Source organism: Manihot esculenta, chromosome 8 (assembly GCF_001659605.2).
Source record: "Manihot esculenta cultivar AM560-2 chromosome 8, M.esculenta_v8, whole genome shotgun sequence".
Classification (NCBI taxonomy): domain Eukaryota; kingdom Viridiplantae; phylum Streptophyta; class Magnoliopsida; order Malpighiales; family Euphorbiaceae; genus Manihot; species Manihot esculenta.
Window position 1 is genome coordinate 26,549,571 of NC_035168.2, and position 72,089 is coordinate 26,621,659.

A 72,089-nucleotide genomic window follows, 5' to 3' on the forward strand; every position below is an offset into this window, starting at 1 on the left:
AGGCAATGCTCCGTAACCAAAACTCACACTTCGAGAACTTGGCATACAAACCATGCTCTCTCAGTGTCTGCAAAACAATCCTCAGATGCTGGGCATGCTCCTCTGCATCTCTGGAATACACTAAGATATCATCGATAAACACAATGACAAAGTGATCCAGAAACTCACTGAATACCCTGTTCATGAGATCCATAAATGCTGCAGGGGCGTTAGTCAACCCGAACGGCATCACTAAGAACTCATAATGCCCATACCTGGTCCGGAAAGCTGTCTTAGGCACATCTGCCTCTCTGACTCTCAACTGATGATACCCAGATCTCAGATCTATTTTCGAGAAACAACCTGCTCCAGCTAGCTGGTCAAATAGATCATCAATCCGAGGTAAGGGATACCTATTCTTGATAGTGACCTTGTTCAACTGTCTGTAGTCGATACAAAGTCTGAGGGATCCATCCTTCTTTCTGACAAAGAGCACTGGAGCACCCCAAGGTGAGGTACTAGGGCGGATGAAACCCTTATCTACCAAGTCCTGCAACTGTGCTTTCAACTCTGTTAACTCAGCTGGCGCCATCCTGTAGGGAGGAATAGAGATAGGTCTAGTACCTGGCAGTAATTCAATTTCAAACCCTATCTCCCTATCAGGTGGTAGTCCTGGCAAATCATCTGGGAATACATCGAGAAACTCTCGAACTACTGATACTGTGGCTGGTTCCCTCACCTGACTGTCTAGCTCTCTCACATGAGCTAGAAACCCCTGACAACCCCTCCTAAGCAAACGACGAGCCTGAAGGGCTGAAATCATACCTCTGGGTATACCTCTCCTGTCTCCTCTGAAGACACACTCTGACCCATCCTGGTCTCTGAGACTCACTAGCTTCTCTCGACAGTCCAACGTAGCACTATATGCAGATAGCCAATCCATCCCTAGAATGACATCAAAATCTGTCAAGTCTAGAACCACAAGGTCAGCTGGAAGGCATCTACCCTCTATGAATACTGGACTGAAACGACAGACTGACACTGCCACTGATGGGTCACATCTAGGTCCACTGACCCAGAGAGGATACTCTAACTCAGAACTGATCAAACCCAACCTCTCTATGGCTCTCGAAGCAATAAAGGAATGAGAAGCACCGGGGTCCATCAAAGCATACACATCGGAACACCCAATGATGAGATTACCTGACACCACTGTGTTCGACGTGTTAGCCTCCTCCTGTGTCACTGTGAAAATCCGTGCTGGGGCTACCGGATTTCCACCTCGGGAACCTGCTGCTGAAGTAGAGGCTACCCCTCTCCCTCTACCTCTGCCACTACTCTGAGGCATGACTGGAGCTACTGGCCGTACAACTGGCTGTACCACACTGCCTGAACTCATCTGCTGGGATGGTGCAAAAGTCATCTGCGGACAATCCCGAGCAATATGCCCTTCCTGTCCACATCGAAAACAAGCTGTAGATCCCAACCGACAAACTCCTCCATGTGGTTTTCCGCATCGTCTGCAGACTGGAGCTGTGCCAGAGCTTGAGCCACTACCAATTCCCAGACCTGACTTGACTTTATTCCAGAACCCTTTCCTTGTTCCTCTCGCTCTATCCCATCTTTTACTGCCTGTAGAACCTGAACTGGGGGCCTTAGAACCCGAAGCTTGTGCCTTTGACTGTTTCTGAATATTGGCACTAGCTTCCATTTTCCTGGTTGCGTCTACTATCGAGTGAAAACTCTCCTTCTCAGCTGGAAGGATCAAAGAAGAATACCTGGGATGAAGTCTCATGGTATATCTCCTTGCTTTCTTCTGATCAGTATCATAGGCTTGACCCACGTACTGAAGCAAATCCAGGAACTTATCTGTGAATTCATCAACACTCATCTCGTCTGTCTGTCTCAGCTGTTCAAATTCAATTACTTTCATCTCCCTCGAACTATCAGGAAAAGCCCACCCTGCAAACTCATTGGCGAACTCTTCCCATGACATGCTGTCCATTTTAGGCTCCACATAATGCTTAAACCATTCTCTGGCTTTCTTACATTTTATTGTGAAACCTGCCATCTCAATGGCTCTCCTATCATCTGCTCCCAACTCACTAGTGATCATCCTAACTGCTCTGAGGTAATCAAATGGATCATCTCCCGTATTGTATTTAGGAGCATCCAATTTCAAATACTCCGTCATTTGTACTTTACCTCCAGATGAGCTAGGTTCATGTCTGTCAACAACAGGGGCTACTGGTTCTGTTTGTGGTGGTGGAGGTGCTGGTTCATTTATTTCTGGGTATGCTGCACTTGGATGTATAGGGGAAGAGGGATACATAGGATATGGTGGATATGATGGGTAATAGTGAGGGTATGGCATATATGGCATATATGTAGGATATGGGTCAAATCGAGAGTACTCCGACATCCCCTCCATCGGATATTCTGGCTCCTGAAACAAGGATGGATAACCAAAATCTGAGGCCTGAGCACCTCCCTGCGACTCTCCCATACCTTCCTCAAAACTGCCTATACCCATGCTGTCATCTCTAGACGGATCAATCTCCATAGCTTCCCTTTCTTCTGATCTTCCTCCCCTAACTGTTCCTCTTCTGCTCTCGTCTATAGACCTTCTAGGGTCTATTGACGTACCTTCCCTGCTAGATCTCTGAGACCTTGCCCTTGGCAATGCAGGAGGACGAGCAGCTGGTCTCTCATTCTCTGGTGGGACTCCAGTCAATCGAGCTGATCGACGAGTTCCTCGCATCTTAACTCTGGAAACACAACATATAACATACCATTTTAGCACATAAATATCACATATCAATCATACACATACAATACTCATGGCATATTATAGCAGATAGGACTCAAGACCCTATCCTAGTGGACATGATTTCCTATTGTGCTTGACCACTTCTAACCTGTCTGAGCCCAACACTGTCTCTATAGATCCGATCATGTGAACCTAGGGCTCTGATACCAATCTGTAACGACCCCAAAAAGGACCGTCACCGGCGCTAGGATTCAGGTCGGCTTAAGGCCGCCAGAACCCGTAGCAAGCCTGCTATACTCTCTGTGTACCTGGAAACCTCATACATGATCATACATTTTCTGTGAAACTAAAATTCTTTTCTGAACCAAGGCTTAACCTGTGCATGCACTATCTCTGTACTCTGTACTCATGTACTCTGTACTCTGTATCCCTGACTAGAGCTTGCTCTAGATGGGTTCACTCATACCTGTTAAGCCTGGTTTTCACATACAGGAAAACATACATACATATACAGATCATGTACAAAACATACATTACTAGGTCTAGGTCAAGTAACAACTATTCCATCTCTTTACTATTACATGTCCACTCTAAGCTATTACAGATCTCTTCTCTTTTCCTGTACTCTGCTGGACTGTCCCTGTACACTGTACACTGAACCTGCAAAACTGGGGTTAAGGGAGTGGGATGAGCTCTATAGCCCAGTGAGTAGAACAGTAAAACATCTCAGGAAAATATGATCTCATGGAATGCATCATATCACAGACAAGCCACATCAAGAGTAAACCTGTCACCACATAGTCCCAGTAACTCTGTGCCAGGGCGTAGAATCGAGCACCTGGTCTTCCTGTCATATATGTATATGTGTATATAACACCTGTAAACTTACCATTGCCAGGGCGTAGTCAAAGGCTCCTGGACTTTGCTATATACCTGCCAGGGCGTAGTCAAAGGCTCCTGGTCTTTGCTATACGTGCCAGGGCGTAGTCAAAGGCTCCTGGACTTCCTGTCTGAGACTATTGGATCATTCAGCATTTACTCACATCACCAAATAACGATGCAATGCAACATATTTGTGAATCCTAATGCAATCAACCTATGGCATAAACATGATGCATGAGATATGCTAAAAGCAGTTTGTGGTTCAATTAAAAGTCATAAGTTTAGTTCCACTCACCTCTGGCTATCTGGACTGACTGACTCTGCAGGTTCTGAACCTCTGGAGCAGTACTCACTGCTGCTCTCTCTGGTTCCTCTGGTCTGTATAAGCACATAAAGGCTCAAATGAGGGACCAAACAAGCTTATGACCAACTCTAATAAACTCCCCAAGAATCCCCTTACACTCACTCTAACAGTCATGCAAAGCAAGCAAAAGAAAAGCTGGACAGAACACTTTCGGCGGCAGGTTCGGCGGCCGAATGTCCTCTCCAGAGACGAAACTCAAGCACCTTCGGCGGCCGAATCTCTATGTTCGGCGGCCGAACCCTTTCGGGGGCAAGTTTCGGAGGCCACAAGACACTCCAGAGACGAAAGTCTCTAACCTTCGGCGGCACCTTCGGCGGCCGAATCCCCCAAACAGAGCCGAACATGCACAACTCGCGGGGCAAGCTATGGCAGCCTAAGCCCTCATGCAAGAGGTTCGGCGGCCGAATGAACCTTCGGCTGCCGAACCTGAGTTCATCCAGAACTCAGCTTCAACGACAAACTATCACCTCCTTCCCTTCAATAACTCCAAACAAGCATATACCAACTCCTCATCACACATATACATAAGTATATGATCTCAGGGGTCCAAAACTATCTAATAACCCCAAACAACAATCAAACATAACACATAAACATGTATACATGCATAACTCATCAAAACTATCATTAAGGTTACCTAAACATGCATCTCCTTCCACAAATCCCCCTAAAACCTTCAAAAAACATATTCAAGAACATCACTTACCTCCTGTAGTAAGAAGCTACACACTCTGAACAAGGGAAAACGGATCACCTCCTCTCACACTCTCAAACTCTCTCAACCTCACTTTTTGCTTCAAAATCTTCACCACTTGGTAAATGAGCAAACTCCTGCATGAGCTGCTCAAATTCAGCAAAGAAACCAAGGGAGACGTGGCCAAATTTCTGGCAACAAAGGGGACATAACACCTGTCCACAATGCTGACTAAGGATGTCCCAAAAGCTGGCTGGCCAACTCAATGTCGGCTGCCCAATCGCATGCAACACCATGCAACATTCGGGGGCCGAACTTCCCTTCGGAAGCCAAACTCTTTCGGCGGCCGAACTTACTTTCGGCGGCCGAACTTGGCTCAACTGCCTTAGGCCATTTCAACTCAAAACTCACTTCCCTTAACCTTAAAACATTTAAACACCACATCATAACCCTTAGTAACACATAACTCCTACCCTTAGATAGAATCCCAACACCACGGATTCCACCAGATAATAGGAATTCCGGTGCCGGATTCTAGCCGGGTATTACACTTCTTCTCTGAGTTCAACTAGTAAGAGGTGGAGCAGTACCACCAAGAAGCCAAAGAAGAACAAGTTCTAGAATAAGATCAAGTCTGGTATGGGATTAGGAAGTGGTTTGAGCTCAGGTGCAGATAATGCAGTATGCAAGAAATGTGAGAAGCCGCACAAAGGAGTATGTCTGGTTGGGACGACAGCCTGCTTCAGATGTGGGCAGGAGGGACACATGGCACGGGAGTGTCCTAGAGCAGCTTTTGTGGCACAGTCTCAGCAGACAGCTTCTGGTAGTGTGGCTCAGCCAGTAGCTCCAACCGCGACTCAGGCTAGTGGCAGAGGTAGAGGAAGAGGGGCAGCCTCTTCTTCAGCGGGTTTCAGAGGTGAAGGTCCATCAGCTCCAGCACGGATCTTCACTATGACACAGCAGGAGGCAAACACATCCAACACCGTGGTGTCAGGTAATCTCATCATTGGTTGTTCAGATGTTTATGCCTTAATGGACCCTGGTGCATCGCATTCTTTCATTACTCCGAGAGCTGTCGAGAGATTGGAATTGATGGTCTCTGGGTTAGAGTGTCCCCTATGGATCAGTGGACCCAAATGTGACCCGTCAGTAGCAGAGTCAGTCTGCCAGTGTAGTCCAGTTTTTGTTGAGAGAAGATGCCTCTCCGCCGACCTTATGGTTCTAGATTTGACAGATTTTGATATCATTCTAGGGATGGATTGGCTATCTACCCATGGTGCTACCTTGGATTGTAGAGACAAGGTAGTCAGGTTCAGATGTCAGGATGGGTCAGAGGTTGTCTTCAGAGGAGATAGGAGGGGTACACCTAGAGGTTTGATATCAGCCCTACTGGCTCATAGGCTGCTCAGGAGGGGTTGTCAGGGTTTTCTAGCTCATGTGAGAGAGCTAGATAGTCATGTCAGAGAGCCCGCCTCAGTGCCCGTGGTCAGAGAGTTTTTAGATGTTTTCCCAGACGAGCTGCCAGGTTTACCACCTGTTAGGGAGATAGAGTTTGAAATTGAATTGATGCCTAGAACTAGACCGATCTCTATCCCTCCCTACAGGATGGCACCAGAAGAATTGAAGGAGCTTAAGGAGCAGCTGCAAGAACTGGTAGATAAGGGCTTCATCCGACCTAGTACCTCACCTTGGGGTGCTCCAGTGTTATTTGTGAAAAAGAAGGATGGATCCCTTAGACTTTGTATCGACTATAGATAGTTGAACAAGGTCACTACCAAGAATAAGTACCCGCTGCCAAGGATCGACGATCTATTCGACCAGCTAGCCGGAGTAGGTTGTTTCTCCAAGATAGATCTGAGATCGGGGTACCATCAGCTGAGGATAAGGGAAGAGGATGTACCGAAGACAACATTCAGGACCAGATATGGGCATTATGAGTTCCTTGTGAGGCCGTTCGGGTTAACCAATGCCCCTGCAGCATTCATGGATCTCATAAACAGAGTTTTCAGTGAATACCTGGATCACTTTGTTATTGTCTTCATAGATGATATCTTAGTGTATTCCAGGAATGCAGAGGAGCATGCCCATCATCTGAGGTTAGTTCTGCAGACCTTGAGAGAACACGGCTTGTATGCCAAGTTCTCCAAGTGTGAGTTCTGGCTGAGGAGCATCTCTTTCTTGGGGCACGTGGTGTCAGAAAATGGAATAGAGGTGGACCCCAAGAAGGTGGAAGCCGTAGCTAACTGGCCTAGACCCACTACAGTAACAGAGATCAAGAGCTTCTTGGGTTTGGCAGGTTACTACAGGAGGTTCGTTCAGGACTTCTCTAAAATTGTAGCTCCCATGACCAGATTGACTAAGAAGAACCAGAGGTTTGTGTGGACCGACCAGTGTGAAGAGAGCTTGGAGGAGCTAAAGAAGAGGTTGACGTCGGCACCAGTGTTAGCTCTGCCATCTAGTGATGAGGACTTTACAGTCTTTTATGATGCGTCCCGTGTGGGACTGGGTTGTGTGCTGATGCAGAATGAAAGGGTGATTGCTTATGCTTCTAGGCAGCTGAAGAAACACGAGTTGAATTACCCTACACATGACCTGGAAATGGCAGCGGTAATCTTTGCACTCAAGATGTGGAGGTATTACCTCTATGGGGTTAAATGTGAGATCTTCACAGATCATAAGAGCCTGCAGTACATCTTGAGTCAGAGAGATCTGAATCTGAGGCAGAGAAGATGGGTAGAACTGCTTAGTGAATATGATTGCAAGATCCAGTACCATCCGGGTAGGGCGAATGTTGTGGCAGACGCCTTAAGCCGGAAATCACTTGGCAGTTTGTCCCACATTTCAGCAGAGAGGAGGCCAGTAGTGAGGCAGTTCTTCGAGCTCATCAATGAAGGTTTGCAGTTGGAGTTGTCTGGTACAGGTGCTTTAGTAGCCCAGATGAGAGTGGCACCCGTGTTTCTGGAGCAGGTGGCTTAGAAACAGCATGAGGACCCAGAGTTAGTGAAGATTGCCAGGACTGTTCAGTCAGGCAAGAATGGAGAGTTCAGATTTGACAGCAAGGGGATCCTCCGCTATGGGAGCAGATTATGTGTACCAGATGACGTAGGGCTAAAAGGAGACATTATGAGAGAGGCTCATAATGCCAGATACAGTGTTCACCCCAGAGCCACCAAAATGTATCAAGATTTGAAGAGAGTGTATTGGTGGCCAGCTATGAAGAGAGAAGTGGCACAGTTTGTGTCAGCCTGCAAAGTATGTCAGAGGGTGAAACTGGAACATCAGAAGCCGGCTAGAATGCTTAACCCACTACCTATTCCAGAGTGGAAATGGGAGAACATAGCTATGGACTTCGTGGTGGGGCTACCGGCGGCGTCCAATAGATTAGACTCCATATAGGTGATTGTGGACAGACTGACCAAATCTGCTCACTTCATTCCTGTTAGGAGTAACTACTCTGTGGACAAGTTAGCGCAGGTGTATGTTGATGAGATTGTCAGACTGCATGGGGTTCCTGTTTCAATAGTGTCGGATAGAGGGCCCCAGTTCACCTCCAGGTTTTGGCGGAGTCTGCAGAATGCTATGGGTACCAGGTTGGATTTTAGCACTGCTTTCCATCCACAGACGGACGGACAATCAGAGAGGACCATCCAAACAATAGAGGATATGCTCAGAATGTGTGTGCTAGATTTTGGCGGTTCTTGGAGGCAGCACCTACCTTTGGTGGAGTTTGCCTACAATAACAGCCATCATGCTAGCATAAGGATGGCCCCATATGAAGCTTTGTATGGAAGGAAGTGCAGGTCGCCTGTTTGTTGGGAAGAAGTTGGAGAAAAGGCCTTGGCAGGGCCTGAGCTAGTAGAGATCACCAGCAGAGTGGTGCCCATAATCAGATAAAGGATCAAGACTGCTGTTAGCAGGCAGAAAAGTTATGCAGATATCCGCAGAAGGCAAGTGGAGTTTTAGGAGGGGGATTTGGTATTGCTCAAGGTGTCTTCAATGAAAGGGGTGATTCGGTTTGGAAAGAAAGGTAAGCTAGCTCCACGGTACATCGGACCCTTTGAAATCTTGCAAAAGATCGGGAATGTATCGTATAAGCTGGACTTACCTGCTTCAATGGAGAGGATCCATCCGGTTTTCCATGTTTCTATGTTAAGAAAGTTCGTGTCAGATCCAGGCAAGGTTCTTAGTGAACCTGATGTGGAGATCCAAGAGGATCTCACTTATGTTGAGCAGCCAGTACGGATCCTAGACACCTAGATCAGGAAGCTAAGGAACAAGAAAATCCCGATGGTGAAAGTCCTTTGGAATCACCACAACATTGAAGAATGTACCTGGGAGACACGGGGGTCCATGCTGCAGCAATATCCTCATCTCTTCTAAGGTGAGTTTTATGTGTTTTGTCTGGATGTTCATGTTTTATGCCATGCTGTGTTTGTTTGGTGAACATTCGGGGATGAATGTTCTTAAGGGGGGAAGAATGTAATACCCGGCTAGACTCCGGTATCGGAATTCCTACCGTCCGGTAGAATCTCGGATGTCGGAAACCTCTAGAAGGGCAAAATCATGTTTTTATAAAATGTTTTAATGTATTTTATGATTTTAAGAAAGAAAGAAATTGAGTTTTTGAATGAAAAAGACCAAGGAGACATTTCCAGGTTCGGCCGCCGAACCTCAAGTTCGGCCGCCGAATGTGAGATGGTTTAGGGGGGCAAGTTAGGCTTCCGAAAGTTTCAAAGGTTCGGCCGCCGAACCTCATGTTCGGCCGCCGAACTTGCATGAGTTTTGGAGGCACTTTAGGCTGCCGAAACGTGGTCTGGCAGCCCCTATATAAGAGCTCCATGGCCGAAACGGGCGAGTTTTCTCCCCATTTTCGGCCACGGTGAGTTTCTGCTCTCCCATGGTTCATTTTTGATGTTTTTCCTTCAATCTTTCATGTTTTAACAAGCTTTATGTTGATTTGAAGATATTTGAACAAAAGAGCAAGTTTTGGAAGCTTGGAGACCAAAGAGTTGAGATCTCTCCCATCTCCAAGTTGGATCGTCTCTCCTTTCGTTCTTCAAGAGGTAAGAGTAGATCCATAGTTCCTTTTATGTTTTGAACAAGTTTTATGAAGTTTCTTGGGGTAGAAATGCATGTGCAGGTTTATGTTGAATTTTTTGGTTAAATGTGTGCTTATGAATAATGTGGGTTGTTTGATGTGTTGTAGATGGGGTTTAGGATAATTTGAAGCCCCTAGGAGCTTGTATGCTTGAGTATGCATGTTGTAGAATAGGAAAATGCATGATTGAATGTGTTGGGAGGCGTTTATGCATGAGGAAGACTGAGTTTCTACCCTTTGGGAAGAACTCAGGTTCGGCAGTCGAAGGCTCTTTCGGCCACCGAACCTGCCTGTGGTAGCATGTATCGGCTGCCGAACCCTGCCCCCGAAAGATGACTTTCGGCTCTGGAAGGGACTTTCGGCCGCCGAAGGTGCCGCCGAACATGCATGAGTTTCGTCTCTGGAGGGAACCTTCGGCCGCCGAAAGTGCCGCCGAAGGTGCATGACTTTCGGCTCTGAAGGGCCTTTCGGCCGCCGAACCTGCCGCCGAAAGTGCCCTATTTAGCCCTCCTTTGCATGATTTATGTGATTGTTTTAAGGTGTTTTAGGGGGTTTTTGGGGAGTATTTTAGAGTCATGTTTATGGATGTTAGGTCCCTCATTTGAGTCCACCTGTGTAGGTTCGGACCCGAGGAACCGAGGACCCCAGCAGTGAGTTCAGCTGCTTCTGTGTCTGTCAGAGCTTCAGCCAGAGGTGAGTGGAATACCTTATTATGTTTCAAAGTAAATAAATAAATTCTGAGCATGATACAAGCATCATGAATGCCATGAGATATACTAAGGTGCTTGCATTAGAATTCACGAATATGTTGCATTGCATAATATGTTGTTGATGTGGATGAATGTTGGATGATCCTTTAGCCGCACTATGTTATGATATGATGTGATACGGTATGGAAGACCAGTGAGGCCCATTCTACGCCCCTGGCACTATGTAAGAGAAAGACCAGTGAGGCCCATTCTACGCCCCTGGCATATTGAAATGTTATGTTATGAATGTAATATAAGAGAAAGACCAGCTAGGCCCAGTCTACGCCCCTGGCACTATTGGAATGAGTAGTGGGCTATTGGTGACAAGTTCATCCTTGATGTGATTTATTTGTGATGTGTTGCATTTCATGAAAGCATGAAATTTAAATTGAATGTTTAATTATTCTGCTCACTGGGCTTTATAGCTCACCCTTCTCCCTTAACCCCCAGGTTTGCAGGTACAGGGTAGACCAGGAGGTCAGCAAGAGTAGAGTCTTGTTTTATGTAATAGCTAGATGTGGACATGAATATGATGTAATGTAAAAGTATAGTATTGAATGTAATGTAATAATGTTTATGGAAGTTTAGAGCCGTGCTTGACCATAGTATGTTGTAAATCCCTTTTTAATATATGATCTTAATGTTTAATGATGATTATTGAAAACCAAGCTTAATGTATGTTATGTTATGTTACCCCATTGGAGTATTTGATGAGGACTTCAATGAGGGGTTGATGCCTATGTTATGAATAGTGCATGCACAGGTTGAGTTTGGTGAATGAATGAAAGAAAAGTTCAAAATTTTTATGTATGTTGTTGATCATGTATGGGATTAAACAGGTATTCAGGATGTATATTGGCTTGCTACGGGTCCCGGTGGCCTTAAGCCGATCTGGATCCTAGCGCCGGTAGCGGTCCGGCTTCCGGGTGGTTACAGTTCGGCGGCCGAAGGTCCCTTCAAATCCGAAAGTCAGACACTTTCGGGGGCGGGTTCGGCGGCCGAAAATCCTTCCAGATCCTAAAGTCACCCACCTTCGGCGGCATGTTCGGCGGCCAAAACTCCCCTCCAGAGACGAAAGTCCAATCTTTCGGGGGCGAGTTTAGGCGGCCTAAATAGCCTCCTCAAGGGGTTCGGCGGCCGAACCTGGGTTTCCCAGACAGGCAGAACCTGTTCCAAACTCAAGTTTCCAGCCTCCAAAACCTATAAAAACACCCATATCATGCATACCACCTCTCTATAACATGCATATACCATTTTCCATGCATATAGGGGCCTAAAAACCTAGTTTAAACCCCACCAACAACATCAAAACATCACATATAGCATATGATCAACATATACTCAACTTTTAGATCCACTCTAAACCATGCCATAAAACTCTCTTAAACCCTTTAAAACATGCTCAAAACATAAGGGGAGGTGAGGATCCATGCTTACCTCTTGAAGATCGAGAGGATCAATGGTTCTAACTCAGAGATGTGGTGGAAAACGATCCAAAATCTCCAAATCTCTAAACTTTGCCTTCTTTGCTAAAACTTCAAAAACCAAGTTAAAAACTTGTTAAAACATGCAAGATTTGGAAGAAAACGTGAAATCAACCAAATGAGAACAAAAACCTACATTTGTCCGAAAAGAGAGCTCAAACACACTCCATTTCCGGTCAAAGGGCCTTTTATAGGTGGCCGGCAAACCTTCTTCGGCAGCCTAAGCTTGCTCCCACATCTCCACCACCTTCGGCAGCCGAAATGGGGATTCAGTGGCAGTAAAAGCAAGCCACTTTCGGCGGCCGAACCTGGCAATTGTCCCCTTGGTCTTTTCCTTTTCAACACTCAATTTTTCTTGTTCAAAACCATAAAACATGTAAAAACATTTTGAAAAACCTCTGTTTTACCTTCAGGAAGACTCCGACATCCTTGAATCCCGGATTGCAACGGAGATTCCGCCGGAAAGTAGGAATTCCAATGTCGGGGTCTAGCCGGATATTATACTCAAAGTTTATTAGACTGCTGAAAAAAAAATTATGCAAAATATAATAAAAAAAAAAGATGCAGAGATAATTATACCTGAAACTTATTTTTGATATTGTCCTCAATGTCATCAAGATCAAACAAATAAACACATAAGCAATGAAAGTAAAGTAAAAGAATGAGTGATACTCCCCTCTGAAATATATTTTACTTTTTATTCATTTTCATCTTGAATTCTAAAAAAAAAAAAATTGCCAAATAAGTTGAGGAGATTAAACAAAAATAAAAATAAAAAAATGAAATAAAAATAAAATAAAATTTAAATTTAAATTCTCTAAAAACCGCTTAATTAATAATTTTTAACTAGATTTCATATATAAGTGCTCATGTAGTAGCAGCTTTCGTACATAGAAAATATCAAATGACACTACATGTGAATCTTAATTTGTGATATTCTGAAAATTGATAAGATTTGAAATAATTCTACACAAATACCACTTTGCTTAAACAATCGACTTACGAAAATAATTTTAATTTTTGTTTCAGTTTTTGGAGAATATTATAAAATAAGGATGAATATTTATTTATTATTTAATTTTATAAAAAAATAAATAAAAAATAAAATTTTTTAATTCTATTTAAAAGAATTGAAAAGTTTATATTTAATAATTAAAAATAATAAAAATTAATTTTACGGATGAAGTTGTTAATATAAATATATTAGTTCTGCCTAAAATATCTAAAATTTATTAAATTTTGATTAAAAAAATGAAATTATGTAAAAATTAAGGAAAATAAATAATATTTTAATTGTCTAATCTAATTTAATAAAATAATTAAAAATATATTATTTATGAAGAGTTAGGTTCGAGTTTTCGTACTCAAATTCTTTAATAAAGAAAAAGAAATAATATTTTAATTAAATTAATATAAAAATAAAGAAATTGAAATTAAGCGATGAAATTGAAAATATAATAAATTTAAAATGTGTAGATAACATTGAATGATTTTTTTTTTAATTTTTCTAAAATTAAAGATAATTTTTTAATTTTTGTTATTTATTCCTTAAAAACTGTTTGTATAGAAGTATGTTTACAAATTTTTATATAAAAATAAATAATAAAAGATAATATTTAACAATAAAGTAATATACAAATAATTTTATAAATAGTTGAACATAAAAGTAAATAATAAATTATTTTTATAAAGTATATAGTATTATAATAAAAAATTATTTAATTCCTATAGAAAAATTTATTAATTAGTTTTTTAATTTTAAAAAATATATTAAAATATTTTTTAATTTTTAAAAATTTATTAATTAGTATTTTTGTTAATTTTAATTATTGAATATTAAAAAATAAAAAATATTATTTATTTTATGTGATAAAAAAATTTATTAATTAGTTAATTAATTTTAAAAAATTTATTAAATATTTCTAAAATTTCCAAAAATCATTAATTAATCTCATGATTGATTTTAATTATTAAATATTATAAAAAAATTTAAAATATTTTTAATATAAAAAATTAATTAGTAGAAATTTTTATAAAACTGAAAATGGATAATATTTAAATTATCAATGCTGAAATCCTTAAATTTTGAGTATAATAAATGTTTTTAGAAATAGATGTCTAAATTTTACAAATAGTATTTTATTCAATAATTATTTATATATTTAAATATTTTTAAAAAAATACTTAAATTCATTAGAATATTATAAACATTAAGAAATCTTAAACTAATGCATTCTATTTCTAATATAACTACAAGTTCATTTAGAAAAGGTTTATTCTAAAAATATGCATAATATAATGAGCACAGGTAATTTTTTATATATAAAAAAATGTCATGAGGCAAATTTTCTATTGCTAATTAAATTAGGTTGTAAAATTTTGGTATTTTATTTTTAGAGCTTATCTTTCAAATCATATTATAAATTTTTTTGTTAATCATTATGAAAAAAAAATTATAAATTAAGAATTCATTTATTTACAAAAATTTAAATTATTTTTAAAAAATATTTTCTCTAAAAAATATCTGTCAATAAAATAATTTATTTTTATTGTCTAATTTTAATTTAAAAATAAAATATATTATTAAATTTATATAAAGGTGTTAATAAAATTTTCAAAATATATAAAATAAAATTTTTTTCTAAAAATGATTTTTTTAATTAGAAAAATATTTTCTATTAATCAATTTTTTTTAAATACTTCAAATGTAGCAAACAGATTCTAATATTTAAAATAAAATGGTAATTAATTAAAATTTTTAAGTATTAATTTATACATTTTTTCAAGGATATAAAAATAATTAATTTGTAAAGTTTTCCAAAGATATAAAAATATTTATAATTTAATTTTAAAGTTTGAGTAAATCGATTAGTTAGATATTTTACCTCAAAGTTTAAAATTAATCAATATTTACCAAACTTATCAAATTATTAATAAATTATTTTAGAGTCTTAAGATATAATTTTTCTTTATATTCTATTATTTTTAGACTTCTCTTTTTATGAGATGAATAGATATAAAGTCTATATAGGCTTTTCTTAGATTTTTTTTTTTTGAGCCCTTAATATTTTTTTAAAATTTCAAGTAAACCTTTAAATTTTATAATTTTTTTTCTGGAATCATATCTTTATTTTAAAAAGTGATTTAAAAAAAATTAAAATTAGAAAATAAAGGTCACGTTTTGCCGGACGAAAGATAGATATATATATATATATATATATATAAGTAATAAATTATTGATATTTTTAAAAAATAAATTTAAAATTTAAAATACAAGCCGGACGCAAGCAAGAGTGTGACGGTTCCAGAATAAATCAAGAGGAACAAAACAATTAGAGAGATTTGGTGAGTGAACGGCCATCTGCCTATGATACGCACGGAGTTGTCTACGTGTAAAAAAATGATAGGGCAACTCAATAGAAAGCAAAATTGTATCAGCCAATCATGTCTTTCAAAATTCAAAAAAAAATGACCAGTCAAAGAATGTGCATTACCGGCTCAGTTGACGTGTGTATGTAGGTCAGCAATCGTCACATTTTCAAGATTGTTCAAGAGAAAGCGCACCGCACCAGAAAGATTCTGGCCGGCGCCTGTAATTTCGCTTTTTGAAGATCATTTGCACTTCTATAAATATATCAGTCATTGCTTATTTTCTCTCAAATCAAGATTTGGGTAGTGTTTGTTTTTGCAAGAAATGGCCAATGCAATTCGATTTTTTCAGTTGAACACCGGAGCCAAAATCCCTTCTGTTGGGCTCGGCACTTGGCAGTCTTCCCCTGGCGTTGTCGGTGATGCTGTTACTGCTGCCGTTAAGGTATTGGCGCCGCACTTCCTTTGCTGATTGCTTTAGAGTTTTTTTTCTTGGGGTTTGGCTATAATGGGTATTCGAACTCGACTTCTCAGAAACAGGGGGCTAGAACAAATTAGGTTTTGGTTTGGCTACTAGTATGCTTACAGTTGTCTGTTGATGCAGGTTGGATATAGACACATCGACTGTGCTGCAGTTTATGGCAATGAGAAGGAGGTGATGATTCTTATAACCCACATTTGTATCTGCTATGTTTGATTTAATGTTTATTCTCAATAAATGTGTTCTGGTTTCTGCAGATTGGTTCCGTACTGAAGAAGCTGTTTGATGATGGCGTAGTGAAGCGTGAAGAGTTATGGATTACCTCCAAACTCTGGTAGGTATTAGTTGTTCTGTTATAATTCCTTACTTGTTTGAAATAGATGATTTGTAAGAAAGAATTGAATCCCTTTGGTTGGATTAAGGGAATTGGAGAAAAGAGAAAAGAAATGAAACTCAGTTTTCTACTCCAAATTAGAAGAGAGAAAAGAGGAGGAAGGAGGAGAAATTTGATGTCTCAATTTCCCTAGCCCAAAATATTTTTCTTCAATTTGGAGAGGAATGGAAGAAGAAATAGAAATCATTATATATGTAAAAGTACTTATATACCCTTTATGTCATGCAAAAAGAAAACCAAAACTTATGGTAATAAAGTAATTTTATTGGGAGAGAAATTTTTATTTCTCCTTTATCCAATCCATGGAAAAGAAATTTGATTTCTTTCTTTTTTTTTTTTTTCTTTTCTCTTCATTTCTCCTCTTTAATCTCTCCTCAATTCCATTGCACCAATTAAGGATCCAAACAAAAAGGGTTAGAATTCAATTGAGTTCCTATACAATCATACAAAACTTTTATTCTTTTAAACTAATTGTTTTAAGTGTAAAAATAAATTAAATTCTTTTATTTTAATAAAAAAATCAATTGAATTGAATTATTGCAAATTTCATGATTTCAAGCAAGAGAAATATATGAATTGTGAAGTTGGTTCATTCACAAACAGGATCAAAGATAAATTGGTAATCTATGGTTAAGCATAAAGTTGTAGAATTGAAGCTACTGTATATTATTAACGGGGTTTATAATGATCTGCAGGTGTACTGACCATGCACCAGAGGATGTTCCTGTGGCACTAAATAGAACTCTGCAGGACTTACAACTTGATTATGTAGATCTGTATCTGGTATGACCATTGCAATCAAAGCCTTATATTTTGCTTCATAGCCTTGCTAACCAGTACTTATTTTTGAAGCAATTTGAATTCATTTTCTTTGTGTGGCTTTGGGGTCTGCTTGAAATTCCAAGAAATGGAAAACTTGGGTCATACAAACATTCCATTTTGCTTACGATATTGTTTCTTTTTTTGGGTTAAAGATTCACTGGCCAGCCAGTATGAAGAAAGGTTCGGTTGGTTTTAAGCCTGAGAACCTTACACGCCCTGACATACCCAGCACATGGCGTGCAATGGAAGCACTGTTTGATTCTGGCAAGGCTCGAGCTATTGGAGTTAGTAATTTCTCTGCAAAGAAGCTTGAAGATTTGCTAGCTGTTGCACGTGTTCCTCCTGCTGTTAACCAAGTGGAGATTCATCCTGTATGGCAGCAGCCAAAGCTTCATGAATATTGTAAATCCAAGGGAATTCACTTAACTGTGAGTATTCAAAACAGAGGTGGCTTATTTCGCCATAACCTGGCTCCTGGTAGATTTTGTTGTGGTGAATAGATTGAACTAAATTTTGCCCACCCTTTTCGGAAAGATGGAAAATATGTATGTGTGCTTGTGGCTTGACCCCTGATTGGTTGATCATACAAATAAGAATCATGGTGTTTTCTTTTTGCCTGTTTTTTTTTCCAGGGGTATTCGCCACTAGGTTCCCCAGGAACAGGTACTGTCAAGATTCAGGTTCTCAAGAATCCTATTCTCACTGCAGTTGCTGAGAAATTAGGCAAGACACCAGCACAAGTTGCTCTTCGATGGGGACTGCAAATGGGTCACAGTGTATTGCCTAAGAGCACGAATGAGGCAAGGATCAAGGAAAACTTCGATGTTTTTGACTGGTCTATTCCTGAAGATTTATTAGCCAAGTTTTCTGAAATTGAGCAGGCATGATTCTGTACTCTCACCAAGTTACATTTTTCAATCCTTTTAGAGGTTTCAGGTTTTTTTGGGGCGAAATTAACTTAATTCTACGTTAGATGATTGACATGATGGTTTTGTTTTAATCATGCAGGTGCGGCTAATAAGGGGCACTGGATTTGTTGATGAGACTTACGGCGTTTACAGGACAGTTGAAGAACTTTGGGATGGTGAAGTGTGAGCGAACATCAGATGTTTCAATGACTAGATTTTCCTTTTTGGCTTCTTCTATCTTGTATACTCAAATGTCAAATCTTTCTCCTGCTTGCTATTTGAGACTTCACTCAATAAACAGATAGATTGAGCCAGAGAATTTGGCATAGAAATTATGAACAGCTTTGAGGATCATTTGAAGTCCACCAGAGCTGAGAGTTTTTTTTTTTAAGTTTACTCTTATCTTTATTAAAGGTAATAACTATTTCACAAATTTTTATGATTCTGACGTATTATTTTCTTCTTTCACTCATAAAATTATCTCACTTTTATAATAAAGATTAATGAAAAGAATTATTAAGATGTAGGAGTAGTATTTTGTTACGATTGAATTATTAAATTTTTTCTTCAATTATGGATTAATAAGTATTCTCTATTTCTTAGTTGAATTATCTGTTGGTATTTTCTTTTAGTATGCATTTTTTAGCCAACTGGAAGTCTGGAATGATATGAATTTTGGAAACAAACTGAAGATTCAGGAGCCCAATTGCAGCAAAATAGAAATTGGTAGGTGCACAAGGTTCCAGCTCACCTTTATTCCATGATGACTCGGGAGTAGGGATGGCAACAGCTAGGGTACCCACGAAATTGGGAGTACCCAAATCCGAACCCGATTATATATAAAATTCTCAAACTCGTCCCAAATCCGTTTAGTATTTTAATTTTACTACCCGTACCCGTTCTAAATCCGTTTAGCAATACCCGCACACTACCCGAACCCGACTGACTTGTAAAACTATTCTTCTCAGCAGTAGGGTCAACCAGATTCAATGGTTTATGAGAATGACGCAATCTGATATTAGTGGAGTCACCACCTGATGGAACGATCAAGGGTGCCCCATCCCCAACAAGCCCATCAAAACTGATTGTTTTTACAGTATCTGATTGTAATTTCAGCCAATTTTCCTTTTCCAAAACCATTTTAAGTGCCTGAAAAAAGAAAAGAGTATTTTTTCTTTCATGTTTCTAGCATAATTCCAGTATGTGTTACTTTACTACTAAACTAGCAGTTCAGCCAGAACCCCCAGTTTGCAGTATAATATTCAAAACAATATTGACAAATGCTAAGCATCCAAAAAATCCACAAGAGAAGATGACAACAGCAAAAAGAAAGGTTAGAAAAACCCTGACAAAAGATGCTCAAAAAATCAATCCATGAGACTAAATATATCAATGTGCCAAAAGATGTAAAGTTTATCTGCATAACATTTAAACTGGAAAATACATTAACCTGGTAAGTGAAGAGTTGTCTCCGACTGGGAAGTGGGAGATGTCGCCACACTGGAGAGAGAGAAGGAGATATCGCTGACCGGAGAGAGAGAAGATTTATCGTCAACTGGGGAGAGAAAGGAGACGTTGCCGGTGCCGACTGAGCTGCCGGCACTCGTCAAGTGAAGTGGGGGAGAGATGCGTTGACTGAGATGCGTTGACTGGGAAGTGGGAGATATCGCCGACTGGAGAGAGAGAAGGAGATATCTGACTGGGGAGAGGAAGCAGATGTCGCCGGTGCCGACTGGGCTGCCGGCAGTCGTCAGTGAAGTGGGAGAGAGGCGTCGATTGGAAATTATGGGAAGGGAAGGGGGGAGAGAGGCGCCGACAGAGAGAGAAGCTCGAGTAAAATGAGAAAATGAATTAGGGATAAGGAATTAGGGTTAGTATAGCTAAACGGGTTCGGGTAATGGGTATTCGATCACCTAATCCCGAACCCTACCCGAATCCGAGACGGGTAAAATTTTTCAAACCCGAATCCGCCCAAATCCGTTTTGTAAATACCCAAATCCGTCCTAATAGGGTTTGGGCGGATCGGGTATCCGTGAAAACCCGCCGTAAGCTCTAGCCCTTTTCGTCGGGCAACTTTTCAATATCCTATCAACTGTCTAACATGTCAATGTCCTGATCAACTGTCTAGTTATGTCTTTTTTACCACTAACTTTACTGGCGTTATGTTTGTTTATACATAATATTACACATTAATAATATTATTAAAGATTTTAAAAATAATATAATTAATAATATATTTTTAATTTTAAGTGTAGTTAAATTGCACTCCCAGCGATAATTATTCTTATATTATGTTTAAAATGATTTAATTAATATTACACATTAATAATATTATTAAAGATTTTAAAAATAATATAATTAATAATATATTTTTAATTTTAAGTGTAGTTAAATTGCACTCCCAGCGATAATTATTCTTATATTATGTTTAAAATGATTTAATTATACACTATTTAGATGAATGAGAAAACTGCTGCATCTGGGGGTGAGCATTCGGTCGGTTCGGTTCAAAACCGAACCGAACCGAATAAACCGAAAACCGAAATTTGAATGTTTATGAAAACCGAACCGAACCGATTTTGGTCAGAAACCGAAGCGGTCTGATTCGGTTCGATTCAGTTCGGTTTGATCGGTTTCGATTTTTAATAATTTTTTTATTTTTTACACTTTATTTTTAATATTTTAAAATTTAATTAAAATATTTTAATCTTAATATGATTTAATTTCTATATATTATTGAAAAAATATATTATTATTACTAATCGGTTCGGTTCAGTTTTTTCGGTTTTTTTCTGATTAAAACCGAACCAAACCAAAATAACTGAAATTTTTGAAATTAAAAACCGAACCAAACCGAAATATATAAAAAACCGAACTAAATTCTCAAATCGGTTCGATTCGGTCGATTTTTTCGATTTAAACCGAATACTGCTCACCCCTGGCTGCATCTGTTGATTTTTTTCTTTCATAAAAAAAATTATTTAAAAATTAAATCATCACTAATTATCACTAATTTTCACCGCATATTTATTTAATCGATTCGCTATACTTATAAATTAGTATACTTTCACAATGTAAACAATATTTATACCAAACTTAAACTTTCTATTCCTTATTGCAATTAGAATTATCAGTAATATATATATTAAATAGGAGTGCAAAATTTTAATCTGTGTAGAATTTAAAAAGTATTTAAAATTAATTAACATAAAAGATTTAAAATAAATATATTTAAATAGTTTTTTATTAATATAAATAATATAAAAAAAGTAAGAGAACAATTGGAAATTATATTATTGTGGAAACTGTCTTCTATTTTAAAAATTTCAAATTCTACGTAGTTTAGTAACAAGAATTTTATTTTAATTTATAAATGGGTTCTACTTATTAAGCTTATAAAGAACAAGTGGGAGGAGCAAAACTTGCATCCACGGGATTGAGTTTGCTGGGTTTGCTGTTCTGGAAAATTTAATATAAAAAAAAAAGAACTCTGCATGTGAGGATATATAGAGTTGTCAAATTTTTATTTTTCATCTTTTCAAAATTTTAAACCTCATCTATAAACATTTAAATTTTTACTTTTTCAAATTAATCTTCAAATCGATATTAATATGCAGAGATTTCTCAAAATCTTTTTTATTTGATTTGGTTGTTGCAGATTTAAGCAGTTGGAAACTTGATTTTTAAATTTATTTTTATCGATTCTGCGAATAACATTTAACAACTATTTTGACTTATATAAATAGGTTGCACAACCATAATTTTTCCACACTTGTTTTCATAATTTCTTTTTGCCTTCTCCTTCTCTGTGCCTTCTCCTCCTTTCTGCTGGGTTGCTTTAAGTTATTTATTTTATTATTCTATTTCTAGAAATTCAATCCAGAATATTTAATCTTGGGATGACGCGGAACCCTATGGTACAAACCTCAAACCCACACGAACAAGTAGATATGGAATCCAAAGATTTGATAAACCCACCTCCTATGGCATCTCACACTTAGAGAAGCTGAAACACCAATGATCGAAGGATTTAGATGAGAATCTGACAAATGCCACAATGAATAGTTGATAAGTAAGTCAAGATTCCTGGTTCAATTGATGAAAGCAAATCCTCACTCTCACTCTCACTCAAAGCAATACACGCCAAAGGCATGAGAAGAATTCTGAAATTTTGATTAAAAGCTGCCTCTTACAATTGTTTCTTATCCTTATATAGTAAGGAGAAAAACAAATAAAATCCTAAGACACTCTTCTTGGGTCTGACTTAAACACTTAAGGCCCAAGCCCAATCACACACTAAAATAACACATAAGTATTAAAACATAAGCCCAAAATATGGCCCAACACTCTAAAACTTAAAAGATAAATGTATGGCCAGAATACAAGCCCAAACAAAGCTAAAATAAAACAAGTGTTAAATAATAAAAATATAGTAAGCCCATCATAACAAAGCTGAATCTTCACAAAAGCCTTACTTGATCTTCACTTTAGGCTTCCCTTTGTGTAGTTTTAGCCCATAGGTTTGATTAGGCTCTCTAAGCCTATGATTACAAGTGTTGCACCAAACCTGTCCCATATGAGTTGAAGCACACCCCAAATATATATGGATCATATGAATATGATTTTGAACTCCTTTTAGATCCATTTGAATGACATAAGTTTGCTCCACACCATTGTTAGAAATTTGCCCTATTGAATCCGTATCATGGGAGGTTGTCAATTAATTTTTAAGAACAGTGACTATACGACTCAGATTCCTTTTACTTTAATTATTTTTTATTAATAATTTTAAGGATTAATATGGAACCAATCGTGCTTGTTTTAAGTAATATTGTTACCGCCTCTGATGCTGTTGTACTAAACAATATTATTGTTGCCACTCTTACTGCATGCTACACCAAATTATATTGTTGTCGCTACTCTTCTTGCTATTACCATCCTGCTGTTGGTGTTGCTTTAAGTTTTTTATTTTATAGTTCTGTTCCTAGAAATTTAATCCAGACTCAAATTCTTTTTACTTTAATTACTTTTTACCAATAATCTTAAGTCGTGCTTGTTTTAAATAATATTGCCACTACCTCTGATGCTATTGTGGTAAATAATATTGTTGTTGCCACTCTTTCTACATGCTACACTAAACTATATTGTTGTTGCCACTCTTTCTACATGCTACACTAAACTATATTGTTGTTGCTACTCTTCCTACTATTACCATCTTGCTACTGTTTGTAGCCACTCCAACAAATGGAGGCTCGCTCCCTTCTGCCTTCTATTCTATTGGCCAAACTTTTTTCTGACATCTCTAAGATTGAAGTCTTCTCAGGTTAGAATTTTAAGTGATGGAAAGAGAGATTTTTTTTTTCAATTCTTAATATGCATGGCATAGCATTAATTCTCACATAACTAAAGCCAACATTTGCTGCTGATCTAAGCCCTTGTTTGGTTGGGGTAACTCAATTAGGGATTCAAGTTCCTAGGAAGTGCTAAAATTATGCTTGTTTGGTTGGCATATTTGTTTGACTTCCTAGGAAGTTAAAAGCATTTCTTCCCTTGATAGTTACTTCCCCTCACCCAGTTAAGTTACTTTCTGGAATAAATTTCCCAGGAAGTAACCAATTTGAACCTACTCTAATGAGCCATGTAGACATATAATCATTAATATATTATTTGATAATTTATTTGATGTCTATTATTCCTATAAAAAACCTAAAGAAATATGAAACTTAATAAACTTAAATACACTGCTGAGAATGCTGAAAAATAAAAATTTGCGATTGTCAACTTTTATAAATGGGAAATGATTGATGAGAAAATATCAAAATACAAATCAATGAAACTTCTAAAGGATCTTAGAACTGAAAATATCATCCTGCATGATGAATTTATTGTTAAATTGCGAATAGAAAAATTAACAAATTCTTAGAGAGACTACAAGAAACAGCTAAAGCATAAGTATAAGCAATTAATAGTTTTAGGTCTCGTCATCCACATCATCATTGAAGATAAAAGGATGAGGGAACTTAAAGCTACAAAAGCAAAGGAGCTGGCTACAAGAGCAAATATGGCATAAGAAAAAGCCTACAAATTAAATAAAAGGTACGATAGTGAGAAACCTAGTTACATATCTAAAACTAATAATCCCACATTCAAAAAGAAATGAAATTATTTTATACGTGGTGATCAAGCACAATTTAGCCACATTTTTATCATAATTATTATTGTTTATTTACACATTTTTTTGGTTAATTTATGGTTTTTATCTTGTTTTTACAGAGAATGAAGAATTTGGAAAATTGGAGAAAAAGTGCAGAAAAGTGATTGGGTCAGTGATTTGCCCAGTGATCTGCCCAGATCAAGCTGAAGCAGAAAACTGGAGGCAACAGGCAAAAGTGATATGGGCAGTGATTTGCCCACGACACTCGAAGAAACTGGGCAAATCACTCGCAGAGGCAGAGAGGACTGACTCACAGAAAAGTGATTGGGTCAGTGATTTGCTCAAAACACTCAAATCACCAGGCAAATCACTTTGACAGCAGAAACTGACAGCAGAGCGGGAAATTGGGCAGAAAACAGAAATCCGAATTTTCAGATGTCCAAATCCAACCCAATCACTACCAACATAAAACCAAGAGCCACGAAAGAGCTTCTCATCCAAGGAATTCCAATTGCAATTAAATTCAACATCAAAAGAGGAGTCAAACACCAAATCAAAAAGGGATTTCAAAACCCTAGATAGATAGAATTCTTCAGCTATAAAAGGAGAGCCTCCAAACCAGCAAAGGCATCTTCTGATCAGCAACTCAACTCGTCAGAAACTCTTCAGAAATTTTGCAGCTTCTTCCCTTTTCTTTTCTTTTTCATCTTTTGTGTATTTAGTCTACCATGTGTGGCTAATTTTCATCTTTTCTAGTTGAAGTTGAGAATATTCAGATTTGTGATGAATTGGGAGGTTTAATACTCTATTGTTGAACTCTTGTTTGTTTCAATATTTATGCAAACTGATCTTTTCCATAATTATTTCTTTGCTTTTAGAATCAATAAGGGCCCATTGCTTTTAAATTGCTTAAGTAATATTGTTTGAATGATTTAGGTCCGTAATTGCTTAGGTTGTTCAAATACACATTTAATCAAATTGCATAATCTAAACTTGACCACGCGGTTGGCAAGGATAGAATTGGGTTTTTCTAAGTCTTAATGCAGTCAACAGTTGTTCGATGCTACAATGCCCCAAGGACGTTCCTTGGCAACTTGTTGATTAGTGTTTGATTAGCGAACGTTTCCTAATCAAACTAGAACTAAGGAAGAATTTGGATTGTGAGAAGCGTCTTCCACAACCAAAACTGATTTATTGAAATCAAATAGGAGTCTTTAATAATCACTTCAGCTAGAATCTCTTTCTCATTGAAATTCTCATCTATTTAAATTATTGCTTTCTTTTGCTATTTAATTTTAATCATCAAATCAAAACCCCCCTCTTTTAATTACTTGTTATTTACTTGACCTAGTCATTATTAGGAAAATCATTGGTGTCAATTCCCTGTGGTTCGACCCTATTGCCACTATCTACAAGTTTATTGTTGATTGTTTAATAGGTTTATTTTTGACGGCTTCGACAACCGCTTATCAAAAATTGGCGCCGTTGCCGGGGAATTGATTTAAACTAACGTATTTTCCTTTTATGATCAGGGCTGATCGTAAAGAAGCTCTTCTTTACGATCCAGAAATTGAACACACTGCCAAGACCTTACAAGCATGGCTACGGTAAGTATGTCTTTTCTCTCTTCTCAAATTTCTGAACTAACCTCTATTGTGAGAAATTATGGTCAAGCTCGACAAGTTCAACAACTTCAACAAGCACATGCATTTGAAGGATTCTATGGACAGCCAAGACATAATCCCTACCTTGACACATACAATACAGGTTGGGGAGATAATCTGAACTATGGCTATGCTAGGACAGACCACTACCATGACTACCAAAGAGATCTGCAATATAATCCAGGTTGGAGGGACCATCCAAATTTCAGCTATGCAAGGGGAAATCAATATGCAAGGGGAAATCAATATGCAAGCTACCAGCAAAGGAATCAAGCTCAAGCTGCACCTCAGAACCCCAATGCACCTCTTGAAGAGATTGTGAAGAATTTAGCAAATACTGTGCAAAGTCTTGAGAAACAAGTGAGCCAAGTGGCCACTTCAATGAGCAAATTTGAGTCTCAAGGGAAGCTACCCTCCCAAACTGAGATAAATCCAAGACAAAATGTTAGTGCCATCACATTGAGGAGTGGAAAAGAGTTGCAAGACCATAGGGCTAAAAAATTGCAAAAACATGCCATAGAGATAATTCTGCCAGAAAGTGATCAGGGCAGTAATTTGCCCAATTCACTCGTAGAAACTGACCCGATCGCTGGGCAAACTGAGCTGTCCAGCAGTGAATTGCCCAAATCACCAGAGAAGGCAGAAAGTGATCTGCCCAAATCAACAGATCAGGCAGAGTCCAGTCGAAAGCAGAAAATACAGCAACCAGCAGAAAAATTCAAGGTACCTTACCCTTTTCCCAAAAGATTTGCAAGATCTCAAAAAGAAAAAGAGGAGAAAGAGATACTTGAGACACTCCGCAAGGTGGAAATCAATATACCTCTACTTGATGCTATCAAACAAATACCAAGGTATGCTAAATTTCTCAAAGAGCTATGCACCAATAGGAGGAAACTTGCTGAACATGAAAAGGTAAGTGTGGGGGAGTGTGTTTCAGCTGTCATTCAAAAGAAGCTTCCAACCAAATATAAGGATAGAGGAATGTTTGCCATTTCATGCAAAATAGGCAACATAGGGATAAAGAAGGCCATGTGCGACCTTGGGGCATCAATCAATGTTATGCCACTTTCTATTTTTAACTTGTTGAATACAGGTACACTCAAGGGCACCAGCATTGTGATCCAATTGGCTGACTGATCCAATTGGCTGACCGATCCGTTGTCTACCCCAAGGGAGTGCTAGAAGATGTGTTGGTACAAGTTGACCAACTAGTCTTCCCAGCAGATTTTTATGTGATTGACATGGAGGAGGATAAGGGCAACATCACCTCTGACATCTTACTTGGGAGACCATTCTTGAGCACAGCAAGAACAAAAATTGATGTGCATGATGGCACATTAACCATGGAGTTTGAAGGGGAAGTTATCAAGTTTAATGTTTATGATGCCATGAAATTCCCCAATGATGTTTCTCCTGTTTATGGACTTGATATAATTGATGATTCAAGTCAAGAAATTTTTAATTTTGATCAAGAAAATTTACTTTATGATGGTCTTTGCAGGAAAGGAGAAGTGGACAGCAACATCACTGAAGCAGAAAAAACAGCAGACTGCTGTAACTTGCTGGGTGTGGGTGATTTGCCCAGTGATTTGCCCAGATCACCAGATAATCTGCTCAAATCACAGACCAAATCACTGGAGCAGACAGACTTGACAGACAGTGATTTGCCCAGATCACCAGATAATCTGCCCAAATCACAGCCCAAATCAGACAGCAAACAGCAGAAATCAGTACAAACAGCAACTGCACCAGAACTGAAACCATTGCCCAGCCACCTCAAATATGCCTACTTGGGAGCTGGAAATTCACTTCCAGTCATTATTTCTAACCAGCTCAGCCAAGAAGAAGAGGAAAAGCTCCTTGATGTGTTGAGAAAGCACAAGAAAGCAATTGGGTGGACCTTGGAGGACATAAAAGGCACCTCAAGACCATTCGGTGGAGGCTCAAGATAGGATGCAGCACATGGAAAGCATGTTGCAGCTGCTGGTTCAACACTTTCTGCCCCACCACCATGACAGACAGTGATTTGACCAGTGATTTGCCCAAATCACTGGCCAAATCACCCCCAGGCCAGGAAGTCCCTTTCCCTTTTCTCCTTCATTTCTCTATACATATATTCAAACATTGAGGACAATATTTGGGATAGGTGTGGGGGTACTGGAGAGTATTTATTCACTGATCACACCATCTTTTGATTTCTTTTTGATTTCTTTTTGTTTCTTTTTGTTTCTTTTTGTTTCTTTTTGCATTATTCCTACCCCTTTTTGCACACACCAGAATTTTTTTTCACTTTTTGCACACACACACAGAATTTTGTCTTGGCTTTTGTTCTACTCAACATAGATAACAAGGTTAAAAGAGTTTCCTTATCTCATGACCCCATTGATTTGCCACCCTTTTAAGCTTAAATTGAATCATTCACAGTATGTTACCTTCACTTAGGGAGTTTTTCTCTTGAATTGAATCCTCAAATCTGCTAAGGTCAGGGGAAATAAAAATACAAATACATGCAAACACAAAGTTAGTGTAACTCCCTAAGAGCTGATTTGCCCAAACTATCATGAAAAACCAGCATAAAGCACAAATCGTAAACCTGTTCCAATGGTCTAAGACTATGAACTGAGCCTAATAGCCACTTGGAGAAGTGACTGACTGAGTAACCGGGGGTGTATCACCCATGTACACAATCGCGTAAAAAGGTCAGTAACTTTTTCAAGCAAATAAGTTTCGATGGTCTAGACTATGAACAGAGCTAGTAGCCACTTGAACAAGTGACTAACTGAGTAACCGGGGGTGTATCACCCATGTACACAATCGCGTAAAAAGGTTAGTGACTTTTTCAAGCAAGGATAAGAATAAGTGCTGCTGAAAATAAAAATAAAAAAGAGAAAGAGAGAAGGTGGCAAGTCACTCCTAGGGGTTGCATTAAACCTAACATAAAGGAATAAGCACGATTGAGACAAAAACCTTTCTCTTGACCATGGTAGGTGAAAGGAAACAAGGAAAGGAGAGGATGACCTTAGTGCATGTATTCTATACTGTGATACTTCAATTTAGGAGTCTAGGGGGGGCTGGTTAAGTGGTACTTAGGCTCAAAAGAAAAAGGAGCTTGATTGACTAAGTTATTTGTTGCTTGAGGGCAAGCAAAAAGTTAGGTGTGGGGGTATTTGATCAAGCACAATTTAGCCACATTTTTATCATAATTATTATTGTTTATTTACACATTTTTTTGGTTAATTTATGGTTTTTATCTTGTTTTTACAGAAAAGGAAGAATTTGGAAAATTGGAGAAAAAGTGCAGAAAAGTGATTGGGTCAGTGATTTGCCCAGTGATCTGCCCAGATCAAGCTGAAGCAGAAAACTGGAGGCAACAGGCAAAAGTGATATGGACAGTGATTTGCCCACGACACTCGAAGAAACTGGGCAAATCACTCGCAGAGGCAGAGAGGACTGACTCACAGAAAAGTGATTGGGTCAGTGATTTGCCCAAAACACTCAAATCACCAGGCAAATCACTTTGACAGCAGAAACTGACAACAGAGCGGGAAATTGGGCAGAAAACAGAAATCCGAATTTTCAGATGTCCAAATCCAACCCAATCACTACCAACATAAAACCAAGAGCCACGAAAGAGCTTCTCATCCAAGGAATTCCAATTGCAATTAAATTCAACATCAAAAGAGGAGTCAAACACCAAATCAAAAAGGGATTTCAAAACCCTAGATAGATAGAATTCTTCAGCTATAAAAGGAGAGCCTCCAAACCAGCAAAGGCATCTTCTGATCAGCAACTCAACTCGTCAGAAACTCTCCAGAAATTCTGCAGCTTCTTCCCTTTTCTTTTCTTTTTCATCTTTTGTGTATTTAGTCTACCATGTGTGGCTAATTTTCATCTTTTCTAGTTGAAGTTGAGAATATTCAGATTTGTGATGAATTGGGAGGTTTAATACTCCATTGTTGAACTCTTGTTTGTTTCAATATTTATGCAAACTGATCTTTTCCATAATTATTACTTTGCTTTTAGAATCAATAAGGGCCCATTGCTTTTAAATTGCTTAAGTAATATTGTTTGAATGATTTAGGTCCGTAATTGCTTAGGTTGTTCAAATACACATTTAATCAAGTTGCATAATCTAAACTTGACCACGCGGTTGGCAAGGATAGAATTGGGTTTTTCTAAGTCTTAATGCAGTCAACAGTTGTTCGATGCTACAATGCCCCAAGGACGTTCCTTGGCAACTTGTTGATTAGTGTTTGATTAGCGAACGTTTCCTAATCAAACTAGAACTAAGGAAGAATTTGGATTGTGAGAAGCGTCTTCCACAACCAAAACTGATTTATTGAAATCAAATAGGAGTCTTTAATAATCAATGATCAATTCTGAACAAACTGAATTAGACTCACACTTCAGCTAGAATCTCTTTCTCATTGAAATTCTCATCTATTTAAATTATTGCTTTCTTTTGCTATTTAATTTTAATCATCAAATCAAAACCCCCCTCTTTTAATTACTTGTTATTTACTTGACCTAGTCATTATTAGGAAAATCATTGGTGTCAATTCCCTGTGGTTCGACCCTATTGCCACTATCTACAAGTTTATTGTTGATTGTTTAATAGGTTTATTTTTGACGGCTTCGACAACCGCTTATCACGTGGTAAGCCGGGTCATCATGTATCTTAGTGTAGGAAAAGAGTGAGAAATGACAATCCTCTTAAACCAAAATGAAATTTGGTTAAGAAAATTATATTATTACTTGTAATACCCGGCTAGACTCCGATATCGGAATTCCTACCGTCCGGTAGAATCTCGGATGTCGGAAACCCCTAGAAGGGTAAAACCATGTTTTCATAAAATGTTTTAATGTATTTTATGGTTTTAAGCAAGAAAGAAATTAAGTTTTGAATGAAAATGGACTTGAGAGGAAGACTCAGGTTCGGCCGCCGAACCTCAAGTTCGGCCGCCGAACGTGCATGCACTTCGGGAGTGCTTTAGGCCCCCGAAGGCATAAGTGAGGGCAGTCCAGGTTCGGCCGCCGAACATGGCATGCATGCGGAGGCACGTTAGGCCCCTGAACATGGCATGCACTTCCGGGTCGTTACAGTTCGGCGGCCGAAGGTCCCTCCAAATCCGAAAGTCAGACACTTTCGGGGGAGGGTTCGGCGGCCGAAAGTCCTTCCAGATCCGAAAGTCACCCACCTTCGGCGGCATGTTCGGCGGCCAAAACTCCCCTCTAGAGACGAAAGTCCAATCTTTCGAGGGCGAGTTTAGGCGGCCTAAATAGCCTCCTCAAGGGGTTCGACGGCTGAACCTGGGTTTCCCAGACAGGTAGAACCTGTTCCAAACTCAAGTTTCTAGCCTCCAAAACCTATAAAAACACCCATATCATGCATACCACCTCTCTATAACATGCATATACCATTTTCCATGCATATAGGGGCCTAAAAACCTAGTTTAAACCCCACCAACAACATTAAAATATCACATATAGCATATGATTAACATATACTCAACTTTTAGATCCACTCTAAACCATGCCATAAAACTCTCTTAAACCCTTTAAAACATGCTCAAAACATAAGGGGAGGTGAGGATCCATGCTTACCTCTTGAAGATCGAGAGGATCAATGGTCCTAACTCAGAGATGTGGTGGAAAACGATCCAAAATCTCCAAGTCTATAAACTTTGCCTTCTTTGCTAAAAACTTCAAAAACCAAGTTAAAAACTTGTTAAAACATGCAAGATTTGGAAGAAAACGTGAAATCAACCAAATGAGGACAAAAACCTACATTTGTCCGAAAAGAGAGCTCAAACACACTCCATTTCCAGTCAAAGGGCCTTTTATAGGTGGTCGGCAAACCTTCTTCGGCAGCCTAAGCTTGCTCCCACATCTCCACCACCTTCGGCAGCCGAAGTGGGGATTCAGTGGCAGTAAAAGCAAGCCACTTTCGACGGCCGAACCTGGCAATTGTCTCCTTGGTCTTTTCCTTTTCAACACTCAATTTTTCTTGTTCAAAACCATAAAACATATAAAAACATTTTGAAAAACCTCTGTTTTACCTTCAGGAAGACTCCGACATCCTTGAATCCCGGATTGCAACGGAGATTCCGCCGGAAAGTAGGAATTCTAATGCCGGGGTCTAGCCGGATATTACACTAAAAGTTTATTAGACTGTTGAAAAAAAAATTATATAAAATATAATAAAAAAAGATGCAGAGTTATACCTGAAACTTATTTTTGATATTGTCCTCAATGTCATCAAGATCAAACAAATAAACACATAAGCAATGAAGGTAAAGTAAAAGAATGAGTGATACTCCCCTCTGAAATATATTTTACTTTTTATTCATTTCCATTGATCTTGAATTCTAAAAAAAAAAAAGTAATTGCCAAATAAGTTGAGGAGATTAAACAAAAATAAAAATAAAAAAATGAAATAAAAATAAAATAAAATTTAAATTTAAATTCTCTAAAAACCGCTTAATTAATAATTTTTAACTAGATTTCATATATAAGTGCTCATCAAGTAGCAGCTTCCGTACATAGAAAATATCAAATGACACTACATGTGAATCTTAATTTGTGATATTCTGAAAATTGATAAGATTTGAAATAATTCTACACAAATACCACTTTGCTAAAACAATCGACTTACGAAAATAATTTTAATTTTTGTTTCAGTTTTTGGAGAATATTATAAAATAAGGATGAATATTTATTTATTATTTAATTTTATAAAAAAATAAATAAAAAATAAAATTTTTTAATTCTATTTAAAAGAATTGAAAAGTTTATATTTAATAATTAAAAATAATAAAAATTAATTTTACGGATGAAGTTGTTAATATAAATATATTAGTTCTGCCTAAAATATCTAAAATTTATTAAATTTTGATTAAAAAAATGAAATTATGTAAAAATTAAGGAAAATAAATAATATTTTAATTGTCTAATCTAATTTAATAAAATAATTAAAAATATATTATTTATGAAGAGTTAGGTTCGAGTTTTCGTACTCAAATTCTTTAATAAAGAAAAAGAAATAATATTTTAATTAAATTAATATAAAAATAAAGAAATTGAAATTAAGCGATGAAATTGAAAATATAATAAATTTAAAATGTGTAGATAACATTGAATGATTTTTTTTTTAATTTTTCTAAAATTAAAGATAATTTTTTAATTTTTGTTATTTATTCCTTAAAAACTGTTTGTATAGAAGTATGTTTACAAATTTTTATATAAAAATAAATAATAAAAGATAATATTTAACAATAAAGTAATATACAAATAATTTTATAAATAGTTGAACATAAAAGTAAATAATAAATTATTTTTATAAAGTATATAGTATTATAATAAAAAAATTATTTAATTCGTATAGAAAAATTTATTAATTAGTTTTTTAATTTTAAAAAATATATTAAAATATTTTTTAATTTTTAAAAATTTATTAATTAGTATTTTTGTTAATTTTAATTATTGAATATTAAAAAATAAAAAATATTATTTATTTTATGTGATAAAAAAATTTATTAATTAGTTAATTAATTTTAAAAAATTTATTAAATATTTCTAAAATTTCCAAAAATCATTAATTAATCTCATGATTGATTTTAATTATTAAATATTATAAAAAATTTAAAATATTTTTAATATAAAAAATTAATTAGTAGAAATTTTTATAAAACTGAAAATGGATAATATTTAAATTATCAATGCTGAAATCCTTAAATTTTGAGTATAATAAATGTTTTTAGAAATAGATGTCTAAATTTTACAAATAGTATTTTATTCAATAATTATTTATATATTTAAATATTTTTAAAAAAATACTTAAATTCATTAGAATATTATAAACATTAAGAAATCTTAAACTAATGCATTCTATTTCTAATATAACTACAAGTTCATTTAGAAAAGGTTTATTCTAAAAATATGCATAATATAATGAGCACAGGTAATTTTTTATATATAAAAAAATGTCATGAGGCAAATTTTCTATTGCTAATTAAATTAGGTTGTAAAATTTTGGTATTTTATTTTTAGAGCTTATCTTTCAAATCATATTATAAATTTTTTTGTTAATCATTATGAAAAAAAAATTATAAATTAAGAATTCATTTATTTACAAAAATTTAAATTATTTTTAAAAAATATTTTCTCTAAAAAATATCTGTCAATAAAATAGTTTATTTTTATTGTCTAATTTTAATTTAAAAATAAAATATATTATTAAATTTATATAAAGGTGTTAATAAAATTTTTAAAATATATAAAATAAAATTTTTTTCTAAAAATGATTTTTTTAATTAGAAAAATATTTTCTATTAATCAATTTTTTTTAAATACTTCAAATGTAGCAAACAGATTCTAATATTTAAAATAAAATGGTAATTAATTAAAATTTTTAAGTATTAATTTATACATTTTTTCAAGGATATAAAAATAATTAATTTGTAAAGTTTTCCAAAGATATAAAAATATTTATAATTTAATTTTAAAGTTTGAGTAAATCGATTAGTTAGATATTTTACCTCAAAGTTTAAAATTAATCAATATTTACCAAACTTATCAAATTATTAATAAATTATTTTAGAGTCTTAAGATATAATTTTTCTTTATATTCTATTATTTTTAGACTTCTCTTTTTATGAGATGAATAGATATAAAGTCTATATAGGCTTTTCTTAGATTTTTTTTTTTTGAGCCCTTAATATTTTTTTAAAATTTCAAGTAAACCTTTAAATTTTATAATTTTTTTTCTGGAATCATATCTTTATTTTAAAAAGTGATTTAAAAAAAATTAAAATTAGAAAATAAAGGTCACGTTTTGCCGGACGAAAGATAGATATATATATATATATATATATATATAAGTAATAAATTATTGATATTTTTAAAAAATAAATTTAAAATTTAAAATACAAGCCGGACGCAAGCAAGAGTGTGACGGTTCCAGAATAAATCAAGAGGAACAAAACAATTAGAGAGATTTGGTGAGTGAACGGCCATCTGCCTATGATACGCACGGAGTTGTCTACGTGTAAAAAAATGATAGGGCAACTCAATAGAAAGCAAAATTGTATCAGCCAATCATGTCTTTCAAAATTCAAAAAAAAATGACCAGTCAAAGAATGTGCATTACCGGCTCAGTTGACGTGTGTATGTAGGTCAGCAATCGTCACATTTTCAAGATTGTTCAAGAGAAAGCGCACCGCACCAGAAAGATTCTGGCCGGCGCCTGTAATTTCGCTTTTTGAAGATCATTTGCACTTCTATAAATATATCAGTCATTGCTTATTTTCTCTCAAATCAAGATTTGGGTAGTGTTTGTTTTTGCAAGAAATGGCCAATGCAATTCGATTTTTTCAGTTGAACACCGGAGCCAAAATCCCTTCTGTTGGGCTCGGCACTTGGCAGTCTTCCCCTGGCGTTGTCGGTGATGCTGTTACTGCTGCCGTTAAGGTATTGGCGCCGCACTTCCTTTGCTGATTGCTTTAGAGTTTTTTTTCTTGGGGTTTGGCTATAATGGGTATTCGAACTCGACTTCTCAGAAACAGGGGGCTAGAACAAATTAGGTTTTGGTTTGGCTACTAGTATGCTTACAGTTGTCTGTTGATGCAGGTTGGATATAGACACATCGACTGTGCTGCAGTTTATGGCAATGAGAAGGAGGTGATGATTCTTATAACCCACATTTGTCTCTACTATGTTTGATTTAATGTTTATTCTCAATAAATGTGTTCTGGTTTCTGCAGATTGGTTCCGTACTGAAGAAGCTGTTTGATGATGGCGTAGTGAAGCGTGAAGAGTTATGGATTACCTCCAAACTCTGGTAGGTATTAGTTGTTCTGTTATAATTCCTTACTTGTCTGAAATAGATGATTTGTAAGAAAGAATTCAATTCCTTTGTTTGGATTAAGGGAATTGGAGAAAAGAGAACAGAAAAGAAACTCAATTTTCTACCCTTTTCTCTTATTTGGACAAAAATTATAAGAGAGAAAAGAGGAGAAAGGAGGAGAAATTTGATGTCTCAATTTCCCACCCAAAATATTTTTCTTCAATTTGGAGAGGGATGGAAGAAGAAATAGAAATCATTATATATGTAAAATTACTTATTGATGATCTGAGATACAGAGAAATAGGGTTTTAGAGAGGTTCTTGGAATAATGAAAAACTTAGAGCTTAGGGGAGGATCATTCTCCTTTTATTTATTTTCCTCCTCTGCCAGTGACGTGCAACGGCCTGGCTATTATTGGACCACCTGTCTCTGTCATATTGATACGATTGTACGAGGATATCCGGTACATGTCTCATGCGTAACGGCGGCCTCTGATTCCTTTCGTGCGTGTTTGGATGGGTCCACAAGGCTGAAGGTGGGGCCTTCTTCCCGATTCCGGGCTGGACCGGGAGATAGGAATAATACTGAGCCCAAGGAGGATCAGCCTGAGAAGCAGTGAGGGCTGGCCGGTCTCAGAGGCAATGGGAACTGGGTCGGCCTGGTTGAGAAATCCATATGGACCCTGTATCAAGGTTCGAACGGGCTGGACCTATTTGTATTGGGGTCGCGTGGGCCTCCGAGTGATGGGCCGTGATTGAGGGCTTGTTCCCTGACCGGAGTGGAGAAATCCAACGGTCATCAATTGCCCCTTTACCTTCTTGGCAGTTATTGCCCCAACTGTCGAGGGGGTAAACATCAAGAATCATTATGACCGCGCCTGTTTGAATTCAGCTTGCTCCATAACGCCCTTTCATCTTTTTGTCACTTGTAGCTTTAAATCCTCTCTGTCTTTTTTCTATTTCTAGCTTTTCTCTGCTCTTCGTGCATACTGCTGTCTTCACTTTCCTGCCTTTATCTTCCAGGTACGCTTTCTTTCCTTTCTTGTGAATAGCCTTTAAGGATTCTGATGCCCCTAGCCTAGAGTATAACGTCGCCCTGTCTCACATTAAAATCTCAGCCTCCGGCTATATATTAATAACACCTCTGTAACAGCCCGGAAACCGAACTGCCACCGGCACTAGGATCCAGATCGACTTAAGGTCGCCGGGACCCGTAGTAAGCCTGCTATCCTGTGTATACCTGTAAAATCCCATACATGATCATACATTTGCTGTAAAACACATAAAACTTTTCTTCATTCCAAGGCTTAACCTGTGCATGCAATCTTTCTATTCTCTACTAATCCCTACTAGAGCTCCTCATGGCCCTAGGCGGATCAAACTCATCATGTTAAGCCTGGTTTTGCTCATAAACATACAACAATAAAGAAACATACATAAACTGATCATGTGACGCTACAAAGGGATTACAAGTCTTATAAGTCAAGCACCATTCTATACATATACACTATCTCTATACAATTATATGTCCATGCTAGCTATTACAAAACTCTGTACTCTTCCTGTACCCTGCTGAGTTCTCTCTGACCTCTGAACCTGCACAACTAAAGTTAGGGGAGAGGGATGAGCTACGATAGCCCAGTGAGTAGAATAGTAAAATAACAGGTGATAAAACATGCTCTCATGGAATGCAACATATAAGCACATCACCTCGGCCGGACGGATCAAAAATCCCTCTATCTCATCTGGGGTACCTAAGTACCATGTGCCTGGTCCCCGTAGGGCTGTTCCAGGTCTTTGTGTTGTGCCTGGTCCCCGTAGGGCTGTTCCAGGTCTTCCTCTGAGGGCTAATGTTCGGCGGCCGAAAGTGACCTTCGGCGGCCGAACCTTTACATTTCTCCCTTGTTGCTTTTCTTTCAAAACTCAATGCTTTTCACACTTCAAAACATGAAAACAAGTGAAAATACCTTGGAAAACATATGCATTACCCTTCTCGAGGGTTCCGACACCCAAGATTCCACCGGACTACAGGAATTCCGATGCCAGACTCGAGCTGGGTATTACATCCTTCTCAGCCTCAGGCTCCTTATCGGGACAAAGGGATCCCTCTTTCCGATTCTCCTCCCTCTGGTTCAACCGATCTCCAGAAAGATGCAAGTTTAGTTTTCTTTGTCATGTGGAAGAGGTATGGTTTATCCTTCCCTTATCTCCTTCTTTCAACGGGGTTTTCCAATATTTCGGGATTGTTTCTCGGACGCTGGCCCCTGGTTTCACTCTCTTTATGTTTTCTTTCGAATCTGCTCCGTCTTTCATGGGGTCTGTTCTAACCTTGCTTTTGTGATTTTTGCAGCCTTTGGGGGTAAAGATGAATCGGATTAAGCCCCCTAAGATTCTTACGCCGCCCATAGGGAGCTTGAACGTTGCTTCAGATGTCTTCCTAATGGGGCGATTGGCGGGGGAGGTTACTCGACAAGTCGCCAAAATCATGTTTTCCAGGTCGTCCGGACGGCCTCCTCCCCCTGCTCCTGCCCGAGCTTCGGAGCCGAGCTTTCGCGGTGCCGAATCTTTAAGGCGGCTAAGTATTGACAAGTCCGTTTCAGCCGTGCTGGTTGTTCAAGCTCTCAGGTTCTCTCGGGCTTTAAGGCCGAGCGAGGACTCCGGTTTGACGACAGCGAAGCCTGCCCCGTCTTTTGGCGATGCTTCTGGAGAGAGGCCTGAGGCCTTCATAGCTGAGATGAGTACCCTTGCTAGCCGGGCTGAGATCGCCTCTGTGAGGAATGTCTATGGGGTCCCCTCCGAGGTCGGTCCGACTGATGAGGATAGGGAACCCAGCTTTGTGGATGATGGGGGTGTAGCGGAGAAGGTCGGAGGCAAGTGTCCTATTCTCCTCAAAGTGTTTGTCTTGGTTCGTTCTCCAAAGAAGTCTTGGGCTTCCGGAAGATCGGCTCCTATCTTTCTTTCTCCCGGGGAGGAGGAGAGGATTCTCATGGTGCCCCTGATGTCTGCTCCTGACTCAAACTCATGGAATAACATGGTTTCTGAGGCTTATTATGAGATACAAGATGTTGTTTACACACGTAATATTAGCAAGGGTAATCTGCTAAAATTAGTCCAACATAGTATGTGTGTAGATTTGCAACATTCACTTGTTCCATTGCTCTTTAGAATGCCTCGCCAATTTTCCTCGGCTTGCTCGAGTGTATTGTGCATCACACTTGGGCGACAGGAAGCTTGCCTATGACGGAACAGTGAGAGATGCTTATGGGGATCAACTTGTTCAGCTCTCCTATAATAACGAGATAGAGTTCGGTTGGTGAGTAGGGGACCTCTAAGGGAGTAGAAGGAGTCCGCCGAGCTAAAAGGGGAACAGGGTAGATAATAGCGCCTCGGGTTGTGCAAGTCCTTTGAGGACAGCTCTTTCTTCAGTGGAGTAGGCACTTGTAACATGCTATAAATGTACTTTTCTTTTAATGAAACTTTATTTTTACTTATTTTGCTTGCTGTTTCAACTTCATCGGACTACTTATTTTGTTAAACAGTATGACTTGTTTAAATTTTAAAGATTTGACAAGAAACACTTAAGCTGTGCTTAATAAACTTTGTAAAAATTTGACTACATCGTTTTTCATCTCTTGTCTCTCAGCTAATCAAGACTGAAAATTTTAACCAGGGATTTAGTCTCTGACTCATAAACTTTTCTTTTTTCACAAGGCATTCTTATCCGTAAGCTCTTTCCGAGCTGGGTTAGCCGCACTTACGAGCTCTGTTTTTAACAGTGATCAAGGCGTTCAATTTACAAGTTTTTATCCTTGTTACTTTATTAATGTGAGCTCGGGCGCATAGCCTTTGCTGAGTAATAATGAGTCAAATCATGTACCTGTCGCGATGATGAGCAGGGCTCGTCTTTCTGCCTTTAGTTCTGTCTTGACAGGGACTGGAGCTGAGGTTTTATCTGCTTCGTGCCATTAGATTTTCCTCGGATTGCCCCTTTACTTCCTCAGTATTTATTACATGAATAGTGAGGGAGTAAATCCCTGTACTTTATTTGTACTTGCACGGCCTCCTTTTAGGCGATTTTACTTTGCTTTCTGGTTGTGAGCTCGGATGTCTGGTCCTCCTCGAGGATCCTTCGTCAGGCGGTGCAACTTAATCTGCGTGCTCCACTGGGACAGGGAGTTCGGCCTTTGTCGTTTTCCTTCTTCGTCAGGCGGTTCTTTGTTATTTCCTCTATACTTAGCTTCATTCTACCTGAGTGTTGCATGTTGCAAGTCTATCCGAGATGGGAGCTCAGTTCTTTGCTCTTTGCTTAGGCTTTTATGCCTACAGTCTGTAACGCTTCTTGTATCGCGAGCTCGGGAGTTCGGAATTTCGCTTTTTTCGCTTTGGTGCCCCGAGCTCGTTTGTGAGGTCGGACTTGGTTTGGGAGCTCGGTTCCTTGCCCTGTGCTTAGGCTTTTATGCCTACAGTCTGTGATGCTTCTTGTACCCCTGAGTATTTTCCGGGCTCTTTACTGCTTAGACCTCTCTCTAGGCTAGTTGAGCTAGTTTAGTGCCAGCGGTCAATTCGCGAGATTGATGTAGTACCGAGCTCATTTTTTGAGGTCGGCATGGGGCTGTGACGCTCTTGGCTATTGTGCCCCGAGCTCTTTCGGGAGGTCGGAATCTGGTTTTTCATTGGTAGCTTAGGACTCATCTTTCGCATGAGATCGGAGCTGTGTTTTTATGAGTTGTCCCTGCACATGATATTGGGAATTTTTGCGCCGGGAGGCCCTTAAGACCTTCACCGACCGTTTTTGTTTTGTTTTCCTGGGAGTTCTAGGGGATCCCGGTCTGCTTTGTTTTCCTGGGAGTTCTAGGGGATCCCGGTCTTCTTTGTTTTCCCGGGAGTTCTAGGGGATCCCGGTCTTCGTGCTCCGGGAGGTCTTTTAAGATCCTCACCGGCCGTTTTTGTTTTGTTTTCCCGGGAGTTCTAGGGGATCCCGGTCTTCATGCTTCGGGAGGTCTTTTAAGATCCTCACCGGCCGTTTTTGTTTTGTTTTCTCGGGAGTTCTAGGGGATCCCGGTCTTCTTTGTTTTCCCGGGAGTTCTAGGGGATCCCGGTCTTCATGCTTCGGGAGGTCTTTTAAGATCCTCACCAGCCGTTTTTGTTTTGTTTTCCCGGGAGTTCTAGGGGATCCCGGTCGTTCTAGGGGATCCCGGTCTTCTACCTCTGAGGTCTCTATGTCTCGGGGTCTTCATTGCCAGGAGATCTTGGGGATCCTGGTCTTGTATCCGGGAGATCTTGGGGATCCCGGTCTTCTACCTCTGAGGTCTCTATGTCTCAGGGTCTTCATTGCCAGGAGATCTTGGGGATCCTGGACTTGTATCCGGGAGATCTTGGGGATCCCGGTCTTCTACCTCTGAGGTCTCTATGTCTCAGGGTCTTCGTTGCCAGGAGATCTTGGGGATCCTGGACTTGTATCCGGGAGATCTTGGGGATCCCGGTCTTCTACCTCTGAGGTCTCTATGTCTCAGGGTCTTCGTTGCCAGGAGATCTTGGGGATCCTGGACTTGTATCCGGGAGATCTTGGGGATCCCGGTCTTCTATCTCTGAGGTCTCTATGTCTCAGGGTTTTCATTGCCAGGAGATCTTGGGGATCCTGGACTTGTATCCGGGAGATCTTGGGGATCCCGGTCTTCTACCTCTGAGGTCTCTATGTCTCAGGGTCTTCGTTGTCAGGAGATCTTGGGGATCCTGGACTTGTATCCGGGAGATCTTGGGGATTCCCGTCTTCTACCTCTGAGGTCTCTATGTTTCAAGGTCTTCATATTCTGTTCTTTCTTTTTCAAAGAGAAGTGACATTCATAATAGAGATAACATCATTGTGTAAAGAATGGCGTTATTTTATTCATTTGTGCTTTTCATAGTACAATATTTTTCTTTACAAATATTTCAAAGGAAATACCTCTTCAAGTGCTGGATATTCCAGGCATGGGGCTCAGGGTTTCCCTGCATATCTTCAATTCGGTATACTCCTGGCCTAACCACTTTTGCTATCCTGAATGGGCCCTCCCAGGTCGGTGCCAACTTGCCCACTGCCGCTCTTTTTCCCGTAGCTTCCAAGTTTCTTAGGGCTAGGTCTCCTATCTTTAGAGTTCTTTCCCTGACTCTTTGGTTGTAGTAACGGGCTGCCCGTTGTTGATAAGCAGCAGTTCGGACTTGAGCTTCCTCCCTAATTTCTTCGAAAGCGTCCAAGTTGTTCCTTAATTTGTCGTCGTTAGTGTTCTCGTTAACAAATTGGACTCGATGAGTGGGGATTTGCAGCTCGACTGGGACTACGGCCTCTGTGCCGTAAGCAAGTGCAAATGGCGTTTCTTTAGTGGACGCTCTAGGGGTAGTTCGGAGTGCCCACATGATACTGTTGAGCTCTTCTGCCCAGTTCGCCTTTGCCCCATCCAGCCGTTTCTTTAATCCTTGGAGGATAGCTCTGTTGGTAACCTCTGTTTGACCATTAGTTTGAGGATGGGCTACGGAGGAGAATTTGTGCCATATGCCCATGTTCGCCGTAAATGCTCTGAAAGTGCTGTAATCAAATTGTTTGCCATTGTCAGATATGAGCACTCTCGGTATGCCAAACCTGCAGATGATGTTTCCCCATACGAAGTCTATCATCTTGCGAGCTGTGATCGTGGCTATTGCTTCCGCCTCTGGCCATTTTGAGAAGTATTCTACAGCCACCACCACGAATTTCCTCTGCCCCGTGGTCTTGGGGAAGGGTCCCAGGATGTCTATTCCCCATTGTGAGAATGGCCATGGACTGGATATGCTGGCTTGAGGAGTGGCTGGGACTTTGATGGCGTTAGCAAATCTTTGGCATACGTCGCATCTTCGGACAAACTCTTCTGCTTCTCTTTTAACAGTGGGCCAGTAGTACCCTTGCCTGAATATTTTATTGGCTAATGTCCCTGCCCCTTCGTGAGCTCCGCACATTCCCCTGTGTATCTCTTCCATCACCTTTGTAGCCTCTTCCGGGCTCACACACCGGAGCCACGGGCTGGATTTCCCTTTTCTGTATAAGGTCCCCCTTACTGCTTGGTAGTTGGCAGCACGAGCTGCTATCTTTCTGGCTTCGTCTTTATCCTCGGGGAGCTTTCCCTTCCCCAGGTATTCTAGGTATGGGGTCATCCAAGTCGGGCTTTGTTCCACCTGCAATACCGTGTTTGTTTTACTAAAAGCAGGCGTATGGACGTGCTGTATGTACACTTCATCGGGGAGCTGTTCTAATTCTTCTTTGGACAACCGACTAAGCAGGTCTGCTTCCTCATTTTCTTCCCGAGGTATTCTTTGAAATTTGATGGTAACTCCCCGATCTATGAGTTCAGCCTCTATAGCTTTTACTTTTGCCAGGTAGCTCTGCATGCCACCAGTTGTGAGTCGCTATTTACTTCGAGGTCGGTTGCCCCTACCTCCATTACCACCAGCATCCCGTTTATTAGGGCTTCATACTCCTCCATATTATTGGAGGCTTTGAATTCTAAGCGTAGGGCGTAGCAAACCTTAAATTCTCCAGGCCCCTTAAGCATTATTCCAGCACCGCTGCCTCCGGCACCTGAAGCCTCGTCTACATATAACTTCCAGCTGAACTTTTGGAAGAGTTCTTCCTTTCTTTCCTTCTCCGATACTTCTGAAGATGATTCTCCTTGTTCCTCATTGAATGTGCACTCTGCTATGAAGTCAGCAAGGGCCTGAGATTTTATAGCTGTTCGAGGTCGATACTCTAGGCAGTAAGGACTAATCTCAATGGACCACGCTAGCATCCGGCCTGAGGTCTCCGGTCTATGCAGAATCTTCTTCAAGGGTTGATCTGTCATTACTACTCCTTGGTGGCTTTCCAGATAAACCCTGAACTTTCGGACTGCCAGTAGTAGAGCGTATGCTATCTTCTCAATATTCAAATATCTGACCTCGGCATCTTTAAGCACCTTGCTGACATAGAAAATAGGCTTCTGCTCTCATTCTTCCACCCTTACCAATACGGCGCTGACCTCTTGTTCAGAGGTTGCCAGGTATATCAGAAGTTCCTCACCTTCCTTCCATGGACTCGGGCCCTCGGTTCTTCCTCTTCCCCGGCTCTTCTCCCCTTTTCTCCGGTACCGCGGCTGCTGGTTTGAAGGCGGTCAAGGGCAGGTTGGGGCTCATTGGTTTGGGGTTCTTCTACCACTGGGAGTATATTTATCGGGGTGCTGATGCCCCTTTGTTGCATTATCTGCCCCAACCAGTGGGCGGTGTTTTGTAGTTGGAGGGCCATGGTTTGAAGGTCCTGGTTAGATAAGGTAGCGGTGGGAGCATTCCCTGCCAAGCTTGGCGAGGGATTGAGAGGAATAGGTGTTTGGTTAATTAGTGTTGTAGGACTAGAAAAGGAGAACTGTTGCCCCTCTTGGGCAGAGCTCAGGTCATTTGGGATGTTAAGGTTGCTTTCATTGTGATTAGCCATCGTGGATCTCAGTGGGTTTTGTTAAGAGTGGAACTCCGGTGATGAAAAGATCTCCTTCGTTTCCCACAGACGGCGCCAATTGATGATCTGAGATCCAGAGAAATAGGGTTTTACAGAGGTTCTTGGAATAATGAAAAACTTAGAGCTTAGGGGAGGATCATTCTCCTTTTATTTCTTTTCCTCCTCTGCCAGTGACGTGCAACGGCCTGGCTATCATTGGACCACCTGTCTCTGCCATATTGATACGATTGTACGAGGATATCCGATACCTGTCTCATGCGTAACGGCGGCCCCTGATTCCTTTCGTGCGTGTTTGGATGGGTCCACAAGGCTGAAGGTGGGGCCTTCTTCCCGATTCCGGGCTGGGCCGGGAGATAGGAATAATACTGAGCCCAAGGAGGATCAGCCTGAGAAGCAGTAAGGGCTGGGCCGGCCTGAGAGGCAATGGGAACTGGGTCGGCCTGGTTGAGAAATCCATATGGACCCTGTATCAAGGTTCGAACGGGCTGGACCTATTTGTATTGGGGTCGCGTGGGCCTCCGAGTGATGGGCCGTGATTGAGGGCTTGGTCCCTGACCGGGGTGGAGAAATCCAACGGTCATCACTTATATACCCTTTATGTCATGCAAAAAGAAAACCAAAACTTATGGTAATAAAGTAATTTTATTGGGAGAGAAATTTTTATTTCTCCTTTATCCAAACCATGGAAAAGAAATTTGATTTCTTTCTTTTTTTTTTTTTTTTCTTTTCTCTTCATTTCTCCTCTTTAATCTCTCCTCAATTCCATTGCACCAATTAAGGATCCAAACAAAAAGGGTTAGAATTCAATTGAGTTCCTATACAATCATACAAAACTTTTATTCTTTTAAAATAATTGTTTTAAGTGTAAAAATAAATTAAATTCTTTGATTTTAGTAAAAAATCAATTGAATTGAATTATTGCAAATTTCATGATTTCAAGCAAGAGAAATATATGAACTGTGACGTTGGGTTCATTCACAAACAGGATCAAAGATAAATTGGTAATCTATGGTTAAGCATAAAGTTGTAGAATTGAAGCTACTGTATATTATTAACGGGGTTTATAATGATCTGCAGGTGTACTGACCATGCACCAGAGGATGTTCCTGTGGCACTAAATAGAACACTGCAAGACTTACAACTTGATTATGTAGATCTGTATCTGGTATGATCATTGCAATCAAAGCCTTATATTTTGCTTCATAGCCTTGCTAACCAGTACTTATTTTTGAAGCAATTTGAATTCATTTTCTTTGTGTGGCTTTGGGGTCTGCTCGAAATTCCAAGAAATGGAAAACTTGGGTCATACAAGCATTCCATTTTGCTTACGATATTGTTTTCTTTTTTTGGGTTAAAGATTCACTGGCCAGCCAGTATGAAGAAAGGTTCTGTTGGTTTTAAGCCTGAGAACCTTACACGCCCTGACATACCCAGCACATGGCGTGCAATGGAAGCACTGTTTGATGCTGGCAAGGCTCGAGCTATTGGAGTTAGTAATTTCTCTGCAAAGAAGCTTGAAGATTTGGTAGCTGTTGCACGTGTTCCTCCTGCTGTTAACCAAGTGGAGATTCATCCTGTATGGCAGCAGCCAAAGCTTCATGAATATTGTAAATCCAAGGGAATTCACTTAACTGTAAGTATTCAAAACAGAGGTGGCTTATTTCGCCATAACCTGGCTCCTGGTAGATTTTGTTGTGGTGAATAGATTGAACTAAATTTTGCCCGTCCTTTTCAGAAAGATGGAAAATATGTATGTGTGCTTGTGCCTTGACCCCTGATTGGTTGATCATACAAATAAGAATCATGGTGTTTTTTTTTTTTTTTCCTTTTTTTTTCCAGGGGTATTCGCCACTAGGTTCCCCAGGAACAGGAACTGTCAAGACTCAGGTTCTCAAGAATCCTATTCTCACTGCAGTTGCTGAGAAATTAGGCAAGACACCAGCACAAGTTGCTCTTCGATGGGGACTGCAAATGGGTCACAGTGTATTGCCTAAGAGCACGAATGAGGCAAGGATCAAGGAAAACTTCGATGTTTTTGACTGGTCTATTCCTGATGATTTGTTAGCCAAGTTTTCTGAAATTGAGCAGGCATGATTCTGTACTCTCACCAAGTTACATTTTTCAATCCTTTTAGAGGTTTCAGGTTTTTTGGGGCGAAATTAACTTAATTCTATCTTAGATGATTGACATGATGGTTTTGTTTTAATCATGCAGGTGCGGCTAATAAGGGGCACTGGATTTGTTGATGAGACTTACGGCGTTTACAGGACAGTTGAAGAACTTTGGGATGGTGAAGTGTGAGCAGACATCAGATGTTTCAATGACTAGATTTTCCTATTTGGCTTCTTCTATCTTGTATACTCAAATGTCAAATCTTTCTCCTGCTTGCGATTTGAGACTTCACTCAATAAACAGATAGGTTGAGCCAGAGAATTTGGCATAGAAATTATGAACAGCTTTGATGATCATTTGAAGTAACTGAATTAAATTGAGGTGCATTTTATTACGATTTAAGTATTTTGTTACGATTTAATTATTAAATTGTTTCTTTAATTATGGAGTAATAAATATTCTATTTCTTAGTTGAATTATCTGTCGGTATTTTCCTTTAGTATGCATTTTTTAGCCAACTGGAAGTCTGGAAAGATATGAATTCTGGAAACAAACTGAAAGTTCAGGAGCCCAATTGCAACAAAATAGAAATTGGTAGGTGCACAAGGTTCCAGCTCACCTTTATGCCATGATGACTAGTAGGGCTGAGCAGAATCCGGTTCAAACCGAAAAAACCAACCGAACCGAACCGATTTGAAAATTTGGTTCTGTTTTTTATACATTTCGGTTCGGTTCGGTTTTAAATTTCAGAAATTCCGGTTATTTCGGTTCGGTTCGGTTTTGATCAGAAAAAATCGAAAAAACCGAACCGAACCGATTAGAGATAATAATATATTTTTTCAATAATACTATAGAGAAATTAAATTATATTAAAATTAAAATATTTTAATTAAATTTTAAAATACTAAAAATAAAGAGTAAAAAATTAAAAAAATATTAAAAATCGAAACTGATCAAACCGAACCGAACCGAATCGAATCAGACCGGTTCGGTTCGATTCGGTTTCTGACCAAAATCGATTCGATTTGGTTTTCATAAAAACTAAAATTTCGGATTTTGGTTTATTCGATTCGGTTTGGTTTTGAACCGAACCGACCGAATGCTCACCCCTAATGACTAGTGAGGCACGAGGATGCTAAAGCGTCTGCCTGGAGCCAAGTATAGCGTATCGATTAAAAAAATATGCGGAGATAATTAGTGATGATTAATGTTTTTCTGTTTATATATTTATTGATAATTCCTACCTCCCCCATGATCATTAACAACAAAGCCCTCTTTTTTAACCTTATAAATTAGTATACCTTCACAATGTAAACAGTATGTATACCAAACTTGAACTTTGTATTCCTTATTGCAATGTGTAGAATTTAAAAAGTATTTAAAATTAATTTACATAAAAGATTTAAAATAAATATATTTAAATAATTTTTTATTAATATAAAATAATATAAAAAAGTAAGAGAACAATTGGAAATTATATTATCGTCTTCTATTTCAAATTCTACATAGTTTTAGGAACAAGAGTTTTTCTTTAATTTATATGTGGGTTCTACCTATTAAACTTAAATAAAAAAAAAAAAAAAAAAGTGAAAGGAGCAAAACTTGCATCCACGGGATTGGGTTTGCTGGGTTTGCTATTATATATATATATATATATATAAAGAACCCTGTGAGAATATATAAAGTTGTTAAATTTTTATTTTTCATCTCTTTGAATTTTTAACCTCATCTACAAACATTTAAATTGACTATTTCAATTTAATCTTCAAATTGATATCAATTAGCAAAGATTTTCTCAAATTTTTTTTTTAATTGATTTGGTTGTTGCAGATTTAAGCGGTTGGAGATTTGGATTTTTAAATTTATTTTTTACAGATTCTCATAATAACTTTTAAAAACTATTTTGACTTATATAAATAAATTGCACAACCAACATTTTTCCGCACTCGTTTTCATAACTTCTCTCAGCCTTCTCCTCCTTTATGGGTTGCTCTAAGTTATTTATTTTGTTATTCTGTTTCTAGAAATTCAATCCTAAAGAACGTATTTAATTTTGGGAGGTTGTCAATTGATCCTTAAGATAAGTGACTATACGACTCAGATTTCTTTTACTTTAATTACTTTTTACCAACAATCATAAGGATTAATATGAAACCAATCGTGCTTGTTTTAAATAATATTATCACTACTTATGATGCTGTTGTATTAAACAATATTATGGTTGCCACTCTTCCCGCATGCTACACCAAATTATATTGTTATCGCTACTCTTCCTATGTTGATGTTGCTCTAAATTATTTATTTTATGGTTCTGTTCCTAGAAATTTAATCCAGAAGAATGTATTTAATCTTGGGAGGTTGTTAATTAATCCTTAAGGACAGTGACTATACGACTCGGGTTTTTTTACTTTAATTACTTTTTACCAATAATCTTAAGGATTAGTATGGAACCAATCGTGCTTGTTGTAAATAATATTGTCACTGCCTCTGATGTTGTTGTGCTAAACAATATTGTTGTTGTCACTCTTTCTACATGCTACACCAAACTATATTATTTTCGCTACCCTTCTTGCTATTACCAGCCTACTATTGTTGATGTAGCCACTGCTGCAAATGGAGGCTCCCTTCTGCCTTCTATTCTATAGGCCAAACTTTTTTCTGATATCTCTAAGATTGAGGTCTTCTCACGTTAGAATTTTAAGAGATGGAAAAAGAGATTTTTTTTTTCCATTCTTGATATGCATGGCATAGCATTAGTCCTCGCATAACTAAAGCCAACACTTGCTTGACCTAAGGCCTTGTTTGGTTGGAGGTAACACAATTAGGGATTCAAATTCCTAGGAAGTGCTAAAATTATGCTTCTTTGATTGGCATGTTTGCTTGACTTCCTAGGAAGTTGAAAGCATTTCTTCCCTTGATAGTTACTTCTCTTCACCCAGTTAAGTTACTTCTTGGAGTGAACTTCCTAGGAAGTAACCAATTTGAACCAAAGAAGACCTAAAATTGCATGAATTTCGGGCCTACTCTAATGAGCCATATAGACATACAATTATTAGTATATTATTTAATGATTTATTTGATGTCTATTATTCCTATAAAAAAGCTAAAGAAAAATGTGGAACTTAATAAACCTTAAATACACTGCTGAGAATGTTGGAAAACAAAATTTTGTGATTGACAACTTTTATAAATAGAAAATGATTGACGAAAAAGACATCAAAATGCAAATCAATGAGCACCATAAACTTCTGAAGGATCTTAGAACTGAAAATATCATCCTGCATGATGAATTTATTGTTAGATGGCTAGTAGAAAAATTAACAAATTCTTAGAGAGACTACAAGCAACAGTTGAAGCATAAGCATAAGTAACACTTCTTGTCATCCACATCATCATTGAAGATAAAAGGATGAGGGAGCTACAAAAGCAAATGAGTTGGCTATAAGTAGGGGCGACCATTCGGTCGGTTCGGTTCAAAATCGAACTGAATCGAATAAGCTGAAAATTAAAATTTTAGTATTTATGAAAATCGAACCAAACTAATTTTGATTAGAAATAGAATCAAATTGAATCGGTCTGATTCAGTTCGATTCGATTCGGTTTGATCAATTTCTATTTTTAATAAATTTTTTATTTTTTACACTTTATTTTTAATATTTTAAAATTTAATTAGAATATTTTAATTTTAATATGATTTAATATCTCTATATTATTGAAAATAATATATTATTATCACTAATCGGTTCGGTTCAATTTTTTTATTTTTTTATGATCAAAATCGAACCGAATCAAAATAACGGAAATTTTTTAAATTAAAAACTGAACCGAACCGAAATAAATAAAAAATTGAATCAAATTTTCAAATTAATTTGGTTTGGTTGACTTTTTCGTTTTAAATCGAATACTGCTCACCCCTAGCTACAAGAGCAAATATGGCATAAGAAAAAGCACACAAACTAAATAAAAGGTACGATAGTGAGAAACCTAGTTACATATCTAAAACTAATAATCCCACATTCAAAAAGAAATGAAATTATTTTATATGTGATAAGCCGAATCATCATGTATTTCAGTGCAGGAAAAGAGTGAAAAATGACAATTTTTCTAAACCAAAAGGAAAGTTGGTTAAGGAAATTATGTTATTACTACAATAATTTCTCAAACTTTTCTTGTGGCCAATGTGTAAGAATAGTAGTAGACTCTGGTGCTACTAGGTATATTTATACAAATAGAAATGCATTCACATTCTACATTATTGTGGGGAAGGAGAAAGACATGTGTATCTTGGTAATTCTAGGACTGCAAGTGTTCTTAGTAAAAGAAATATTTTTCTCAAATAGTAGTAGACTCTGGTGCTACTAGGTATATTTATACAAATAGAAATGCATTCACATTCTACATTATTGTGGGGAAGGAGAAAGACATGTGTATCTTGGTAATTCTAGGACTGCAAGTGTTCTTAGTAAAAGAAATATTTTTCTCAAACTTACATCTAAAAGGATCTTGGCTCTTAGTGATATTTTTCATGTACATAATATGAGAGTAAATTTAATTTTTATAGTTCTACTATGAAATATTAGGATTAAATTGTCTTTGGAGTCTGATAAAATTGTACTGATTAAAAATAGTAATTTTGTGGACAAAGGTTATTATAGTCAGTGACTTTTTATTCTCAATATTTCTGAAATAAATAATGAAAAGACATCTTTTCTTGCTTACTTGATTGACTCTATTGATTTATAGCATGCTAAATTAGGATATGTTAGTTTTTCTTATATTAAGAAAATATAATATTTTAGTATAATATCTAAAATTAGTGATATATGTTTAAATAAATGTGAAATTTGTGCAAAATCTAAATTAACTAAGAAATCATGCCCAACTATAAATAGAGGAATTGAATTGCTTAGTTTTGTATATACAAACTTGGGAGATCTAAAACAAACTATGATTAGAGATGATAAAAAATATTATATAACCTTTATTGATGAATATTTTAGATATACTAAAGTATATTTTCTTAGAAATAAAACAAATGTTTCAAATATATAAAGCTTAAGTAGAAAATCCATTAAATAGAAAATCAATTAAATAGAAAAATAAAAAATGATTAACTTCTATGAAAAAAGATGAATAATTTATAAAATTACTCCTCTTATTCACTTGAATGTAATGGAGTAACCGAAAGGAAAAATAAGACCTTAAAAGAAAAATAAATGCTTTATTAGTAAGTTTTTCAACACCTAATAACCTTTGAGGGAAAGTTTTATTATCTACATATCATATACAAAGTAGAATACCTTAAAGAAAACTAGTAAAAGATTCTATAACTTTAAAAAGGTCATATATCTGATTTAAAATATTTAAAAGTATGAAAATGTCTTGCTAAAGTAATTCTTTCAGAACTTAAGAAAAAAAATAGGTTCAAACACCTCTAATTGAATGTTCATAGATTATGCTGAATATAGTGATTTTACAAATTTCTTGTTCTGAAAAGTAATATGTTTGATTGTGATATTATACTTGAAACAAAAAATATTGAATTTTTTGAAAAAATTTCTCATGTACTCAATGAAAATAATTATGAAATTTTTTTTGAAAATAGTAATAAAAATTTAAGAAGAAGTAAAAGATAAAGAAAAGAGACTTTTTTTTTAAATGATTTTATACGTATCTTATTAAAAATGATCCTATAAGTTTTTTTTATGCTATTACTTTTCAGAAACTCCATTGTGAAAAGAAGCGATTAAAATTGAAATTGATTCTATTATACAAAATAATATATAGATATTAGTAAATTTATCTTTAGGAACTAAATCTATTAATTGCAAGTGGATTTTTAAAATGAAATATATTTTAGATGGATCAGTTGATAAATATAAAGTAAGATTAATAGCAAAAGATTTTATATAAAAATAATATATAGATTATTTTGACATCTTTATCTTTGAGGCTAGAATTTTTTTTTTTTTTGAGTGTTAATTGCTTTATTTTCAATATGCAAACTTTTTATTCACCAAATACATATTAAAATAACCTTTTTAAATGGATATTTGAAAGAAGAAATTTATACGGTGCAACTTGAAGAGACTTTTTTTTAAATGATTTTTATACGTATCTTATTAAAAATGATCCTATAAGTTTTTTTTATGCTATTACTTTTTCAGAAACTCCATTGTGAAAAGAAGCGATTAAAACTGAAATTGATTCTATTATACAAAATAATATATAGATATTAGTAAATTTATCTTTAGGAACTAAATCTATTAATTGCAAGTGGATTTTTAAAATGAAATATATTTTAGATGGATCAGTTGATAAATATAAAGTAAGATTAATAGCAAAATGTTTTATATAAAAATAATATATAGATTATTTTGACATCTTTATCTTTGAGGCTAGCATTTTTTTTTTTTATTAGAGTGTTAATTGCTTTATTTTCAATATGCAAACTTTTTATTCACCAAATACATATTAAAATAGCCTTTTTAAATGGAGATTTGAAAGAAGAAATTTATACGGTGCAACTTGAGGGTTGTGTTATTTCTTATTAAGAAAATAAAGTATGCAAACTTCTTAAATTTTTATATGGCTTAAAACAAGTATTTAAATAGTGGCATAAGAAATTTAATTAAAATTTGATAAATAATGATTTTTCCTATATTGAACTTAATAAGTATGTATATACAAAGCTTATAAATGGTGAATCTATGATTATTTATTTATATGTGGATAATATGCTTATATTTGATATGAGTTATGATATAGTTTGTAACATAAAATATTTTTTTCATTTCTAAATTTAATACAAAAGATATGAGTGAAGAAAATATAATTTTGGGTATTAAAATCATAAGAAAGAATGATAGTGTAATGTTACAACAAAAGCATTACATCGAGAAACTTCTAAAAAAGTTTGGACATTTCGATATCAAAGCAATGAATACGTATCCCTTATGATTGTAACTGTCAATTAAAGAAAAATAGAGGTGACTCTATTGTTAATCTGAATATGCACAGATTACTGGGAATCTGTTGCATTTAATGAATTTTTTTCGACATGATATAACTTATACTGTATACAGATTGAGTAGGTGTAAACATAATCCCAATTATGATAATTGAATTCCATTAGTTAAATTAATGAAATATTTGAGAGGTACTATGAACTATGTGGAGCCCATTTTGCTTGTGAGAGGGATGATTCCCACATCATTTGCAAATGAAATTGAATTCAAATATATATTAGCTAAACTATAAACTATTAAATAACTTAGGTTAACCATTTTGGGCAAAGTGGAAGATGAGTCTAAAAGTTATTTGGGTCGGGTTGTTACAATTGATATTAGAGTCACCCTGGATCAGGAAATTATGCAGAACTAGTAGGCTTGTGAAGAAAGGGCTACCCATACGAAATGAGTCAATTCAGCGCTGTAAGATTGCAACGGGGACGTTGCAAATTTTAGTGGAGGAGAGTTGTGGAGTCCACTTTGAGCTTGTGGAAAGGATATAAACTACTAAATAACTTGGGTTAATCATTTTGGACTAAGTGGAAAATGGATTTAAAATTTATTTGGGTTAGTTTGGGCCAGAATATTACAAACTATAATATTTTATATGTTGATTTTTTCGTTGTATAAGAAGGATATAGTGATGCTAACTAGATTTAGATTCAAATGATATAAAATCCATTTGTAATTAAGTATTTACTCTAGGTGGTGTTATAATTACTTGAAAATCAACTAATCAAACTATCATTACTAAAACCACTATGGAGCCAAAGTTTATTGCTTTGGAATTATCTGGAATGGGGCTAAGTGGTTAAGAAATTTAGCAAATATTCCATTGGAAAATAAAATTAACATTGTTTGTGTCAATACATTGTGATTGCCAAACGGTAATAGCCATTATAAAGAATAAAATTTTCAATGGTAAGAATAGACATATTTGTCTAAGACATATAGTTAAACAACTGCTAAAAGATAGAATTATTTTAATTTATTATATAATATTACAAGTGAATTTGGTCGATCCTCTAACTAAATATTTAGAAAAAAATACTAATAAATGAAACATCAAGGGGAATGGAACTTAAACCAATGTGATAGTAATAGTGATAGAAAACCATCATTTGTAATTAGAAACCCCATGAAAAATATTCATATGAATAATAATAAGTCACTTGTTAATTCTACCAATACTATTTATTTTTGTCCCTTTCTATGATGCGAAAAGTGCTGGATTGCATTAAATGAGAGGGTGAGCTGAAAGCACTTAATGATATTTATATCCTTATGGGTGGTGTACAAATTGTAGTATATATTTGATAATATCAATTATATAAGTATGGAATGAGGCCACTCCTATGAGATTATGGGATAATCTCAAAAGCACTTATAAACTACTAGGTATATGTATGGCCTATTAGTGCAAAAAAACGTTAACAATAACAATCATAGATTGTAATGAGATTAATAGAATTTTAACTTGTGTAAAAGATTTTTGATTTGTAGAAGCTAATAATTTCACCAAATTTCCATTTATTAAGTCTTATCAACTCTAGTTTTGATTCATACTCTAAAAGGTACTAAATTCAAAAATATATACGCTTTTAACCCAACAGAATATTTTTAAAACTTTTGAAATATGTGGGGATTGTTGGAAATTATCTTGTATTTCAAAAGTTTCAAATTTTACATAGGTTAGGAGTAAGACCTATCAGGCTTGTTGATGGACGTCGAATCTATTAATTATAATTAATTCCCCTTTCCAATTGCATAAACTTATTATATCTAAGCTAGCATCAAATTGCATAAAAATTTAAAATTCTTTGATAGGGACATCTCAAACTTTTCATGGAAAGTAAGGACTTTTTTTTTTTTAATAAGATAACCTGAGAACTGAAAATAAAAAAAAATAAATCAACAAGAGCAAGCCTGAGAAATAGACAGGCTTAGGCAAGCATGTCACGTTTGGCAACAAAAATAACATAGTCAAAACAACAGAAATAGAAACATTAACAACATAATATGTACATCAGCCATCATGGCAATCATAAAAGAGAAATTGAAAATATCAATACTCCTCCCTCCACACTTTCTCCTCATATTGTCCTCAATGTGTAACAAAATATAAGCAATGGGAAAGCTCATCAACACAAAAGATAGAAAAACAAGATAGAGAGTGTAGAGAACTTCCCTAAAGAGCAATTTGGTATTGAATCTTTAGGCTGCTGATGGTTGGAGTATAGGCAATCCCAAATGGAAAAGTATCACATCCAATTTGGCATTAATATGCTGCAATTTGGCTTCAATTCTGGCTATCCAGGCATTGTCATTCGATTTTGGATGAGCTAAGGTAGATGGGTTCGGTTTATCTTCTGTCCGAAATAAGTGTGATCGAGGAGGAATGATAGAATATGGAGAAAAAAAAAACAATTTCTTTCCTCATTCAGGCAAAGTAAGCCCATAGAATTAAATGAATGAATATTTAAAGAAAGAATGTGATCAGCAAAATGTAAATCAGTGTTCTATGTATCAAGCAGACCCATACCGATAGCTGACATAGAAATCACAGAACCTAAATAAATACCACATATGGTATCAAAAATAGTCTTGAATTGGAATGCTAGCCAGAATCCAAAATTGACTTTGTGTTTATGCAACATACACTAAAGAAAGAATAGCTCATATTTGGTTAGCTTGGCGGGATCTTTATTTTTATCAGAAAAAGTATAACAGAGGAACCTATGGATGTATCTAAGGGCAAGCTTCAGATTTCATTTACTTTGGATTTATCACTCTTAAATTCAAGTGTAAGGTTCCCTGTTAACTCTTTATAAACCAAATTTGGATTCCAATATGCTAGATAATCACATAAAGAATCTAAGTATGCAGCTGTTTTTATATATTCATGATCTTAGACACCCAAATGAAGATTAAAATTAGTAATAGAGCAATGTACTAATTTATCTCTTAACCTAAAGTGTGTATTTAAATTGAAATCTTGAACATCTTATAATAATTCAAAAGTAGCATAAAACTCTCTGCACAACTCAACATAGGATGGACAATTAATCACAAAAAAATTTCTCTAACCAACATATCAATCAATTTATAAACTTCATCAAACATGCTTAGCTATATCAAAGTGGCATCATTGATACTTTTACATTAGTAAATATCAAAATGGAGAAAAGTTTGATACCTTTTTTTATCGGTGCCCTCAAAATCGAAGTTACCATGTAGTTCATGCTCTTCAGATAAGTACCTGGACTTTCCGCTGACGATTCTCGACATTCGCTTCTTTTGCTTTTTTTTTTCAAGGGAGACACATGTTGTACCTTCTCGCTGCTGCTACTGTCATCAGCTCTTGGTGTAAGACTCCAAAATCAGCATGGTAGTCTTTGGTTTCTCTTTACTTTTCTTCAACTCCACAATCTCTAGTTTTACTTTCCACTCCTCTTCTGGTTCAGCTTCCATGCTCGACATCAGAGCTTTATCTTTCACTCGTGAATGGGTAGCTCACCTTGTCATGACCGAAGAAGATTCTATTATTGGTGTGGCGACTTCTGGTCACGATGCTATAGTCGGCGTTGCTTTCTCCTTACCAATTGTCTGTTTTGGTACCGACAGCGTCGCCGTGGTCTCACCATGAGTGTGGTTCGATAGCTTTTGCCAGTGTCACATAAATGTGGGCATGGTGGTCAGGTGTCTCTAACTGGTTGGCAGTTGACTTATTCTTTGCCATCATTAGTCTACAAAAGAGGGGAGAGCTGAGAGATAGAGAGAGAGAGAGATCAACGGTATGAGATGGAAAAAGAAAAGAGGGGTGAGTTAAGTTTTAATTTTGAGAGGTAAAAATAAAACAGTAAAAATAATTAAAACAGTTAAAATTCTAAGAAAAAAATTACCTTTCAAGGAGCAATTATAAAGTAAGACAAATTATTTTACAATATAAATCTCAAATAACCATGAAGGCCTATGTATAATCTCCATAAAGCTCAGACTTGTCTAGAAAAATATAATCAGCTCCAAAGTTAAAGACAATAGAAAAATAAAAATTTAAAAAGAAAGTAAAACATTTGAGAACAGACAGGCTTGGGCAAGCATGTCACCTTGGATTGCCTCCTAAGCAGCGCCTTTATTTACTGTCCTAAGCTGGACATTTAGTGGCATGTTAAGCTTTATCCATTTTCATCTTTGTTTTCATTCAGTACCCAAATCAACTTCTTTGCTTCTAAAGGATTCAAATTAGAGGAGATTATGACCAAAAGTGTGTTATTATTCCCCAAAAGTACATATTTCAAATGAGCTGAAAGTGTTTTCAAATCGAGTTTTGGTGCCTGTAGAATAGAAGAAACAAGTTTATTGTATGTATCAGGTATTGGAACTGAGTTAAAGATACTTAATTATCTTATGGCTCAAAACATCCAATGAGCGGACTGTTTCTTTGATTTCTTTATTGAATTCAGAGGTGTAATTGTCAAGACTATCCATTGTCTACCTTTTGGTTAGACTACTTTTAAGTTGTTTTCCTTGCTTAATTCAAACATTTCTTGGGTGAGAGGCTCATAGATGCCTATGTTGCAAAGGGTAAAATTATCATTAGAATATTTTATCGCATTATAGATATTAAATTTTACCACCTCTCCATCGAACTCCATTTTGAGCGTGCCTTCATGCACATCAATCTTCGTTCTTGCTATGCTAAGGAATGATATTCCTAGTAACAAATCAGTGGAGTTGGATGAACTGTTATCTTCCATCTCCAAGATGAAAAAATAAGCTGGAAAAATTAACTTCCTACTTGTACCAAGACATCCTTCAACACATTCTTAGGATAAGACTATCGATTTATTGGCGAGTTGGAGTGTAACTTCAGTTTGCTTTAACAGACCTACGTTCAAAGGCAAATAAACAGATAGAGGCTTAACATTTATTGAAGGTCCTAGATCACACATTGCCTTCCTAATTCTATAATTTTCAATTTTACATGATATTGCAAATATGTCTTTATCTTTACATTTTTGTGAAATTTTTCTTGAAATACAACTGACACATTTTCACCCACTTTTATTTTTTCATGCCCAAATAATTTCTTTTTATTAAGGTATAAATCTTTTAAAAATTTTGCATACCTTGGTATTTACTTTATAGTTTCAAGAAGAGATATATTTACCTGGACTTTGCGAAAAATCTCTAAGATTTCTTTTTTTTTCTCTTTCTCTTTTGGACTGAGCAAGTCTTTCAGGAAAAGGGGGACGTGTTATCTGAATTATGAGCTGTTTTATTTTTGACTTTTGAGACTATTTTTCTGTCTGAATTTTCAGCTTCTGTTTTATTTCTCACATCAGACCTGGGGTAACCTTAGGCAAACTTCTTCGAGCTGTCAGTTTTCAACTCCTTTGCACTTCGCAATGTGATTGCATTTGCGGTATGTTTTGGGTTTGGCATGGTTTAGGAAGACAATTTTCTTTGGAATTCCAACTTGCTCATTGAAATGGCAAGTTAGCTCATTTGATTCTCCAAATTTTATATGATTGACTTTATTTCTTGTTGAAAAGTGAGGGTACTATTAGCAAGTGATTGCACAATGTCTTCTAAAGATGTACCTGACTTTAAAGCTTGATAATTTACTCTTGGCTGAAAGTTTTGCTATCTATTATCATAGCTGAGGTTGGAATGATCTCTCCATCCAGGATTATATGTATTTGAAAATGTATCTACTTCGTTGTCCATTGATTATATCTATTAAGTGAATTATTTGTTTTAATTAATTAAAAGCTCAACTCGAGGTAATTCAAGTTAAGATGTTTTATTAGTTCATCACTGATTCAAAAGGTAATTCACTTAAACAAGTAAATCCCATCAATTCTTCCTTAAGATTAAATTAATTTGCAAAGTATTAAATTAATTCCTAATTAATTAATAACCCAACAAGTATATAGATTTAATTAATAAATTGTATTAAGAAAAGAAGAACACAAACTTGATTAATAATTGCAAGCGAATTATTTAAATTAAATCATTCCTTAATATCAATAGATATGTTAATTGCTATTTGTGTTAATCCAATTAAATAATTACGTATTTACTTAAGTTAATTAACAATATGCTTTCTAGGCCTCTTGAATACCTAAAAAGACAACAATGGAGGTGGTGTAATTCGAAAACAGAAAAAGAGTAAAAATGAAAATTAAGATGAACAGAAAATAAGATTAGATCTCACAACTTAATAAAAATCTAAACTAGATTAATTTTCAACTAAAAAAAAAAGTACTTAACTACTAAGAGTCATAATAAAAATGTAAAAATAAGAAAAATAAGAAAATTTGATTTAGTTTAAGATGTTGGAGAAATCAAGAGATGAAGAGAAAAGAAAATGAAGAGATGTGTGCTAAAGAAGACATGATTTCTACTTTTAAAACAACCCTTATATAGACTTTTTTCTCAACCAAAAGATTAAATAAAATATTTTAATTTGAAAGGAAGAAAACAAATTAACAAATCCTTCTGCTATTATTATTTTGATCCTTGATCTGATCATATTTACAGCTATATGAAATAATTTGAATTTTGTACGGCTGTCAAAACTAAAACTGTGTTGTCTGTCCATCGAGCTTGGGTCCCAGTCTTGGATAAGACAGAACCTGTTAATCCAAAACAATCCTAAAACAGTCTCTACTAGTTTCTTTTTTACACTTCCAACTCCAAACCCGTCTAAAAATAAAATTCAAGTAAAAATTTATTTTTTATCATAAAAATATAACGAAATCATGAAAGTAATATGAAAAAAAATAGTAAGTTTGATAACTCATTAGTTGTAAAGAGCAAGTGAAAGGAGCCTGGCCCACGACCGACAAATCAGTTTCAATTTAATTCCATCAATTTCCTTTTCCCTGCACTTGAGAATATATAGAGCTATTAAATTTTTATTTTAAACCAGTTTCAGGTCGATTCCATTCATTTCATTTTTCATGTAAGTGAGAATAAATAGAGCTATTAAACAATTAAATTTCCACTCTTTTAAATTAATTTTAAGACAAATATTGATTTGTTATCTGATTTGATTGTTGCAGATTTAAGCAGTAGGAGATTTTATTTTTAAATTTATTTTTACTGATTTTGCTAACACCTTTTAACAACTATTTTGCCTTCTATAAATAGGCTGCACAACTATCATTTTCCAATCTCATTTTTCTGACTTTTCTTTTTTTTTTTTCTAATTTGTATTATTTATTTTTTGATATTGATCCTCTGTATAGCGGGCTACTTGGTTAGTATTAGACTCTTTGCCCTAGATTAGGGGTGTAATCGAATCGAATCGAGTCAAATTTTATAAAATTCAGACTCGTTTATTAAAAAATTTTATAAGTTCGAGTTCTAATATTTAACTCGAACTCGACTTATGAAAAACTCGTTTAAACTAATAACAAGTCTAATTGAAACTCGAGTTCGAAAGCTCAATTAAAAAACTCGTTTAAACTAATAACGAATCTAATTTAAATTCGAGTTTGAAAACTTGATTAAAAAGCTCATTAATAAAATTTAATTAATTTAAATTTTTAAATATTAAAATTTTAAATTAAAAGATCAAAAGATACTTTAATAAAATTAAATATAATTTAATTAAAATCCACTATAATCCAATCCTTAATTTAAAAATCTAATAGAAAGTGAATCTTTATTTATAGAGGAACTTTACCCTTTTATCTCTATAAGTTTTCAAAGTGGAATGAAAAATATTTGTAATACCCGGCTAGACTCCGGTATCGGAATTCCTACCGTCCGGTGGAATCTCGGATGTCAGAAACATCTAGAAGGGTGAAACCATATTTTCATAAAATGTTTTAATGTATTTTATGGTTTTAAGTAAGAATGAAATTGAGTTTTGAATGAAAAAGACCATGGAGGCATTTCCAGGTTCGGCCGCTGAACATTGGATAGTTTAGGAGGGCAAGTTAGGCTTCCGAAAGTTGCTAAGATTCTGCCGCCGAACCTCATGTTCGGCCGCCGAACTTGCATGAGTTTTGGAGGCACTTTAGGCTGCCGAAGGGTGGTCTGGCCAGCCCCTATATAAGGGCCCCATGGCCGAAACGGGCTAGTTTTCTCTCCATTTTCGGCCAACGGTGAGTTCATGCTCTCCCATGGTTGATTTTTGATGTTTTCCTCCAATCTTTCGAGTTTTAACTAGTTTTATCTTGGCTTGAAGATTTTTGAGCAAAAAGAGTGAAGTTGGTGACTTGAAGACCAAAGGAGCGAGATCTCCCCCATCTCCGAGTTGGATCGTCTTTCCTCTCGATCTCCAAGAGGTAATAGTAGATCCTTAGCTCATTTTATGTTTTAAACAAGTTTTATGAAAGTTTATGGGGTAGAAATGCATGTTTAGGTTATATCTTGAGTTTATGGGTTTATGTTGAGTTCTTGAGCAATGTGGGTTGTATGTGTATGTTTGATGCGTTTGTGTTGGGGTTTAGGATAGTTTGAGACCCCTAAATGCTTATGTGATTGAGTATGTATGTTGTAGAATAGGTAAATGCATGTTTGAATGGTTTGGGAGGCATTTGTGCATAAAAGAGGCTGAGTTCTGCCCTTTGGAAGAACTCAGGTTTGGCAGCCGAAGGGACTTTCGGCCGCCAAACCTGCCTATGGAGGCAAGCCTTTGGCTGCCGAACCCTGCCCCCGAAAGAGGACTTTCGGCTCTGGAGGGGAGTTTCGGCCGCCGAAGGTGCCGCCGAACATGCATAAGTTTCGTCTCTGGAGGAAACCTTCGACCGCCGAAAGTGCCGCCGAAGGTGCATGACTTTCGTCTCTGGAGGGACTTTCGGCCGCCGAACCTGCCGCCGAAAGTGCCCTGTCCAGCCTTCCTTTGCATGAATTCTTTGATTGTTTTAAGGTGTTTTAGGGGGTTTTTGGGGAGTATTTTAGAGTCATGTTCATGTTTGTTGGTCCCTCATTTAAGTCCGCCTGTGTAGGTTCGGACCCGAGGAACCGAGGACCCCAGCAGTGAGTTAGCTGCTTCCCAGTCTTGTCAGAGCTAGCCAGAGGTGAGTAGAATGAACTTTTATGTTTCAAAGAATAAATTAAATTTTGAGCATGTTCATGCATCATAAATGCCATGTGATATGTATTAGGCTGTTTGCATTAGAATCCACGAATATGTTGCATTGCATATCTTGATGTCGATGTGGATGGATGTTGGATGACCCATTAGTCCTCAGTATGATGAGATATGATATGATATGATATGGAAGTCCAGGTGTGGCCTGCACTACGCCCCTGGCACAATGTAAGAGAAAGTCCGGGTGTGGCCTGCACTACGCCCCGGCATAGTTGGATATGTATGATATGTTATGTGTAAGAGAAAGACCAGGTGTGGCCTGCACTACGCCCCTGGCATAATGTAATACCCGGCTAGACTCCGGTATCGGAATTCCTACCGTCCGGTGGAATCTCGGATGTCGGAGACCTCTAGAAGGGTAAAACCATGTTTTCATGAAATGTTTTAATGTTTTGATGATATTAAGTAAAGAGGAAATGAGTTTTTGAATAAAAAAACAACCTTGGAGGAAACTCAGGTTCGGCCGCCGAAACTCAAAGTTCGGCCGCCGAACATGCATGCATTTCGGGTGAGCCTTAGGCCCCCGAAGGCATAAGTGAGGGAAGCCCAGGTTCGGCCGCCGAACATGGCATGCATGCGGTGGCACGTTCGGCTCCCGAATGTGGCCTGGCTAGCCACTATAAAAGAGCCCCTTAGCCGAAATGGGCGATCTTTCTCCCCATTTTCGGCCAAGGTGAGCCCTTCCGCCGTTCCTCACCAACTTTGAGTTCTTTCCTTCAAATCTTTCACGATTTTCACAAGTTTTCATCTTGTTTTGAAGATTTTCAAGTTTTGAGCGAGTTTTGGAGTTTTGAGGTTCAAGAACTCAAATCTCTCCCATCTTCGAGTTTAGGTCGTCTCTCTCTCGATCTTCAAGAGGTAAGAGCCGATCTTAAGCTCATTGCATGTTTTAAGTAAGTTTTATGTAAGATCTATGAGGTAGAATGCATGTTTAGCTTATAGTTAGGTTTATGAGCTTATGTTGTGATTTTGAGCAATGTGTTGTTGTTGTGTGTTGTAGTTGGGGTTTAAGATAGTTTGAAGCCCCTAGGAGACAATGTATGTATATTTCCATGATTTGAATGAGTTTTATGCATGTTGGAATGAGAAGGGGGGGGTTTTGTGCAAAGGGAACCAAGTTTCTGCCCTTTGGCAGAAACCAGGTTCGGCAGCTGAAGGACTTTCGGCCGCCGAACCTGCCTGGGAGGCAGGCCTTTCGGCTGCCGAAGTTGCCCCCGAAAAGAGACTTTCGTCTCTGTCTGGGACTTTCGGCCGCCGAAGGTGCCGCCGAACCTGCCTGGGTTTCGGCTCTGGAGGGACTTTCGGCCGCTGAAGGTGCCGCCGAACCTGCCCTGTCCAGCCTTCCTTTGCATGTTTTTGCATGATTGTTTTGAGGTGTTTTAGGGGGTTTTTTGGGGGATGTTTGTAGAGTTATGTTCTAGTTGTTTGGTCCCTCATTTGAGTACACCTGTGTAGGTTCGGACCCGAGGAACCGAGGACCCCAGCAGTGAGTTCAGCTGCTTCTGAGTCAGTAGAGCTTCAGCTAGAGGTGAGTAGAATAAACCTTTATGTTTTAAAGCAAATAAATTATACAGTTGAGCATGTTCATGCATCATGAATGCCATGTGATGAATTAGGTTGTTTGCATTAGAAATCACGAATATGTTGCATTGCATTTATAATGTTGATGTGGATTGGTTATTGAATGATCCTTTAGTCCTCATATGGTATGATGATGCTACGGCATGATATGGTATGGAAGTCCAGGTTCTACCCATTCTACGTCCGTAGCACTATGTAAGAGAAAGTCCAGGTTGTACCCATTCTACGTCCCTGGCACATTGGTATGCATGATATGTTATGTTAAGAGAAAGACCGGTTGTACCCATTCTACGTCCCGGTACTTTGGAATGTAGAGGACTATTGGTGACAATACCATCTGAGATGTGATTTGTTGTGATGTGTTGCATTACATGATGGCATGAGATTTTTAAATGTTGTTTTCTATTATTCTGCTCACTGGGCTCTAGTAGCTCACCCCTTTTCCCTAATCCCCCAGGATTGCAGGTACGGGCTAGACAGAGAAGTCAAGAAGAGTAAAGTCTTGTAATTGTAATAGTTAGAAAGTGGACATGATAAATTGTAAGATGATGCAAAGTTGAATAGTCATGTTATGTATAATGATATTGAGGATTAGAAGTTGTGCTTGACCCTATGGATGTTGTTATCCCTTTTAATACATGATCTTAGATGTTTATGATGTGGATGTTTAACCAACTCAACACATGTTATGCCACCCATTGGGGGCATTGATGAGATCCCACAGAGGGGTCAAGTTTATGATTATGACTATGTTCAGTGCATGCACAGGTTGAGTTTGGTATATGATAGAATGTATGAAAGAAAAGTTTTAATTTTTATGTATGTTCTTGATCATGTATGGGATTAAACAGGTTTACAGGTTGCATGACAGGCTTGCTACGGGTCCCAGCGGCCTTAAGCCGACCTGGATCCTAGCGCCGGTAGCGGTCCAATTTTCGGATCGTTATAGAATGGTATCAGAGCCCTAGGTTCATATGGTCGGACCTAGAGTGTTGGTCTCATAGATGTTATAGTAAGGTCAAGCACAATAGGAAGATCATGTCCACTAGGATAGGATGTGGAGTCCTGTCTTGCATGATGATGTGAAATGCCATGATTATATGCATGTGCATTAATGATATGTGATGTATGTGAAGAGGGTTCATGTGTGCCCACATGAACCATATGATGCTAATGTTTGCTTGTTATGTGCTGCCTTTCAGAAAACAGGATGAGGGGAACTCGTCGATCTGCACGATTGACTGGAGTGCCACCTGAGGATGAGGGCACGAGCGCCCGTCCTCCTACATTGCCTAGGGCAATGTCTAGTAGGTCTAACAGAGAAAGAGCAATAAGAGACCCTAGAAGGTCTCTGGATCTGGGTAGGAGCAGATCAGTGAGGGGAACAGTTCAGGGAGGAATGTCAGAAGACATGGGGGATGATATGGATGTAGAGCAGAGGAGGGATGGCAGTCTGGGAGTTAGCATGCCAGAAGAGGGAATGGGAGAGTCCCAAGGAGGCACTCAGGCCTCGGGATTTGTTTAGCCACCCTACTACCCACACTTCCCACAAAACCCCGGGTATTCGATGGGAGGTACATCGGATTACCCTAGCTTTACCCCTTATCCCACACAGATGCCATACCCATCTTACTCACAGTACCCAATGTATCCACCTCCACCCTACTATCCAAATCCAGTAAACCCTACCTCAGAAAATGTTGCACCATCTCCACCACCTACAGAACCAGCAGCCCCAGTTACTCAACCTTCTAGACCTAGCTCGGCCAGTGGGAGCAAGGTCAAGATGACTGACTACATGAAACTGGGTGCTCCTCAGTATGAAAAAGGGGATGACCCATTTGTGTATCTTGAAAGGGTTAAGGTGATTACAGATGAGATTGGGGCTGATGACAGTAGAGCCATTCAGATGGCCGGGTTCACGCTTAAGTGCAAGAAGGCACGAGAGTGGTTCAAGAATTATGTGAACCCGAGGGTGGACAGCATGTCTTGGGAAGAGTTTGCAAACGAGTTTGCAGGATGGGCTTTCCCAGATAGTTCAAGGGAGCTGAAGATGATAGAGTTTGAGCAGTTGAGGCAGACAGATGATATGAGTGTAGAGGAGTACACCGACAGATTCTTGGAGCTGTTGCCTTTTGCTGGGCAGAGTCTGGATACAGATTCGAAGAAGTCAAGGAGGTATGTCATGAAACTTCATTCTAGGTATTCCTCCTTGATTCAGTCCGTGGACAGGGAGAGCTTCCATGCCATAGTAGATATGGCCAGGAAAATGGAGGCCAGTGCCATCGTTCAGGGGACAGTTAAGCAGACAGTGGCACAGCCTTCTGGTTCTAAAACTCCGGGTGGGGGAAGGTTAGATCCCTCTACCCTGAGTGCAGCAGCTTCAGGCAGTAAGAGATGGAGTAAACCCAAGGGTAAAAAGAACAAGTTCTGGAGCAAAGTCAAGTCCAGTCTGGGATTTGGGAGTGGCTCAAGCTCTGGTGCGGATAATGCAGTTTGTGCGAGGTGTGGTAGGCCACACAAGGGAGTATGTCGGTTTGGGACGAACGCCTGCTTCAGATGTGGTCAGGAGGGGCATATGGCTCGAGAATGTCCAAGAGCAGTCCCGATGGCTCAGTCCCAGCAGACAGCTTTAGGCAGTGTAGCGCAGCCAGCAGCTCTAGCCATGACTCAGGCCAGTGGCAGAGGCAGAAGGAGAGGGGCAGCCTCTTCTTCAGCGGGTTTCAGAGGTGAAGGTACATCGGCTCCAGCACGGATCTTCACAATGACACAACAGGAGGCAGATGCATCTAACACCGTGGTGGCAGGTAACTTAGTCATTGGTTGTTCAGATGTGTATGCCTTGATGGACCCTGGTGCATCTCATTCTTTTATTGCTCCGAGATCCGTGGGGAGGTTGGGTCTGATGACTTCTGGGTTAGAGTGTCCTCTCTGGGTCAGTGGACCCAAATGTGATCCATTAGTGGCAGAGTCAGTCTGCCAGTGTAGTCCTGTGTTTGTTGAGGGAAGATGATTGTCCGCCGACCTGGTGGTTCTAGATTTGACAGATTTTGACGTCATTCTAGGGATGGACTGGTTATCTACCCATGGTGCTACCTTGGACTGTAGGAACAAGGTAGTCAGGTTCAGAGGTCAGGATGGGTCTGAGGTTGTCTTCAGAGGAGACAGGAGGGGTACACCTAGAGGTCTAATATCAGCTCTTCAGGCTCGAAGGTTGCTCAGGAGGGGATGTCAGGGGTATTTGGCTCATGTGAGAGAGCTTAGCAGTCAAGTTAGAGAGCCCGCCTCGGTGCCAGTGGTTAGAGAGTTCTTAGATGTGTTCCCAGACGAGCTGCCAGGTTTACCACCTGCTAGGGAGATAGAGTTCGAGATAGAACTGATGCCTGGAACCCGATCGATCTCTATCCCTCCCTACAGGATGGCGCCAGCAGAATTGAAAGAGTTGAAGGAGCAGTTACAGGAGCTGGTAGACAAGGGCTTCATCCGACCGAGTACCTCACCCTGGGGTGCTCCAGTTTTATTTGTGAGAAAGAAGGATGGATCCCTTAGACTTTGTATCGACTACAGGCAGTTGAACAAAGTCACTACCAAGAACAAGTACCCATTGCCAAGGATCGACGATCTATTCGACCAACTAGCAGGAGCGGGTTGTTTCTCCAAAATAGATCTGAGATCGGGGTACCATCAGCTGAGGATCAGAGATGAGGATGTGCCAAAGACAGCTTTCAGGACCAGATATGGGCATTTTGAGTTCCTTGTGATGCCGTTAGGGTTAACCAACGCCCCTACAGCATTCATGGATCTCATGAACAGAGTGTTTAGCCAGTACCTGGATCACTTTGTTATTGTCTGCATAGATGATATCCTAGTGTATTCCAGGAATGCAGAGGAGCATGCACATCATCTGAGGTTGGTTCTACAGACCTTGAGGGAGCATGGCTTGTATGCCAAGTTCTCCAAGTGTGAGTTTTGGCTGAGGAGCATTTCATTCTTGGGGCATGTGGTGTCAGAAAATGGAATAGAGGTAGACCCCAAGAAGGTAGAAGCTGTGGCTAACTGGCCTAGACCCACTTCAGTGGCAGAGATTAGAACTTTCTTGGGTTTGGCAGGTTACTACAGGAGGTTCGTTCAGGACTTCTCGAAAATAGCAGCTCCTCTGACCAGACTGACCAGGAAGAATCAGAAGTTCATGTGGACTGACCAGTGCGAAGAGAGTTTTGAAGAGCTTAAGAAGAGGTTGACTTCAGCACCAGTGTTAGCTCTGCCATCTAGTGATGAAGACTTTACAGTCTTTTGTGATGCGTCCCGTGTGGGACTGGGTTGTGTACTAATGCAGAATGAGAGGGTGATTGCTTATGCTTCTAGGCAGCTGAAGAAGCATGAGTTGAATTACCCCACACATGACCTTGAGATGGCAGCAGTAATCTTTGCACTCAAGATGTGGAGGCACTACCTCTATGGGGTAAAATGTGAGATCTTCACAGATCATAAAAGCCTGCAGTACATCCTGAGTCAAAGAGATTTGAACTTGAGACAGAGGAGATGGGTAGAGCTGCTGAGTGACTATGATTGCAAGATTCAGTATCATCCGGGTAAGGCGAATATCGTGGCAGACGCCCTAAGCCGGAAGTCACTAGGCAGTCTATCCCACATCACAGCAGAGAGGAGACCAGTGGTGAAGGAGTTTTACAAGCTCATTGATGAAGGTCTACAGTTGGAGTTGTTTGGTACAGGTGCTTTAGTGGCCCAGATGAGAGTGACACCTGTGTTTCTGGAGCAAGTGGCTCAGAAACAGCATGAGGACCCAGAGTTAGTGAAGATTGCCAGGACTATTCAGTCAGGCAAAGACAGCGAGTTCAGATTTGACTGCAAGGGGATCCTCCGCTATGGGAGTCGATTGTGTGTACCAGATGACATAGGGCTAAAAGGAGACATTATGAGAGAGGCTCATAATGCAAGATACAGCGTTCACCCCGGAGCCACCAAGATGTATCAAGATTTGAAGAAGGTTTATTGGTGGCCAGCTATGAAGAAAGAAGTGGCACAGTTTGTGTCAGCCTGCGAAGTGTGTCAGAGGGTGAAGCTGGAACATCAGAAGCCGGCTGGAATGCTTAACCGGCTACCTATTCCAGAGTCGAAATGGGAGAATATAGCTATGGACTTCGTAGTGGGGTTACCGGCGACGTCCAACAGATTGGACTCCATATGGGTGATTGTGGACAGACTCACCAAATCTGCTCACTTCATCCCTGTCAGGAGTGGCTATTCTGTGGACAAGTTGGCGCAGGTGTATGTTGATGAGATAGTCAGACTGCATGGGGTTCCTGTTTCTATAGTGTCAGATAGAGGACCCCAGTTCACCTCCAGGTTTTGGCGGAGTCTGCAGGATGCCATGGGTACCAGGTTGGATTTCAGTACTGCCTTCCATCCATAGACAGACGGACAGTCAGAGAGGACCATCCAGACCATAGAAGATATGCTAAGAATGTGTGTGCTGGACTTTGGCGGTTCTTGGAGGCAGCATCTACCTTTGGTGGAGTTTGCCTACAATAACAGCCATCATGCTAGCATCGGGATGGCTCCATATGAAGCTTTATATGGAAGGAAGTGCAGGTCACCTGTTTGCTGGGAAGAAGTTGGAGAAAAGGCCTTGGCAGGGCCTGAGCTAGTAGAAATCACCAGCAGGGTGGTACCCTTAATCAGAGAAAGAATCAAGACTGCTGCAAGCAGACAGAAGAGTTATGCAGACATCCGCAGAAGGCAAGTAGAGTTCCAGGAGGGGGATCTGGTATTGCTCAAGGTGTCTCCAATGAAAGGAGTGGTTCGGTTTGGGAAGAAAAGTAAGCTTGCTCCGCAGTACATCGGACCCTTTGAAGTCTTGCAAAAGATTGGGAATGTATCGTACAAGCTGGATTTACCTGCTTCAATGGAGAGAATCCATCCGGTTTTCCATGTTTCTATGTTGAGAAAGTTCGTGTCAGATCCGGGCAAGGTTCTTAGTGAGCTTGATGTGGAGATCCAAGAGGATCTCACCTATGTTGAGCAGCCGGTACGGATTCTGGACACTCAAATCAGGAAGCTGAGGAACAAGGAAATCCCGATGGTGAAAGTCCTGTGGAACCACCACAATATGGAAGAATGCACCTGGGAGACACGAGAGTCCATGCTCCAGCAGTACCCTTATCTTTTCTAAGGTTAGTTTCTTATGAGTTTTATGTGTATGTTATGTTGTATGCCTTGCATGTGCTAGTTGAGGAACATTCGGGGACGAATGTTCTTAAGGGGGGGAGAATGTAATACCCGGCTAGACTCCGGTATCGGGATTCCTACCGTCTGGTGGAATCTTGGATGTCGGAGGCCTCTAGAAGGGTAAGAACCATGTTTTTATAAAATGTTTTAATGTGTTTTATGTTTTAAGCATGAAAGAAAATGAGTTTTTGCATGAAAATAGCATTGGAGGAAAACTCAGGTTCGGCCGCCGAACCCCTAATTCGGCCGCCGAACATGCATGCACTTCGGGAGTGCTTTAGGCCCCCGAAGGCATAAGTGAGGGAAGTCCAGGTTCGGCCGCCGAACCTCAAGTTCGGCCGCCGAACATGGCTTGCATGCGGAGGCACGTTCGGCCCCCGAACGTGGCCTGGCCAGCCACTATAAAAGGGCCCCTTAGCCGAAAACGGGCGAGCTTTTTTCCCCATTTTCGGCCAAGGTGAGCTCTCCACCGTCCCTCACCAATCTTTGATGTTTTTCCTCTAGATCTTTCAAGATTTTCATTTGTTTTAACTTTGTTTTGAAGATTTGAGCTTTTGAGCAAAGTTTTGGAGCTTGGAGGTTCAAGAACCCAATCTCTCCCAACTCCGAGTTTAGGTCGTCTCTCTCTCGATCTTCAAGAGGTAAGAGCCGATCTTAAGCTCATTGCATGTTTTAAGTAAATTTTAAGTAGATTTATGGGGTAGAATGCATGTTTAGGTTATGGTTATGTTTATGGGTATAAATATATGTTCATGAACAATGTGGATGCTTGATGTGTTGTAGATGGGGTTTATGATGGTTTGAGGCCCCTAGGAACATGTATGCTTGTGTATGTGTGTTGTAGAATAGGTTTGTTGCATGTTTAGAAGGTTGGGAGGCGAAATGTGCAAAAGGAGCCACGTTTTTGCCCTTTGGCAGAAACCAGGTTTGGCAGCCAAAGGACTTTCGGCCGCCGAACATGGCCGGGGAGGCAAGCCTTTCGGCTGCCGAAGCCTGCCCCCGAAAGGAGACTTTCGTCTCTGTCTGGCAGTTTCGGCCGCCGAAAGTGCCGCCGAACATGCATGAGTTTCGTCTCTGTCTGGGAGTTTCGGCCGCCGAACCTGCCTGACTTTCGGCTCTGAAGGGACTTTCGGCCGCCGAACCTGCCGCCGAAAGTGCCCTGTCCAGGCCTCCTTTACATGTTTTTCTATGGTTGTTTCATGATGTTTTAGAGGGTGTAATACCCGGCTAGACTCCGGTATCGAAATTCCTACCGTCCGGTGGAATCTCGGATGTCGGAGACCTCTAGAAGGGTAAAACCATGTTTTCATAAAATGTTTAAATGTGTTTTGATGATTTTAAGTAAAGAGGAAATGAGTTTTAGCATGAAAACAACCTTGGAGGAAAACCCAGGTTCGGCCGCCGAACCTCAAGTTCGGCCGCCGAACATGCAGGCATTTCGGGTGTGCCTTAGGCCCCCGAAGGCATAGGTTGAGGAAAGTCCAGGTTCGGCCGCCGAACCTCAAGTTCGGCCGCCGAACATGGCATGCATGCGGAGGCACGTTCGGCCCCCGAACGTGGCCTGGCCAGCCACTATAAAAGGGTCCCTTAGCCGAAAACGGGCGAGTTTTTCTCCCCGTTGTCGGCCAAGGTGAGTTCTCCGCCACCCCTCACCGATCTTGAGTCTTTTCCTTCAGATCTTTCAAGTTTTTCACTAGTTTTCATCTTGTTTTGAAGATTTTCGAGTTTTGAGCAAGTTTTGGAGCTTTGAGGTTCAAGAACTCAAATCTCTCCCAACTCCAAGTTAGATCGCCTCTACTCTCGATCTTCAAGAGGTAAGAGTCGATCTCTAGCTTACATTATGTTTTAAACAAGTTTTATGCAAGTTCATAGGGTA

The 72,089-nt window shown here is 38.2% G+C and overlaps 2 protein-coding genes across 2 annotated transcripts; both read left to right on the forward strand.

Annotated features, from left to right (window-relative positions):
* Positions 1-15,485: 15,485 nt before the first annotated feature.
* On the forward strand, positions 15,486-18,361 carry LOC122721226 (NADPH-dependent aldo-keto reductase, chloroplastic-like). The gene is made up of 7 exons (XM_043959236.1): positions 15,486-15,834; positions 15,994-16,044; positions 16,128-16,204; positions 16,960-17,047; positions 17,239-17,514; positions 17,719-17,967; positions 18,095-18,361. Exons 1-7 carry the CDS (start codon positions 15,715-15,717, stop codon positions 18,179-18,181), a joined length of 948 nt encoding a protein of 315 aa, XP_043815171.1. The 5' UTR covers positions 15,486-15,714; the 3' UTR covers positions 18,182-18,361.
* A 16,579-nt stretch (positions 18,362-34,940) lies between these two features.
* Positions 34,941-46,740, forward strand: LOC110620014 (NADPH-dependent aldo-keto reductase, chloroplastic). Its single transcript, XM_021763562.2, has 8 exons — positions 34,941-35,280; positions 35,440-35,490; positions 35,574-35,650; positions 45,227-45,314; positions 45,507-45,782; positions 45,989-46,237; positions 46,364-46,469; positions 46,638-46,740. Exons 1-7 carry the CDS (start codon positions 35,161-35,163, stop codon positions 46,448-46,450), a joined length of 948 nt encoding a protein of 315 aa, XP_021619254.1. The 5' UTR covers positions 34,941-35,160; the 3' UTR covers positions 46,451-46,469; positions 46,638-46,740.
* The last annotated feature ends 25,349 nt before the right edge of the window (positions 46,741-72,089 follow it).

What these genes read in the sequence shown, in the direction of transcription:
- LOC110620014 (XM_021763562.2), top strand. Translation starts at nt 35,161, where the DNA reads ATGGCCAATGCAATTCGATTTTTTCAGTTGAACACCGGAGCCAAAATC. An exon ending in TTTATGGCAATGAGAAGGAG is followed by an intron (nt 35,491 to 35,573) that starts GTGATGATTCTT and finishes TGGTTTCTGCAG; the next exon opens with ATTGGTTCCGTACTGAAGAA. An exon ending in AGTTTTCTGAAATTGAGCAG is followed by an intron (nt 46,238 to 46,363) that starts GCATGATTCTGT and finishes TTAATCATGCAG; the next exon opens with GTGCGGCTAATAAGGGGCAC.
- LOC122721226 (XM_043959236.1), top strand. Translation starts at nt 15,715, where the DNA reads ATGGCCAATGCAATTCGATTTTTTCAGTTGAACACCGGAGCCAAAATC. An exon ending in ATTATGTAGATCTGTATCTG is followed by an intron (nt 17,048 to 17,238) that starts GTATGACCATTG and finishes TTTGGGTTAAAG; the next exon opens with ATTCACTGGCCAGCCAGTAT. An exon ending in CCAAGGGAATTCACTTAACT is followed by an intron (nt 17,515 to 17,718) that starts GTGAGTATTCAA and finishes TTTTTTTTCCAG; the next exon opens with GGGTATTCGCCACTAGGTTC.